General features: G+C 53.0%; 1 protein-coding gene across 2 annotated transcripts; it reads left to right on the top strand.

Moving 5' to 3' along the window:
* Positions 1-18,933: 18,933 nt before the first annotated feature.
* LOC147119286 (uncharacterized) lies at positions 18,934-50,172 on the top strand. Of its 2 annotated transcripts, none has more exons than XR_015078009.1 (2): positions 18,934-19,215; positions 39,139-40,337. XR_015078009.1 is itself a non-coding variant. In XM_085984951.1 (2 exons), the coding sequence occupies exon 2, from the start codon at positions 45,354-45,356 to the stop codon at positions 46,200-46,202; it is 849 nt and encodes a 282-aa protein (XP_085841077.1). In that variant the 5' UTR covers positions 18,967-19,215; positions 45,247-45,353; the 3' UTR covers positions 46,203-50,172. The 2 variants fall into 2 exon arrangements, 1 of the variants encoding a protein (XP_085841077.1); XM_085984951.1 differs by lacking the exon at positions 39,139-40,337 and adding an exon at positions 45,247-50,172 and having other exon boundaries at positions 18,967-19,215.
* The last annotated feature ends 19,918 nt before the right edge of the window (positions 50,173-70,090 follow it).

Genomic DNA, 70,090 nt, shown 5'->3' with positions numbered 1-70,090 from the left:
CTGAGATCCACGCTCAACGCCATGCGGCGCCACATGAACACACTCGACTTCTCTCTTCAGCAACACCGGCGCACTCTATCTCAAAGCTGCCCGGGTCCTCAGTTCCACTTCATCCTTCGACTCATCCGACGCTTCAACAAAAAACTTTTCTTCTTCCTTTCCGATGTCAAGGATCGCAAGCTTCATCAACTCTTGGACACCAACGCCCCTCCGGAACCTTCTTCTCCTTCACTTTCCTCTGACCCCCCTTCTCCCAATCTCACCCCCTGCCGTGTGTTCACTATCCCCTCTGACCTTCCACTCTCTGACCCTGAACGATCAGTCCTCAGCAAAGGCCTGAGCTTCATCCCCTTACGCCCCCACCTCAATGAATTTCGAGCTCGGCACGATGCTGAGCTCTTTTTCCGCCGTCTTCGTCTCCGTGCCCACTTCTTTGGCCAGGAGTCCTCCCCCCGCACAACTGACCCTTTCTCCCGCTTGCAGAATTCCCATTCTACCTGGACCCCTCCCCCTGGCCTCTTACCCTCTCTAGATCTTTTCATCGCTAACTGCCGCCGTGACATCGGCCGTCTCCATTTCTCTGCTCCCCTCACTCACTCCAACCTACCTCCCTCTGAACTTGCAGCACTCCATTCTCTTAGATCCAACCCTGACATTGTCATTAAACCCGCTGACAAGGGTGGTGCTGTTGTTGTTTGGCGTACTGACCTCTACCTAGCGGAAGCTGAACGCCAACTCTCCGACACCTGCTCCTACCTCCACCTGGACCATGACCCCACTACCGAACATCAAACCACCGTTTCCAAGACTGTCACTGACCTCATCTCCTCTGGAGATCTTCCCCCCGCTGCCACCAACCTCATAGTTCCCCAACCCCGCACAGCCCGCTTCTACCTCCTTCCCAAGATCCACAAACAGGACTGCCCTGGTAGACCCATCGTTTCAGCCTGTTCTTGCCCTACGGAACTTATCTCTTCCTATCTTGACTCTATCTTTTCTCCCCTTGTCCAGTCTCTTCCCACCTACATCCGCGACTCTTCGGACGCCCTCCGCCACTTTAACAGTTTCCAGTTTCCTGGCCCCAACCGCTTCCTTTTCACCATGGACGTACAATCCCTCTACACCTCCATCCCCCACCCGGATGGCCTGAGGGCACTCCGCTTCTTCCTCGAACAGAGGCCCGACCAGTCCCCATCCACCACGACCCTCCTCCGCCTGGCTGAACTTGTTCTCACATTGAACAACTTCTCCTTTAACTCCACTCATTTCCTCCAAATCAAAGGTGTTGCCATGGGTACCCGCATGGGTCCTAGCTATGCCTGCCTTTTCGTGGGCTATGTGGAACAATCTTTGTTCCAGTCCTACTCGGGTCCCCTCCCTCACCTCTTTTTCCGATACATTGATGACTGTATCGGTGCCGTTTCCTGCTCTCGCCCCGAACTTGACAATTTCATTCACTTTGCCTCCAATTTCCACCCTTCCCTCACTTTCACATGGTCCATCTCTGACTCTTCCCTTCCCTTCCTCGACTTCTCCATCTCCATCTCTGGGGATAGGTTATCGACCAATATTTACTACAAGCCCACTGACTCCCACAGCTACCTGGACTACACTTCCTCCCACCCCGCTTCCTGTAAGGACTCTATTCCATTCTCCCAGTTTCTCCGCCTCCGCCGTATCTGCTCCGACGATGCCACCTTCCACACCAGTGCTTCAGACATGTCTTCCTTTTTCCGCAACCGAGGATTCCCCTCTACCGTGGTTGACACTGCCCTCGACCGTGTCAGTTCTATCTCCCGCACCTCTGCCCTCACCCCTGCCCCTCCCTCCCGGAACCACGATAGGGTTCCCCTTGTCCTCACCTTTCACCCCACCAGCCTCCACATTCAACGGATCATCCTCCGGCATTTCCGCTACCTCCAAAGTGATCCCACCACCAAACGTATCTTCCCCTCCCCTCCCCTTTCAGCATTCCGCAGGGACCGCTCTCTCCGAGACACCCTAGTCCACTCCTCTATCACCCCAAACAGCCCTTCCCCTTCGCCTGGCACCTTCCCGTGCAAGCGGAGGAGATGTAACACCTGCCCCTATACCTCCCCCCTCCCCACTGTCCAGGGCCCCAAACACCCCTTCCAGGTGAAACAGCGATTTACTTGTACTTCTCGCAATCTAGTATACTGTATTCGCTGCTCACGATGCGGTCTCCTCTACATTGGGGAGACCAAACGCAGATTGGGTGACCGCTTTGCGGAACACCTCCGTTCAGTCCGTAAGGGTGACCCCGAGCTTCCGGTCGCCTGTCATTTCAATTCACCGCTCCATTCCCACTCGGACCTCACCGTCCTTGGCCTCTTGTACTGTTCCACGGAAGCTCAACGTAAACTCGAGGAACAGCACCTCATCTTCCGATTAGGCAGTCTGCAGCCTTCCGGTCTCAATATCGAGTTCAACAATTTCAGATCATAACCTCGTCCCCTATTTCATTTTCACATATTTTTCCACTCCTTTCCTTTCCCCCCCCCCCTTTCCTTTTGTTTCTCTCTCACACCTGGCAGCTATCTTTTGCCCTGCCAGTACACTTTACACCTAATCACAGCCTATTACCATCTCGTCTAGCTTCTAATCTCTTTTACTTCTTTTGGTTCTTTAATTCTTTTGTCCGATCGCAGCCCTGCCTTCGATCTAGTTCCTTTTCTCTCCAGTTTTGAAGAAGGGTCAAACCCGAAACGTCAACTCAAATTTCTCTCCACGGATGTTGCCTGACTTGCTGAGTTTTTCCAGCATTTTCTGTTGTTATTTCGGATTTCCAACATCTGCAGTATTTTGCTATAGTAATAAGTGGGTGTTGTCTAATAAACTGTATAAACTAAGCTGTATTGTCACTTTTCCTCTGAGAACGGAGCCTCTAGCTGGGGTTGGCTGAGGTGGTTCTCCCGTGTGCACTCGTAATAAACTATTGATCTGGGTAACACCTGAGTCTGTTAGTTCTGTTTTACCATCCAGATTTTCCTCGCTTACAATGTCACTGAGCGGCTGCAGGACACTCTGAGGGGGGAGCATGAACAGCCAGAGGTCGTTGTCCATATTGGTACCAATGACATAGGCAGAAAGAGGGATGAGGTCCTGCAGCTAGACTATAGGGAGCTAGGAAAGAGATTAAAAAGCAGAACCTCAAAGGTAGTAATCTCTGGATTACTCCCGGTGCCACGTGCTAGTGAGTACAGGAATAGGAGGATTGAACAGATGAATGTGTGGCTGGAGAGATGGTTCAGGAGGGAGGGCTTTAGATTCCTGAGACATTGGGATTATTTCTGGGGAAGGTGGGACCTGTACAAGCCGGACGGGTTACACCTCAACAGAGCCGGGACCAATATTCTCACAGGGAGGTTTGCTCGTGCTGTTGGGGAGGGTGTAAATTAGCTTGGCAGGGGGATGGGCACCAGCATAGATCGAGTAGAAAAGAGGAATAAGGTGCATAAAAGAGCGAGTGTGTTGGATAGTACTCGAGAAGAAAGTAGTACTAGAGGCGGAAGTAGTACTATATTAGATCGAAGCAGACTAGGAAAGACTATGAAAAATTCAAAAATGGGTTTAAAATGCATGTACGTAAACGCACAAAGTGTGGTGAATAAGGTTGGTGAGCTACAAACACAATTAGCCGTGGGGGCAATATGATGTTGTGGCAATAACGGAAACGTGGCTTAAAAACGGTGAGGACTGGGCACTTAATATTCAAGGGTACAAGATGTTCAGAAAACATAGGGAAGGAAAAAAGGGAGGTAGGGTGGCAGTGCTGATTAAGGAAGACATTGTAATGTTGGAAAGGGAGGCTGTTCTTGAGGAGACAAGGACAGAATCCATTTGGTTAGAGTTGAGGAGCAAAAAGGGTATGATCATGCTATTGGGGGTATTCTACAGGCCTCCAAATAGTGAGAGGGAGGTAGAGGAGCAAATCTGCAGGGAAATCGCAGAGATATGCAAGAGCTATAGAGTGGTGATATTGGGGGACTTTAATTACCCAAATATCGATTGGGATAATGTTTGGTTAAAGGGAAAGGAGGGGAGCCATTTCTGAAATGTGTTCAGGAGAATTTCCTTGACCAGTATGTTCTTGGCCCAACTAGGAAGGAGGCATTGCTGGATCTGGTGCTGGGGATTGAGGTGGGCCAGGTCGACCAAGTGTCTGTGGGAGAACACTTGGGTACGAGTGATCATCGTATCATAAGATTTAGATTAGCAATGGAGAGGAGCAAGGAACAATCTAGAGTGGAACTTCTAAACTGGACTGGGGCTAACTTCAATGGGATGCGAAAGGATCTAGCCAAGGTAAAATGGAACCAAAGACTGACAGGAAAAACTGTAATGGAACAATGGATGTCGCCTGTCAAGCGGTCAAACACTGACATTCTGTGTAGTTTGACGAGTCCTTGTGTTCAGGGCTCATCAAAGGGGAGGCGGTGGCGTAGTGGTTATGTCACTAGACTAGTAAACCAGAGGCTCAGTCAAATGCTCTGAGGATATGGGTTCAAATCCCACCATGGCAGCTGGTGGAATTTAAATTCAATTCAATTTAATTCTGGAATTAAATGTTAGTCTTAGTAATGGCGACCATGATACCATTGTCGATTGTTGCAAAAACCCATCTGGTTCACTAATGTCCTTCCTTTAGGGAAGTAAAATCTGCCGTCCTTACCTGGTCTGGCCTACATGTGACTCCAGACCCACAGCAATGTGGTTGGCTCTTAATGCCCTCTGAAATGGCCCAGCAAGCCACTCAGTTGTAAACAACCGCTACGAAAAACAATAAGAATAAAACCGGACGGACCACCCGGCATCGACCTCGACACCGGAAACGACAACGACAAACCCAGCCCTGTCGACCCTGCAAAGTCCTCCTTACCAGCATCTGGGGGCTTGTGCCAAAATTGGGAGAGCTGTCCCACAGACTAGTCAAGCAACAGCCTGACATAGTCATAATTACCGAATCATACCTTACAACCAATGTCCCAGACACCACCATCACCATCCCTGGGTATGTCCTGTCCCACCGGCAGGACAGACCCACCAGAGGTGGTGGCACCGTGGTATACCGTCGGGAGGGAGTAGCCCTGGGAGTCCTCAACATTGACTCAGGACCCCATCAGGTCTCATGGCATCAAGTCAAACATGGGCAAGGAAACCTCCTGCTAATTACCACCTACCGCCCTCCCTCAGCTGATGAATCAGTACTCCTTCATGTTGAACACCAATTGGAAGAAGCACTGAGAGTAGCAAGGGCACAAAATGTACTCTGGGTGGGGGACTTCAATGTCCATCACCAAGAGTGACTCGGTAGCACCACAACTGGCCGAGTCCTAAAGGACATGGCTGCCAGACTGGGTCTGCAACAGGTGGTGAGGGAACCAACAAGAGGGAAAAACCTCCTTGATCTCGTCCTCACCAATCTACCTGTTGCAGATGCATCTGTCCATGACAGCATTGGTGGAAGTGACCACCGCACAGTCCTTGTGGAGACGAAGTCCCGTCTTCATGTTGAGGATACCCTCCACTGTGTTGTGTGGCACTACCACTCTGCTAAATGGGACAGATTTCAAACAGATCTGGCAACTCAAAACTGGGCATCCATGAGGCACTGTGGGCCATCAGCAGCAGCAGAATTGTATTCAACCACAATCTGTAACCTCATGGCCTGGCATATCCCTCACTCTACCATTACCATCAAGCTGGGAGATCAACCCTGGTTTAACGAAGAGTGCAGGAGAGCATGCTGGGAACAGCACCAGGCATACTGAAAAATGAGGTGTCAACCTGGTGAGGCTACAACACAGGACTACTTGCATGCCAAACAACGGAAGCAACATGCGATAGACAGAGCTAAGCGATCTCACAACCATCGGATCAAATCAAAGCTCTGCAGTCCTGCCACATCCAGTCGTGAGTGGTGGTGGACAATTAAACAGTTAACAGGAGGAGGAGGCTCCAAAAATATCCCCATCCTCAATGATGGTGGAGCCCAGCACGTGAGTGCAAAAGACAAGGCTGAAGCATTTGCAACTATCTTCAGCCAGAAGTGCCGAGTGGATGATCCATCTCGGCCTCCTCCTGAGGTCCCCAGCATCACAGATGCCAGTCTTCAGCCCATTCAATTCACTCCACGTGATGTCAAGAAACGGCTGAAGACACTGGATACTGCAAAGGCTATGGGCCCTGACAACATTCCGGCAATAGTACTGAAGACTTGTGCTCCAGAACTAGCTGCGCCCCTAGCCAAGCTGTTCCAGTACAGCTACAACACTGGCATCTACCCGGCAATGTGGAAAATTGCCCAAGTATGTCCTGTCTACAAAAAGCAGGACAAATCCGACCCGGCCAATTACCGTCCCATCAGTCTACTCTCAATCATCAGCAAAGTGATGGAAGGTGTCGTCGACAGTGTTATCAAGCGGCACTTACTCAGCAGTAACCTGCTAACTGACGCCCAGTTTGGGTTCCACCAGGGCCACTCAGCTCCTGACCTCATTACAGCCTTGGTCCAAACATGGACAAAAGAGCTGAACTCAAGAGGTGAGGTGAGAGTGACTGCCCTTGACATCAAGTGTGGCATCAAGGAGCCCTAGCAAAACTGAAGTCAATGGGAATCAAGGGGAAAACTCTCCATTGGTTGGAATCATACCTAGCACAAAGGAAGTTGGCTGTGGTTGTTGGAGGTCATTCATCTCAATCACATGACATCACTGCAGGAGTTCCTCAGGGCAGTGTCCTAGGCCCAACCATCTTCAGCTGTTTCATCAATGACCTTCCCTCCATCATAAGGTCAGAAGTGGGGATGTTCGCTGATGATTGCACACTGTTCAGCACCATTCGAGACTCGTCAGATACCGATGCAGTCCGTGTCCATATGCAGCAAGACCTGGACAACATTCAGACTTGGGCTGACAAGTGGCAAGTAACATTCGCACCGCACAAGTGCCAGGCAATGACCATCTCCAACAAGCGAGACTCTAACCATCTCCCCTTGACATTCAATGGCATTACCATCGCTGAATCCCCCACTATCAACATCCTGGGGGTTACCATTGATCAGAAACTGAACTGGACCAGCCATATAAATACTGTGGCTACAAGAGCAGGCCAGAGGCTGGGAATTCTGTGGCGAGTGTCTCACCTCCTGACTCCCCAAAGCCTTTCCACCATCTACAAGGCACAAGTCAGGAGTGTGATGGAATACTCTCCACTTGCCTGGATGAGTGCAGCTCCAACAACACTCAAGAAGCTCGACACCATTCAGGATAAAGCAGCCCGCTTGATTGGCACTCCATCCACCACCTTCAACATTCACTCCCTCCACCACCGGCGCACTGTGGCTGCAGTGTGTACCATCTACAAGATGCACTGCAGCAACTCGCCAAAGCTCCTTCAACAGCACCTTCCAAACCCGCGACCTCTACCACTTAGAAGGACAAGGGCAGCAGACGCATGGGAACATCACCACCTACAAGTTCCCCTCCAAGCCACACACCATCCTGACTTGGACCTGTATCGCCGTTCCTTCACTGTCGCTGGGCCAAATTCCTGGAACTCCCTTCCTAACAGCATTGTGGGTGTACCTACACCATATGGACTGCAGCGGTTCAAGATGGCGGCTCACCACCATCTTCTCAAGGGCAATTAGTGATGGGCACTAAATGCAGGCCTAGCCAGCGACGCCCACATCCCATCAATGAATAAACATTTTTTTTTTTTTGAACCTTCAACTTTGCAGAAATCACCTGGCTGTTGGTTCGGAGGATCCAACAGCCAGTCTATGATATCTACAATGGAGATGTTGGGACTCTGGCTCCACAGTGGCTGAAGGCCGTAGGCAGAAACAAAGGTAAGTGAACATTTTCTAACACTTTACATGTAGTGTCCGCGCCTTAATAATACACGGACTGCAGGAGAACAATAAAACAGGTATTTACTGAACAGAGAGTAATTCAAGACTGAAACACAGAAGCCTGCTATGGCTTTACACACAGGGGTGGTCACTGCCGGTACCGCAGTATAGAATCAGTTCTTCTCTTAAAGGCACATACACAACAATTCCTCCCCTTTTAGATAAACAGTACATAACATTCATTTAACAACTAAATAATAACTAATTACAATTACAATTTTCTCTGTACTATATACATCAACTGAAATAATCATTTATAAGTTCAGTCTTTGAGGAGGCTTCCTGATCCTGACTGGATAGTGCCTTTCTTGAGTATCCTGTTCTTGCGGCGGAGTTGATTCTGGCTCATTGTCATTGGTTGGTTCGTCAGCTTCCAATACCACTGCTTCTGAGATAGACGCAATCTGTACTTCGGGTTGATTACCAGGTGCACCTGCTCGTGGTATGGGTTTGGCTTGTTCCTGTGACTCTAGAATCTGGTCAGCATGGCGTCTCACGATGCTCTCTCCAACGTCCACTGTGTACATTAGTGGTCCGTGCTGTGTGCATATCGTTCCTGGCTGCCATTTTTCTGTTCGGTAGTCGCGGGCCAAGACTGGTTGCCCTATCTTGAAGCTCCTCGTTGGCTTCTCATTTATGTGCTGGAATTGCTTATCCTCAACATCTCGTCTTATGTTTGGTTTGAGCAAATCCAGGCGACATCTTAGCCTTCGGTTGAAGAACATTATGGCTGGAGCTTGGTTGGTGACTGCATGTGTCACATTCCAGTAAGCAAAGAAGAAATTATCCACCTTGTGTTGTACTGGTATGTCGTCATTATTCATTGACTTTATTGCCTTTTTAAAGGTCTGAACAAACCTCTCAGCCAATCCATTTGTAGCTGGATGATATGGGGCAGATGTGTAATGTTTCACCCCATTATTCCTCAGAAACCTCCAGAAATCCTCGGACACAAACTGTGGCCCATTGTCGGAGCAAATCTGTTCTGGCAAGCCATTCCTGGCGAAGATGGTCCGTAGGACTGCAATAGTTTTCTCCGTGGTGGTGGAGGACATTTTGATGACCTCTGGCCATTTCGAATGGGCGTCCACAGCGATTAGGAACATTGAGTCCATAAATGGACCAGCAAAATCAATGTGTACCCGTTGCCATGGAGATGAGGGCCACTCCCATGGATGTAGCGGGGCCTGTGGTGGAGCGTTTTGGACCTTCTGGCATCCTGTGCATCTCTTGGTCATATCCTCGATTTCTTTATCGATTCCCGGCCACCACACAAACGCCCTGGCTAGGCTCTTCATTTTTGCCCCTCCCAGAAGACCTTCATGAAGCTCATTGAGCACTCTATCTCTCAACTTGGGTGGAATTACCACTCGGGATCCACACATCAAGGTCCCCCGGCACACTGACAGCTGTTCTCTCCTTGGCGAGAATGCTGGCAACAGTGAGTCGCCATGTGCTGGTCATCCCTTCACCGTCAAATCATAGACCCGAGAGTGTGTCAGGTCATTTCGGGTTTCCTTCTCTCTACTTGAGTTTGTAACAGGTAGGCATTCGACTATGGTCACATGGCATATCTCAACAGGGTCCACTGCAGGTGCTTCCTCTACCATAGGCAACGGTAGGCGCGACAGCCCATCAGCTTTTCCATGCTGTTTCGTACCCTTGTACTCTATGTCGTACTGATGTGCCCCTAGAAAAAGTGACCATCTTTGCAGCCGTTGCGCCGTCATCACCGGAACGCCCTTCTTCGGGTTAAAAATGGAGACCAGGAGCTGATGATCAGTCAGTAGGGTGAATTTCTGCCCGTGCAGATAGTGATTGAACTTCTTCACCCCGTACACCAGGCTGAAGGCCTCCCTGTCAATCTGGGCATAGTTACGCTCGGCTGAGGTTAACGAGCGCGACGCAAAGGCTATTCGCCTCTCTGAACTGTCAGGGAATTTGTGTGACAGCACCGCTCCGATGCCGTAGGGAGACGCATCACATGCTAACCGAATCAGTAGTGTTGGATTGTAGTGGGCCAATACTTCTTTTGAAGTGATTAAGCATTTACATTTCTGAAAGGCACGCTTACACTCATCACTCCATTTCCATGTTACTCCAGTTTGCAGCAGGGTGTTCAGTGGGTGCAGAATTGTAGATAAATTCGGCAAGAACTTATGGTAGTAGTTCACCAACCCGAGGAACGACCTCAGTTGCGACACATTTTCTGGTGCTGGAGCCTTGACTACAGCCTCAATCTTGTCCGGTGACTTATGCAACCCTTCCTCATCAATCATGTGGCCACAATACGAGATTTGTCTCCTGAAGAACTCGCATTTGGGACGGTTGGCTCGCAGCCCATATTCCTGTAATCTCGTGAGCACCTGCTCCAGGTTGGCAAGGTGGTCACTGTCATTTTCGCCCGTAACCAGGATGTCGTCCAAATAACACTGGGTCCCCGGGATCCCTTGCAGGACTTGTTCCATCGCCCTCTGCCAAATAGCCGTGGCTGATGCTACCCCGAATACCAGTCGATTGTACTGGTAAAGGCCTTTGTGAGTGTTTATCGTGAGGTATTTCCTAGATGCTTCGTCCACCTCCATTTGTAGATACGCTTGGGCCAGATCAATCTTTGTAAAGCGCTTCCCTCCAGATAGTGAGGCGAAAATATCTTCTATCCGTGGAAGTGGATATTGTACTGTGTGCAGGACTGGGTTCACAGTTACCTTGAAGTCCCCACAGATGCGAACCTTCTTCGATTCCCCAGGCGTGCTGCTCAATGATTTCTTCATTACAGGAACGATGGGTGTGGCCCACTCGCTCCAGTCCACCTTGGACAGCACACCCGAACGCTCCAGACTCTCCAGCTCTGCTTCAACGGCTGGGCGGATTGCGTAAGGTACCGGTCTGGCCTTAAAAAATTTTGGGTTTGCGTTATCTTCGATTTTTATCGTTGCCGTTACTCCTTTTAGAGTCCCAAGTCCTTGTTGGAACACCTCTTTCGCGTCAGTTAGAATTTTTGACAGTCGTCCAGGTGTGACGTCATCATCCTTTTTATCAGTCACAGTTAGCGCCTGAATGGAATGCCAATCCAATTGTATTTTTCGGATCCATTCACGTCCCAATAATGGTGGTCCTCCATCTGGTAGTATATATAGATACAGTTTCTGTGTTTCCTTGCCGTTGTATTCAACTGGCACCCTTATTTTTCCTCTGGGGTAGACTTTTTGCCCCGTGTATGTCTTCAATACAATGGACGTGTCCTTCAAGGGTATGTGTGAGAATAGCCGCTCATAGTCTCGTCGATTCATGACAGTTAGGGCTGATCCTGTGTCCAATACCATCTTTACTGGGGACCCTGCTATCATGAGGGTGACCCAAATGGTTCGGTGATCCTCCTTTGCGATCACGTTGTGTAACTTTAGACAACTTAGTCTCCTGCTCCCGGAGTCCTTATCACTCTCCTGATCTTCCAAACTACTGTCTGTCAATTTCTTTACTTTCTTGTACTTTTCCTGAGTAGTTCTTGTAGTGTTGGTTTTCTTTCCCGACCTGCAGACTCTTGCTATGTGTCCCATTTTCCCACATTGCCTGCATACTTTGTCCTTAGCCCAGCAGTCCTTCTGATCATGGGTTGTTCTGCCGCAGCGATAGCACTTTTCTGCTACATACGCCATTTCGTTAGCGCTGTATTCCTGTGGTTTCTGTTGTATTTCCGCAGCTCCCTGTGCTGCTGCTTCGTAGGATACTGCCACGCTGAAAGCCTGTTCTAGCGTCAGGTCCTTTTCCGAAAGTAGTCGTTTCTGGGTTCCTTCACTCTGGAGCCCGCAGACAAACTTATCCCGCAAGGTGTCTGCCAGTCCTGCTCCGAACTGGCAGTGCTTCGATAACTTGCGTAGTTCCGTAAGATAGTCAGCATTGTTCTCATCTTTGTGCTGGTTTCTTTTATGGAACTTGAATCTTTCTGCTATCAGCAGCGGTGTAGGGTTTAGGTGTTCCTGTAAGATATTAACAACCTCTTCAAAACTTCTCCATTGGTTTAGCTGGGGTAATTAAATTCCGCAATAGGCCGTACGTTCTTGCGCCCATCAAATTTAATAATACCGACGCCTTCTTTCCATTGGCCACCTCAATTCTTTCCACATACGTGGTCCAGTCTTCTACCTCGTTGTCGAAAGCAGTGATACTGCCACTCTTTGGCATCTTGGGTGATTTAAAATGGCGCCTCCCGCGCTTTTCCTTCTTCCCCAATGGAATAAAATGGCGCCTCCCGCGCTTTTCCTTCTTCCCCTTGCTGCCACGCTGCTCCTAACGTTCTACAGGGTAATGGTGGCGACCCGCGGCTTCGGCGCGTCTCACTTTTCCTTCCCCGCGTTCTATCCTCTCCACGCTGCCCTGTTCTTGAGCACCGAACGCGCCCTGTGCGCTCCACCCTCTCTCTCTCTCTTCCTCCCGACGACGCTGCACGGCCCCTTTGCAGAGCCGCTCGATCGAGCCCGAGCCCGCCGCAGTCCGGAAGGGTCAGCGCACTACCTGCTACCAGCACGACTTGCTGGAACACCTCGACTGGGGAGCCAGGCCCAGCTCTCCACAGCAACTCTCCGATGGATCCCTGGGCGGTTGCCCGCGGTCGAGGCCCGCCGTTCTGACTTCGACCTCCAAGAAGCTTCTCTTCAGGGAAAAGATCCCCGTGAGGTGATGCAGTACTGCAGGTGAGTTCAAACCTGCCCGTCGCCAGTGTAGTGTCCGAGGATCAATAATACTCAGACTGCAGGAGAACAATAAAACAGGTATTTACTGAACAGAGAGTAATTCAAGACTGAAATACAGAAGCCTGCTATGGCTTTACACACAGGGGTGGTCACTACCGGTACCGCAGTATAGAATCAGTTCTTCTCTTAAAGGCACATACACAACAAGCAGAACCTCTTTCCTTGTCCTATCTATGTCGTTGGTACCAACATGGACCACGACAACTGGATTCTCCCCCTCCCACTCCAAGTTTCTCTCCAGCCCAGAGGAGATGTCCTTAACCCTGGCACCGGGCAGGCAACACAGCCTTCGGGACTCTCGCTCTCGGCTGCAAAGAACCCTATCTATCCCCCTAACGATGCTATCCCCTACCACTACAACATTTCTTTTAACTCCCCCCACTTGAATGGCCCCCCGCTCCACGGTGCTGTGGCCAGGTTGCTCATCCTCCCCGCAGTCCCTGTTCCCATCCTCACAGGGAGTAAGAGCCTCAAACCTGTTGGACAAGAGCAAGGGCTGCGGCTCCTCCAACGCTACCTCCTGGATTCCCCTTACCTGCCTCACTTCTAGTCACACCATCCTGTCCCTGACCACGTACTACATCTGAATTAATTAATCTAATTGGTGTGACTACTTCCTGAAACGCCAAGTCCAGGTAACACTCCCCCTCCTTGATGTGTTGCAGTGTCTGAAGCTCAGTCTCAAGCACATCAATACGGAGCCGGAGTTCCTCCAGCAGCAAACACTTATTGCAAATGTAATCACCGTGAGCATCAATGGTGTCCACCAGCTCCCACATTTCGCAGTAGTAACACATCACCTGCTCTCCCATTCTGTGTAATTATTTAAATTTATTATTATTATTTTTAAATACCCTCTGCCCCGATTCTAGATGATGAATATCACACCTCTATTTAATTGAACTTACCAACTTATAAAGGCTTAAAAGGGAAGGAAAGTACTCACCAACCAGCCAATCACCTACCAGCTTGGCTGTGATGTCACTTTTGAATTCTGACCTCCCCTTGGAATGTTGCCTGTGGAGCCTGTTTCGGCTTCCTCGCCTCGCTGCTCCGCCTCGACTCAGCACCCTCGCTGCTCCCGGCTCGACTCAGCACCCGCTGCTGCTCCCGGCTCGACTCAGCACCCGCTGCTGCTCCCGGCTGCCTCGCCTCGCCGCTCCGACTCGACTCGACACCCGCTGCTGCTCCGACTCGACTCAGCACCCGCTGCTGCTCCCGACTGCCTCGCCTCGCCGCTCCGACTCGACTCAACACCCGCTGCTGCTCCCGGCTGCCTCGCCTCGCCGCTCCGACTCGACTCAACACCCGCTGCTGCTCCCGGCTCGACTCAGCACCCGCTGCTGCTCCCGGCTGCCTCGACTCGACACCCGCTGCTGCTCCGACTCGACTCAGCACCCGCTGCTGCTCCCGACTGCCTCGCCTCGCCGCTCCGACTCGACTCAACACCCGCTGCTGCTCCCGGCTGCCTCGCCTCGCCGCTCCGACTCGACTCAACACCTGCTGCTGCTCCCGGCTGCCTCGACTGGGTCTCGCCTCGCTGCTCCACCTCCGCGATGTCTGCTAATCCTGAGGCCAAACTCTCAATGGCACTCTCTCCCACTCGCACTCTCTACTACCCACTACTCTCTCTTTTCTGCCAGGCCTCTGGATTACTAGCCCAGTGACATTAACACTATGCTACCGGTCACTTGTGCCTCATGTACCCAAGCCGAGATCATTTCTTTATATTAAGATCAGTGATCCCAACACTGACCCTGGGGGACACCACTGTTTACATCCCTCCAGTCTGAAGAACATCCATTAACCACTACTCTCTGTTTTCTGCCCTTTACCCAACTTCCTATCCACGCTGCCCCATTCCATTTAATACCATGAGCCTTAATTTGATCAACAAGCCTCCTGTCCGGCACCTTATCAAACACCTTTGGACAATCCATCTCCACAACATCCACTGCATTTCCTTTCTCACCACACTGAGTTATTTCCTGAAATAATCCCTGCTGACTGCCCTGAATGAATCCATTTCACTACCAATGTTTGCTCCACACCACAGGGTTTCATCTGTTTAAAGCCACAACAGAAAGGTCCAGTTTTCTCCTGGAGTTTGAGAGAAATCAGGTTTGAAAATGATGCAAGTTTCAGCCAATGAGGGAGCTCCGGGCTGAGCCCCGCCCACTGGGTGCCGCAAGCCCCGCCCCTCACGCACTCCGATTGGTTGGAGGACCCGCCACCCGCTCGGTTCTCCCGCCACGCCCCGCTCTTCCTATTGGTCCGGAGCTCTCGTCAATCACCCGGGCAGTGTGAGCTGAGCATGCGCGGGCGGCGGTGGCGACTGTGGGTGAGGCAGCAGGTGAGAGATGGGTGGAGGGAGGATGCAAAACAGGACTAATGCTGCCGAGCTCAGCTCTCCATGTCTCTCCAGTGGCTGAAGGGTCTGTGACCCTGTCAGGGGCACCCCTGCCACAGGACTCAATATCCACTCCCTCCATCACTGGTGCACTGTGTCTGCAGTATGTACGGTCTACAAGATGACCACGGTCAGTCCGTGTGGAGTCAAAGGTCAGGCAGCAGAATGGACAGAAAGATCGCAACAAACTTCCCTTAACTCCAACCCTCTGATTTCTGTTTTGTAGCCAGCTTTCCATCCATTCTGCTGCCTGGCCCTTCACTCCACACGGCCTGACCTTGGTCATCTTGTCGATCTTACAAACTGTTTATGGATCGCAAGCTGGTTACAAAACAGAAAACAGACAGTAGCAGTTGGGAGTAGCTACTCAGACTGGCAAAAGGTGGGAAGTGGTGTTCCACAGGGATCAGCGCTGGGATCACTGTTGTTCATAAACAATTTGGACTCGGGAATCAGAAGAACAATTTCAAAGTTTGTCGATAACACCAAATTGGGAGGCAGAGTTAATACTGAGGAAGACAAAATGCAAGAAGACATCAATAAATTTCACAATGGGCGTGTAATTGGCAAATGAATGTCACTATAGATCAGTGTGAGGGTGTGTGTTTTGGTGGGAAGAATAAGGAGGCCACTCACTACTTGGACAAGGGGGTGAAATTGGGTTACTTTGCGCCTCCCGTGATATTCAGCGGGAGGTTAGAGCCGGCGGAAGCCGGTAGCGCCCCGTGGCACTGCACCGCCGGCAATTACGTCATCACCGTGCGCAGCGCCCCGGCTGCAACCTTGGGTTGTGACCCCTGACCTATCGCCGAACAATATGTCCGACAGGGTCAAAGGTCATTTCTGCAGCCGCGGCGGCGCCATTTAAAGGGCAGGTGTCGGACAGTAACTTTTTATTTTGGCCAACTGCCAGCACCTGCCCCCTTCCCCTTTCTTCTTCGGGGTGCCTGCCGCGATCGCTCAGCCCAGCGCTCCTCTTGATCCGACACCCCACTCCCCGGTGGTCCAGCAGGGCCCCGGTGTGCGCAGTGCTAGGCCCCTCCCCTTTAATCAGGGAGGGAGGTCTGCTATGACGTGGTGCTATGTGCCAACGGGCGTGGCGCTGTTACACGAAGTGCCGTGAAATTCACTGGTAGCACCTCAAGAGGGAGGGGAGCGCTTCCAGTAGCACCCCGCCTCCTGCCTGGGGCGCTACCACTGAATTTAATGCACAGGGGCGCTAACTTTTTTGGGGGGCTAAAATTAGCCCCGGCGACATTAGCGACCCAAAGGGGGCATCACCGAATTTTTCCCCCTAAGAGTCTAAATGGGCTGGAGGAGCAGAGGGATCCAGGGATACAGATACACAAATCACTAAAAGTAGCGACACAGGTTAATAAGGCCATTAAAAAAAAGCACTGGACTACATTCCTAAAGGAGCCTTCTGTTCCATGCCTAGGAGCTCTGAACCATGGCAGAGAGCGGCTGGGACACGTTTCTCACACACCTCGAGATTAACCCGCACAGAGACTTTGCTGTCAGTGAAGAGAGACGAGAAAGACCAAAGTGCCGTTTGTCCCTCTCAGTGTGGCCTACTGTCTGTCAATTTCTTTACTTTCTTGTACTTTTCCTTAGTAGTTCTTGTAGTGTTGGTCTTCTTTCCCGAGCAGCAGACTCTTGCTATGTGTCCCATTTTCCCACATTGCCTGCATACTTTGTCCTTAAACCAGCAGTCTTTCTGATCATGGGTTGTTCTGCCGCAGCAATAGCACTTTTCTGCTCCATACGCCATTTCGTTAGCGCTGTATTCTTGTGGTTGCTGTTGTATTTCCGCAGCTCCCCGTGCTGCTGCTTCGTAGGATACTGCCACGCTGAAAGCCTGTTCTAACGTCAGGTCCTTTTCCGAAAGTAGTCGTTTCTGGGTTCCTTCACTCTGGAGCCCGCAGACAAACTTATCCCGCAAGGTGTCTGCCAGTCCTGCTCCGAACTGGCAGTGCTTCGATAACTTGCGTAGTTCCGTAAGATAGTCAGCATTGTTCTCATCTTTGTGCTGGTTTCTTTTATGGAACTTGAATCTTTCTGCTATCAGCAGCGGTGTAGGGTTTAGGTGTTCCTGTAAGATATTAACAATCTCTTCAAAACTTTTCTCCATTGGTTTAGCTGGGGTAATTAAATTCCGCAATAGGCCGTACGTTCTCGCGCCCATCAAATTTAATAATACCGACGCCTTCTTTCCATCAGCCACCTCATTTGCCTTGCAGCACACCTCAATTCTTTCCAGATACGTGGTCCAGTCTTCTACCTCGTTGTCGAAAGCAGTGATACTGCCACTTTTCGGTATCTTGGGGGATTTAAAATGGCGCCTCCCACGCTTTTTCTTCTTCACCAATGGATTAAAATGGCGCCTCTCGCGCTTTTCCTTCTTCCCCTTGCTGCCACGCTGCTCCTAGCATTCTGCAGGGTAATGGCAGCGACCCGCGGCTTCGGCGCATCTCACTTTTCCTTCCCCTTGTTTTATTTTCGCTACGCTGCCTGGTTCTTGAGCACCGACCACGCCCTGTGCGCTCCACCCTCTCTGTCTCTCTTTTCCTCCCGACGACGCTGCATGGCCCCTTTGCAGAGCCGCTCGGTCGAGCTCAAGCCCGCCGCAGTCCGGAAGGGTCAGCGCACTACCTGCTACCAGCACGATTTGCTGGAACACCTTGACTGGGGAGCCAAGCCTCTCCTGCAACTCTCCGAACTCCGAGGGATCCTTGGGCGGTTGCCCGCGGTTGACGCCCGTTGCTCTGACTTCGACCTCCAAGAAGCTTCTTCTAAGGGAAAGATCCTCGTGAGGTGATGCAGTACTGCAGGTGAGTTCGAACCCGTTCGTCGCCACTGTAGTGTCCGCGCCTTAATAATGCACGGACTGCAGGAGAACAATAAAACAGGTATTTACTGAACAGAGGGTAACTTAAGACAGAAGCCTGCTATGGCTTTATATACAGGGGTGGTCACTGCCGGTACTGCAGTATAGAATCAGTTCTTCTCTTGAAGGTACATACACAACATTACACTCACCTTGCATACTTACCACTCCACATCTGTATCCATCACTCACCTCTACATCGCACTTTCAGACCCCTCTGACCCCCCGCAGACCTACTCGTCTCCTACACCCTGATGGAGTTCTCCGAGGTCAGGAAGCCTGCACTTCAGAAAGAAAAATGGGGATAATCCTATTTTCTGCCTGTTAACGGGTACTGAATAGGCTTTAATTCCTTTCCCGCCTCGAGGAGACGGGACCCAGGGCAGGACGGCTTCCCGCCTCCTGGCAAGAGAGCACAGAGGCAGGTTGAGGGGCGGGTTTGCCACCCGCTCCCAAATTCTGCAACTTTACCGGCAGTCCCGCCTCCATACCCACCTCCTCGGGGCTGACATAATCTAACCCTCAATGTTTTCAAGGGGAGACTGGATAGGCACTTGAGGGAAATAAACTTGCAGGGCTGCAGGGATAGAGCGGGGGAATGGGACTGACTGGATTGCTCTACAGAGAGCCGGCACGGACTCAATGGACCGAATGGCCTCCTCCTGTGCCGTATAAATCTATGACTTTAATCTCCTCTTATCATGGAGAAATCAAATATTCGACACACTGTATGTTTGAAACAAAGCTAATTTATTCAATTTTAATACAGAATATTAATCTCCATCCGAGTTATAGGGGTTATTAAGATCAGCAGAAACAAACTCTAACTGCCAGAATGAACATGATTCAGTACTCAATGCAATCCCGGTAAATCCTGTTCTATTCACATATGTGGCCTTTAAATGGCAGGGTTTTTACCCAGCATTCCCCGCGGGGGAGAATGTGCCACACCCACACTACAGGAGCTCAGTGCGCAGGCGCGGGACCCGCCTGGCTTTGGAGCATGCGCGGTGCGTGAAATGTTTGAATAGTGAGGGAAGAGACCAGCTCCGGATTATCGCAAAGAAGCAGGCGGACGGAGCGGAATAATGGACCGGCGGGTGGGCGGGCAGGCTTCATAAACAACTGGTGCACGCCGCAAACCCCGAATCAAAACCTGAAGGTCCCGCGTTTGCAACATCGGGGCTTCTCCCGGTCACAGGAGGATAACGGCCGCCATCTTGATTCAGTGAGTAGCAAGGCGCATGCGCAACCATTTTGGTCAGGAACAAAGAGTGGGCGGGGCTTCAGTGTCTGTTCCCAAACATAGAAACATGGAAGATAGGAGCAGGAGTGGGCCATTCGGCCCCTCGAACCTGCTCCGCCATTTAATGCGATCATGGCTGATCATCCAAACTCAGTACCCTGTCCCTGCCAGCTCCCCATATCCCTTGATCCCTTTAGCCTTAAGAAATATATCTAACTCCTTCTTGAATATATTTAATGAATTGGCCTCAACTGCTTTCTTTGGTAGAGAATTCCACAGGTTCACCACTCTCTGGGTGAAGAAATTCCTCCTCATCTCTGTCCTAAATGGCTTACCCCTTATTTTTAGACTGTGACCCCTGGTTCTGGACTCCTTGGCCATCGGGAACATCCATCCTGCATCTAGTCTGTCTAGTGCTGTTAGAATTTTATAAGTTTCAATGAGATCCCCTCTCATTCTTCTAAACTCCAGCGACTACAAGCCCAATTGATCCAATCTCTCCTCATACGGCATTCCTGCCATCCCAGGTATCAGCCTGGTGAATCTTCGCTGCACTCCTTCCATGGCAAGAACATCCTTCCTCAGATAAGGCGACCAGAACTGCGCACCGGGTCCTAGTGCCTGGAAGAATAATACATTGACTCAGTTATTTGATTCAGACTCTCCACACTTCACATTTCTCACCATCTCTCCTGAACACGCTGGTAAAAGCAGAGCACACGGTTAACATCACACACAATTGTAACAAAGAGCCCCAGAGCTGGGCTCCCCTTCTGCAGCCCCAGGGTTAGAATCCCCTTCTACAGTCCCAGGGTTAGAACCCCCTTCTACAGTCCCAGGGTTAGAACCCCCTTCTACAGTCCCAGGGTTAGAACCCCCTTCTACAGTCCCAGGGTTAGAATCCCCGTGTACAGTACCAGGGTTGGAATCCCCTTCTACAGTCCCAGGGTTGGAATCCCCTTCTACAGCCCCAGGGTTAGAATCCCCTTCTACAGTCCCAGGGTTAGAATCCCCTTCTACAGTCCCAGGGTTAGAATCCCCACGTACAGTCCCAGGGTTAGAATCCCCATGTACAGTCCCAGGGTTAGAATCCCCATGTACCATCCCAGGGTTAGAATCCCCATGTACAGTCTCAGGGTTAGAATCCCCATGTACAGTCTCGGGGTTAGAATCCCCATGTACAGTCTCAGGGTTAGAATCCCCATGTACAGTCTCAGGGTTAGAATCCCCATGTACAGTCCCAGGGTTGGAATCCCCATGTACAGTCCCAGGGTTGGAATCCCCATGTACAGTCCCAGGGTTGGAATCCCCATGTACAGTCCCAGGGTTAGAATCCCCATGTACAGTCCCAGGGTTGGAATCCCCATGTACAGTCTCAGGGTTAGAATCCCCATGTACAGTCCCAGGGTTGGAATCCCCATGTACAGTCCCAGGGTTGGAATCCCCATGTACAGTCCCAGTGTTAGAATCCCCATGTACAGTCCCAGGGTTGGAATCCCCATGTACAGTCCCAAGGTTAGAATCCCCATGTACAGTCCCAGGGTTGGAATCCCCATGTACAGTCCCAGGGTTAGAATCCCCATGCACTGTCCCAGGGTTAGAATCCCCATGTACAGTCCCAGGGTTAGAATCCCCGTGTACAATCTTGGGGTTAGAAGCCCCATGTGCAGTCCCAGGGGTTGGAATCCATACGTTTGCCAGTGGGCTTGGGCCCCAGCACATGTTTATTGTAAAAGCCCGGTCAAGAGCAATCCCAGCGTGCCAACTCTGAACCTGGTTTGCTGCTCCCTCTGTGCCCAGCACTGCCTGCATCCCCGTCTCACGGAAGTGGAATTTCAGCCTCAGTGTTACAAATTTCCTTGGTTACAGGCTGGAGTTTGGCCCCAGTCGCTGTCTGCCCTCAGTACCTCACCAATGGTAATTCTGAGCTGTGAGCCTATACTGAAGGTGCTGTGTGATGGTGGGGTTCGGCCCCAGTCACTGTCTGCCCTCCAGTACCTCACCAAGTGGTAATTCTGAGTTGTGAGCCTATACTGAAGGTGCTGTGTGATGGTGGGGTTCGGCCCCAGTCACTGTCTGCCCCCCAGTACCTCACCAAGTGGTAATTCTGAGTTGTGAGCCTATACTGAAGGTGCTGTGTGATGGTGGGGTTCGGCCCCAGTCACTGTCTGCCCTCCAGTACCTCACCAAGTGGTAATTCTGAGTTGTGAGCCTATACTGAAGGTGCTGTGTGATGGTGGGGTTCGGCCCCAGTCACTGTCTGCCCCCCAGTACCTCACCGAGTGGTAATTCTGAGCTTGTGAGCCTATACTGAAGGTGCTGCGTGATGGTGGGGTTCGGCCCCAGTCACTGTCTGCCCCCCAGTACCTCACCAAGTGGTAATTCTGAGCTGTGAGCCTATACTGAAGGTGCTGTGTGATGGTGGGGTTCGGCCCCAGTCACTGTCTGCCCTCCATTACCTCACCGAGTGGTAATTCTGAGCTGTGAGCCTATACTGAAGGTGCTATGTGATGGCGGGGTTCGGCCCCAGTCACTCTTTGCCCTCTAGTACCTCACCGAGTGGTAATTCTGAGCTGTGAGCCTGTACAGTAGGCAAATCTCAGAGAAGTGTAGAAATAATAGGGTAATAATATAGGGGAATTCAACTTCCCCAATATTAACTGGGATAGTCAGAGTGTGAAAGGCTTAGAGGGTGCGGAATTCTTTAAGTGCATCCAGGAGAGTTTTTTGAGCCAGCATGTTGAAAGTCCTACAAGAGAGGGGGCGGTACTGGACCTAATTCTAGGGAATGTAGCTGGGCAAGTGGTAGAAGTATCAGTCGGAGAGCATTTTGGTGACAGTGACCATAATTCGGTGAGATTTAAGGTAGTCATGGAAAAGGACAAAGATGGACCGGAAATGAAGGTTCTAAATTGGGGGAAGGCCGATTTTAATATGATAAGGCAGGATCTGGCCAAAGTGGACTGGGATCAGCTACTTGTAGGAAAATCCACATCAGAACAGTGGGAGTCTTTTAGAAAGGAAATAGAGAAAGTACAACACCAACATGTTCCCGTAAAGGTCAAGGGTGGGACCAACAAGCCCAGGGAACCCTGGATGTCAAGGGATATACAAGAATGGATTAGGAAAAAAGGGAGGCTTTTGGCATATACAAAGGACTAAAACCAGTGGAAGCCCTAGAGGAGTATAGAAAGTGCAGGGGGCTACTTAAAAAAGAAATTAGGAGAGCGAAGAGGGGGCATGAAAAAACACTGGTGGGCAAAATAAAAGAAAATCCCAAGGTGTTTTATAAGTATATTAAGGGCAAGAGGATAACCAGGGAAAGAGTAGGGCCCATTAGGGACCAAAGTGGCAATCTGTGTAGAACCGGAAGATGTAGGTGAGTTTTTAAATGAATATTTTGCATCTGTGTTCACTATGGAGAAGGACGATGTAGGCATAGAAATCAGGCAGGGAGATTGTGATATACTTGAACATATTAGTATTGAGAGGGAGAAGGTACGAGCGGTTTTAGCGGGCTTAAAAGTGGATAAATCCCCAGGCCCGGACGAGATGTATCCCAGGCTGCTGTGTGAGGCAAGGGAGGAGATTGTAGGGGCTCTGACACAAATTTTCAGAACCTCTCTGGCCACAGGGGAGGTGCCAGAGGACTGGAGAACAGCTAACGTAGTACCATTATTCAAGAAGGGTAGTAGGGATAAGCCAGGGAATTGCAGGCCAGTGAGCCTAACATCAGTGGTAGGGAAATTATTGGAAAAAATTCTGAAGGACAGAATTAGTCTCCACTTGGAGAAGCAAGGATTAATCAAGGATAGTCAGCATGGCTTTGTCAGGGGGAGATCATGTCTAACCAATTTGATTGAATTTTTCGAGGGGGTGACTAGGTGCATGGATGAGGGTAGTGCAGTTGATGTAGTCCACATCGACTTCAGTAAGGCTTTTGACAAAGTCCCGCATGGGAGACTGGTCAAGAAGGTAAGAGCCCATGGGATCCAGGGCAATTTGGCACATTGGATCCAAAATTGGCTTAGTGGCAGGAGGCAGAGGGTGATGGCCGAAGGTTGTTTTTGTGACTGGAAGCCTGTGTCCAGTGGTGTACCGCAGGGATCGATTCTGGGTCCCTTGCTGTTTGTAGTGTACATTAATGATTTGGATGTGAATGTAGGAGGTATGATCAGTAAGTTTGCAGATGACATGAAAATTGGTGGAGTGGTAAGTAGCGAGGAGGGAAGCCTCAGGCTACAGGACGATATAGACGGGTTGGTCAGATGGGCAGAACAGTGGCAAATGGAATTTAACCCTGAAAAGTGTGAGGTGATGCATTTTGGGAGGACTAACAAGGCAAGGAATACACAATGAATGGTAGGACCCTAGGAAGGACAGAGGATCAGAGGCACCTTGGTGTGCATGTACATAGATCCCTGAAGGCATCAGGACAGGTAGATAAGGTGGTTAAAAAGGCATATGGGATACTTGTCTTCATTAGCCGAGGCATAGAATATAAGAGCAGGGAGGTTATGATGAAGCTGCACAAAATTCTAGTTAGGCCACAGCTGGAATACTGTGTGCAGTTCTGGTCGCCACACTATAGGAAGGATGTGATTGCATTGGAGAGGGTGCAGAGGAGATTCACCAGGATGTTACCTGGGCTGGAGCACTTCAGCTATGAAGAGAGACTGGACAGGCTGGGGTTGTTTTCCTTAGAGCAGAGAAGGCTGAGGGGGGACCTGATTGAGGTGTACAAAATTATGAGGGGCATAGATAGGGTAGATAGAAAGGAACTTTTCCCCTTAGTAGAGGGGTCAATAACCAGGGGGCATAGTTTCAAGGTAAGGGGCAGGAGGTTTAGAGGGGACTTGAGGAAAAACTTTTTCACCCAGAGGGTGGTTGGAATCTGGAACTCATTGCCTGAATGGGTGGTTTTTAAAAAATTCATTGATGGGATGTGGGCGTCGCTGGCTGGCTAGGCCTGCATTTAGTGCCCATCCCTAATTGCCCTTGAGAAGATGGTGCTGAGCCGCCTTCTTGAACCGCTGCAGTCCATATGGTGTAGGTACACCCACAATGCTGTTAGGAAGGGAGTTCCAGGATTTTGGCCCAGCGATAGTGAAGGAACGGCGATACAGGTCCAAGTCAGGATGGTGTGTGGCTTGGAGGGGAACTTGTAGGTGGTGATGTTCCCATGCGTCTGCTGCCCTTGTCCTTCTAAGTGGTAGAGGTTGGGGTTTGGAAGGTGGTTGAAGGAGCTTTGGTGAGTTGCTGCAGTGCACCTTGTAGATGGTACACACTGCAGCCACAGTGCGCCGGTGGTGGAGGGAGTGAATGTTGAAGGTGGTGGATGGAGTGCCAATCAAGCGGGCTGCTTTATCCTGAATGGTGTCGAGCTTCTTGAGTGTTGTTGTAGCTGCACTCATCCAGGCAAGTGGAGAGTATTCCATCACACTCCTGACTTGTGCCTTGTAGATGGTAGAAAGGCTTTGGGGAGTCAGCAGGTGAGACACTCGCCGCAGAATTCCCAACCTCTGGCCTGCTCTTGTAGCCACAGTATTTATATGGCTGGTCCAGTTCAGTTTCTGATCAATGGTAACCCCCAGGATGTTGATAGTGGGGGATTTAGCGATGGTAATGCCATTGAATGTCAAGGGGAGATGGTTAGAGTCTCGCTTGTTGGAGATGGTCATTGCCTGGCACTTGTGTGGTGCGAATGTTACTTGCCACTTGTCAGCCCAAGTCTGAATGTTGTCCAGGTCTTGCTGCATATGGACACGGACTGCATCAGTATCTGACGAGTCTCGAATGGTGCTGAACAGTGTGCAATTATCAGCGAACATCCCCACTTCTGACCTTATGTTGGAGGGAAGGTCATTGATGAAACAGCTGAAGATGGTTGGGCCTAGGACACTGCCCTGAGGAACTCCTGCAGTGATGTCATGTGATTGAGATGAATGACCTCCAACAACCACAGCCAACTTCCTTTGTGCTAGGTATGATTCCAACCAATGGAGAGTTTTCCCCTTGATTCCCATTGACTTCAGTTTTGCTAGGGCTCCTTGATGCCACACTCGATCAAATGCTGCCTTGATGTCAAGGGCAGTCACTCTCACCTCACCTCGAGTTCAGCTCTTTTGTCCATGTTTGGACCAAGGCTGTAATGAGGTCAGGAGCTGAGTGGCCCTGGCGGAACCCAAACTGGGCGTCAGTTAGCAGGTTATTGCTGAGTAAGTGCCGCTTGATAGCACTGTCGACGACACCTTCCATCACTTTGCTGATGATTGAGAGTAGACTGATGGGACGGTAATTGGCCGGGTCGGATTTGTCCTGCTTTTTGTAGACTGGACATACTTGGGCAATTTTCCACATTGCCGGGTAGATGCCAGTGTTGTAGCTGTACTGGAACAGCTTGGCTAGGGGCGCAGCTGGTTCTGGAGCACAAGTCTTCAGTACTATTGCCGGGATGTTGTCAGGGCCCATAGCCTTTGCAGTATCCAGTGTCTTCAGCCGTTTCTTGACATCACGTGGAGTGAATTGAATGGGCTGAAGACTGGTATCTGTGATGCTGGGGACCTCAGGAGGAGGCCGAGATGGATCATCCACTCGGCACTTCTGGCTGAAGATAGTTGCAAATGCTTCAGCCTTGTCTTTTGCACTCGCGTGCTGGGCTCCACCATCATTGAGGATGGGGATATTTTTGGAGCCTCCTCCTCCTGTTAACTGTTTAATTGTCCACCACCACTCACGACTGGATGTGGCAGGACTGCAGAGCTTTGATTTGATCTGATGGTTGTGAGATCGCTTAGCTCTGTCTATCGCATGTTGCTTCCGTTGTTTGTCCTGTGTTGTAGCCTCACCAGGTTGACACCTCATTTTTCGGTATGCCTGGTGCTGTTCCCGGCATGCTCTCCTGCACTCTTCGTTAAACCAGGGTTGATCTCCCGGCTTGATGGTAATGGTAGAGTGAGGGGTATGCCGGGCCATGAGGTTACAGATTGTGGTTGAATACAATTCTGCTGCTGCTGATGGCCCACAGCGCCTCATGGATGCCCAGTTTTGAGTTGCCAGATCTGTTCGAAATCTGTCCCATTTAGCACGGTGGTCGTGTCACACAACACGGTGGAGGGTATCCTCAACATGAAGACGGGACTTCGTCTCCACAAGGACTGTGCGGTGGTCACTTCCACCAATGCTGTCATGGACAGATGCATCTGCAACAGGTAGATTGGTGAGGACGAGATCAAGTAGGTTTTTCCCTCTTGTTGGTTCCCTCACCACCTGTCGCAGACCCAGTCTGGCAGCTATGTCCTTTAGGGCTCGGTCAGTTGTGGTGCTACCGAGCCACTCTTGGTGATGGTCATTGAAGTCCCCCACCCAGAGGACATTTTGTGCCCTTGCTACTCTGTGCTTCTTCCAATTGGTGTTCAACATGAAGGAGTACTGATTCATCAGCTGAGGGAGGGCGGTAGGTGGTAATTAGCAGGAGGTTTCCTTGCCCATATTTGACTTGATGCCATGAGACCTCATGGGGTCCTGAGTCAATGTTGAGGACTCCCAGGGCTACTCCCTCCCGACTGTATACCACGGTGCCACCACCTCTGGTGGGTCTGTCCTGCCGGTGGGACAGGACATACCCAGGGATGGTGATGGTGGTGGTGATGGTGGTGTCTGGGACATTGGTTGTAAGGTATGACTCGGTAATTATGACTGTCAGGCTGTTGCTTGACTAGTCTGTGGGACAGCTCTCCCAATTTTGGCACAAGCCCCCAGTTGTTGGTAAGGAGGACTTTGCAGGGTCGACAGGGCTGGGTTTGCCGTTGTCGTTTCCGGTGCCAAGGTTGATGCTGGGTGGTCCGTCTGGTTTTATTCTTATTGTTTTTCGTAGCGGTTGTTTACAACTGAGTGGCTTGCTGGGTCATTTCAGAGGGCATTAAGAGTCAACCACATTGCTGTAAAGGCAGGAACCCTCACAACATTCAAGAAGCATTTAGATGAGCACTTGAAACGCCATGGCATAAAAGGCTACGGACCAAGTGCTGGAAAATGGGATTAGAATAGACAGGGATTGATGGCCAGCGCGGACACGATGGGCCGAAGGGCCACTTTCTGTGCTGTATAACTCTATGACTCTGTACCTTCAGTTATTCTCATGGACAAGTCCCAGCTCTCCAAACCTTCCAGAGTGCCTCTCCTAGCCTTGGTATCCAGGGAAGGTATCGGTAACACGCCCGGGATCACTAAACACAAAACCCAGTCTGTTAATCACTGTCAGCTACTGGGCTTAGTGTGTGACCCACAGCATCTCTCTCACCTTCGATGTGTGAATAGAGCATCACGCCTCGGAACCTGGTTTTAAATTTATTCAGCAAATCTATTTAACAGAAGCTTGCAGGGTGATGAGGCAGTGTTGAGGTGCTGCTGTACCAGCCTTGGCTCAGTTGGTAGCACTCTCGCCTCTGAGTCAGAAAGTTGTGGGTTCAAGTCCCACCCCAGAGACTTGAGCACAAGAACCTAGGCTGACACTCCTGTGCAGTACTGAGGGAGTGCTGCACTGTCGGAAGTGCCGTCTTTTAGATGAAACATTAAACCGAGGCCCCGTCTGCTCTCTCAGGTGGAAAAGATCCCATGGCACTATTGAGAAGAAGAGGAGGGGAGTGATCTCTGGTGTCCTGGCCAATATTTATCACTAAAATAAAACAGATTATCTGGTCATTATCACATTGCTGTTTGTGGGAGCTTGCTGTGCGCAAATTGGCTGCCGCGTTTTCTACATCACAACAGTGACTACGCTTCAAAAGTTCTTAATTGGCTGTAAAGTGTTTTGGGACGTCCTGAGGTCATGGAAGAGGCTGTATAAATGCAAGTCTCATCTTTACTCTGCATTGTGCCTGTAATGAAAATAACTGAAGATTAGTCCCAGCGTAACCTTTGCTGTCATGAAATGAGTGTGTCTTTTAATGAGCCTCACGTCCTTGCTCATGTGTAGAAAGGGGATGTGTAAAGAGATGGTCTGTGTATGGAGATCTGAAAGAAGGAAATGGTGTGTGTGTGTGATAGTGACACAGCCTTGTGGTCACAGTCAGAACAATGCACAGATATCCTTGTGGTTATGGTTTGAGCAGGGTCAGATCACGAATGTTGTAAATCAGTTAAATATAAATATCGCCAGTGTAGTCACAGCTTGTTAGAACAGACCTGGGGAGGTGGTCACCCCACAGCTTAAGAGTATGCAGGCAGAGAGGGACTGGGTGACCGCCAGACTGAAGAGGAGGACCAGGCAGGTAGTGCAGGAGTCCCCTGACTGCATCTCGCTCGCTAACCAGTATTCAGTTCTGAGTATTGGTGAGAGCGATGGTTCCTCTGGGGAGTGCAGCCAGAGCCAAGTCCACAGCACCATGGGTGGCTCAGCTGTACAGGTGGGGACAAAGAAGAGCGGAAGAGCAATAGTGGCAGGGGATTCGATAGTTAGGGGAATAGACAGGCGTTTCTGCGGCCGCAGACGTGACTCCAGGATGGTATGTTGCCTCCCTGGTGCCAGGGTCAAGGATGTTACTGAACAGCTGCAGGACATTCTGAGGGGGGAGGGTGAACAGCCAGAGGTCGTGGTCCTCATCGGTACCAACAACATAGGCAGAAAGAGGGATGAGGTCCTGCAGGCAGATGTTAGGGAGCTAGGAAAGAGAGTAAAAAGCAGGACCTTAAAGGTAGTAATCTCCGGATTAGTACCAGTGCCACGTGCTGGTGAGTACAGAAATAGGAGGACAGAGCAGATGAATGCGTGGCTGGAGAGATGGTGCAGGAGGGAGGGCTTTAGATTCCTCCGGCATTGGGACCATTTCTGGGGGAGGTGGGACCTGTACAAACCGGATGGGCCACACCTCAACAGGGCCGGGACCAATGTTCTCGCTGGGGGTTTGCTAGTACTGGTGGGGTGGGTTTAAACTAGCTTAGCAGGGGGATGGGAATCTGAGAGTGGATTCAGAAGGGAGAGAAGCAAAGCTGGAAATGGAAGGCAGAAAATTAGTCAGTGAGTTTGGAAGGCAGAGGAAAAAAAGGCTAGAAAATAGACAACAAAGGAGTTTGGTAATGCTTAATGGCATATACTTCAACGCAAGCAGTCTAGGGAATAAAGCAGATGAGCTGAGGGCACAGATAGACACGTGGGAGTATGATATTGTAGCTATTGCTGAGACAGGGCAGGAATGGCAGCTCAACATTCCTGGTTACAGGGTTTTCAGACGAGATAGAGAGGGGGATAAAAAAGGAGGGGGGTCGCAATATTGATTAAAAAGAATCAATTACAGCTGTGAGGAGGGAGGCTGTAAGAACATAAGAAATAGGAGCAGGAGTCGGCCATTTGGCCCCTCGAGCCTGCTCCGCCATTTAATGAGATCATGGCTGATCTGATCTTGGGCTCAGCTCCATTTCCCTGCCCGCTCCCCATAACCCTTCACTCCCTTATTGTTCAAAAATCTGTCTCTCTCCACCTTAAATGTATTCAATGACCCAGCCTCCACAGCTCTCTGGGGCAGAGAACTCCACAGATTTACGACCCTCTGAGAGAAGAAATTCCTCCTCATCTCAGTTCTAAAAGGACGACCCATTATTCTGAGACTGTGCCCCCGAGTTCTAGATTCCCCCACGAGGGGAAACATCCTCTCTGCATCCACCTTGTCGAGCCCCCTCAGTATCTTTTATATGTTTCAATAAGATCACCTCTCATTCTTCTAAACTCCAATTAATATAGGCCCAGCCTGCTCGACCTTTCTTCATAAGACAACCCCCTCATCTCTGGAATCAACCTCGTGAACCTTCTCTGAACTGCCTCCAATGCAAGTATATCCCTCCTTAAATAAGGAGACCAAAACTGTACGCAGTACTCCAGGTGTGGTCTCACCAATACCCTGGCTCAGTACTAGGTCCCTTGCATTTTGTGGTATATATCAACGATCTTGACTTGAATACAGCGGGTATCATTCAGAAGTTTGCAGATGATACTGAAATTTGGCTGTCTGGTTGATACTGAAGAAGGAAGCTGTAGACTGCAGGAAGATATCAATATCAATAAATTGGTCAGGTGGGCAGAACAGTGGCAAATGGAATTCAATCCGGAGAAGTGTGAGGTAATGCATTTGGGGAGGGCTAACAAGGAAAGGGAATACACATTAAATGGTAGGACACTGAGTAGTGTAGAGGAACAAAGGGACCTTGGAGTGCATGTCCACAGATCCCTGAAGGTAGCAGGCCAGGTAGATAAGGTAGTTAAGAAGGCATACGGAATGCTTGCCTTTATTAGCCGTGGTATAGAATACAAGAGCAGGGAGGTTATGCTTCAACTGTATAAAACACTAGTTAGGCCCGAGCTAGAGTACTGTGTGCAGTTCTGGTCACCACATTACAGGAAAGATGTGATTGCACTAGAGAGGGTACAGAGGAGATTTACAAGGATGTTGCCGGGAGTAGAAAATCTTCGCTATGAGGAAAGACTGGATAGGCTGGGGCTGTTTTCCTTGGAACAGAGGAGGCTGAGGGGAGACCTTATTGATGTGTATAAAATTATGAGGGGCCTAGATAAAGTGGATAGAAAGGACCTATTTCCCTTAGCAGAGGGGTCAAAAACCAGGGGGCACAGATTTAAAGTAATTGGTCGGAGGTTTAGAGGGGGTTTGAGGGGAAATTTCTTCACCCAGAGGGTTGTGGGGTCTGGAACTCACTGCCTGAAAGGGTGGTAGAGGCAGGAACTCGAACCACATTTAAAAAGTACTTGGATGTGCACTTGGGATGCTCTAACCTGCAGGGCTCCGGACCAAGAGCTGGGAAGTGGGATTAGGCTGGATAGCTCTTTGTTGGCCGGCGCGGACACGATGGGCTGAAATGGCCTCCTGCCGTGCTGTAACTTTCTCTGATTCTGTGAACTTGGAGGCGATGGTGTTCCCATCCACCTGCTTCTCTTCCCTTCTAGGTGGTGGAAGTCGCCTGTTTTGGAGACTCAAATGTATAAATCCCCTCTTCTTCGCCCCTCCACCTCCCGCCTCTCACTCTCTTCCCTTTCCCCGTAACCCTGCAAATGTTTTTCTTTCAGGTACTTACCCAATTCCCTTTTGAAAGCGGTGATTGAATCTGCCTCCACCACCCTTTCAGGCAGTGCATTCCAGATCCTAACCACTCGCTGCATAAAAAAGTTTTTCCTCATGTCGCCTTTGGTTCTTCTGCCAATCACCTTAAATCTGTGTCCTCTGGTTCTCGACCCTTCCGCCAATGGGATACAGAGGGAATATTTCCACTTGTGGGGAAGAGCATAACTAGAGGCCATCAATATAAGATAGACACCAAGAAATCCAATAGGGAATTCAGAAGAAACTTCTTTACCCAGAGAGTGGTGAGAATGTGGAACTCGCTGCCACAGGGAGTGGTTGAAGCAAATAGTATCGATGCATTTAAGGGGAGGCTGGACAAGCAGATGAGGGAGATGGGAATAGAGGGTTATGCTGATAGATTTAGATGAGGCAAGACGGTACGAGGCTCGTGTGGAGCATAGAAGCCGGCATGGACTGGTTGGGCCGAATGGCCTGTTTCTGTGCCGTATATCCTGTGTAATTCTAACAATCTCAGTTTTGCAATTTTCAATTCACTATTCCCTGTAAACCGATTGTCTCACAACACACTGGCTCAGATTTTAACAAAGAGCCTTGTGTCCAATAAGGGGAATAAAGGCCCACAGCCTCCCCTGGCCCCGGGCCCTGAACAAGGGACTGGAGAAACTCGCTGCCCTGCGGATCAGACAATCAGCCGGCGCTAGTCCCGCCCCTCGGGCTCCCCGATTGGTTGGAGGACCCGCCGCCGGCTCGCTCCTCCAGACCCGCCCCGCTCGCTCCCTATTGGTCGGAAGCTCCCGTCAATCAGGCCACGGGCCCGGGTCACGTGTCCCTCACCGGGCGGAGCTGCAGGTCGGCGGGAGGGGGGTCGGGTGATTAATAAACTGGAGCCAGGAATCTTGTGCTGCTGCTGTGCCAGAAGAGAGGGGAGGAGAGGAGAGGAGAGGTCTCTCTCTCTCTCGCTCTGTGTCCAGGAGGAGAGACCACATCTGTTGCTGCTGCAGCTACTATTGGGGTGCCAGAGGAGAGACCAGGAGACCAGACCAGAGCTAACAACAAAGGAAAGCCATTCCATCACTGCTTCCCCAACTGGTCTCCATTACAGGAGAGGGTGAGAGGGGAGAAAAACAAACATCCTACATCTGTTCAGAAGGAGGGAGAGCCATTGGAAAACTTCTACAGGTGGGTGTTTCATGGTGCACTCTCATAAAGACTTTGTATTTAAGTGGGGGGGAGGAAAGAAGAAGGAGAAGAAAACATCTAGGGGTGTGTGTGTGGCGCATGTAAAAACTAGGCCACACACACCATTAGCAAACACCCCTCCCTATTGCTTGACCTGGGACAGCTGGAGCTGCCCAGGCGAAGTCATCATTTAATTATCACATCGTTAAGACCTGGTGGTGGACTGAGCCTGGGCATCTCCAGCTTTATTTTCCCAGGTGAAGACATCTTCTCCCCCCACAAGAAGACCATCAATAGAGACTTATTTTTCAGAGAGTGCACCCCTGCGAGCACCCACCCACCATCTTGAGTGGAGACCCAGCCCCTGTGGCCTCCCTCCTTCCCACCCCACTTTCTCTCTCTCTCTTTGCCTCTCTCTTTGTCACTCTGTAAAGAGGCACCTCATATCCATTAATTGCCCATTGAGCAGAGGGGAGAAGGCCCCTCTCCCAATTTAATCAACAAGGGGAGAGGTGTGCCTTCACTTTTAAAGCTCCCTCTGCTCAGGGAAAACAACCACTGAGGCCATTAAGATCACCAGGCCTGTGACTTGGGGTGGGTGTAGCCCTTTATAATAAGCACCCCACGATGGCGACCACATCATCGCCGGTGACGGGGCCAGCGAAATCATACGCAAGTGTGGCAGCCACAGCTGCTTCTGCTGCCCCGTCACCTTTCTGCCTTCTCACTAAAAAACACGGGGTGAAGAGCTACACTCACCCCAACATGACTATCGAGGCGTGCGTGAAGGCCGTGGCTGAGGTTGTCGGCCCTTCAGCCATCGTCGCCGCCTCGAAAATGTACGACAAGGCTGTGTTCTTCCTGGGGTCGGAGCGGGCGGTGTCCCTGGCCATAACCAAGGGGCTCACCGTGGGTGGGACCTTCCTGCCGGTAGATCCTCTCGAGGCCACTGTGCAAAGGATCCTCTTATCAAACGTCCCGCCCTTTGTTTCGGCTGAGCTCCTCCTCCCCCACCTACGTCAACTGGGGGAGGTGAGGTCGGGGATCACACTAATCCCGCTCGGATGCAGGGAGGCCAGCCTCCGGCACATCATCTCCTTCCGGCGCCGGCTTTTTGTTCAGCTGACGCGGGAGGAGGACACCGAGGGCACTTTTATTGTATGCCACGAGGGGGCTGCCTACCGCATCTTTTGGAGGTCGGACGGTGTGCGGTGCCACGCCTGTAAGGAGGTGGGGCATGTACAAAAGAACTGCCCTGCTTCCAAGCCCGCCAGAACATCTGGGGCGGCCAAGGCTGGCGCCGCCGCCACTCATCCCCCCCGATCCTGTCCGCGCGTCCTCAACACCTGATGTGCGGTCGGCGTCGGAGGCCAACGCCATCACGGCCTCCGGCGGGGGGGAGAGAGAGCGTCCGAGCGAAGGGAAGGTGCAGAAGAAGATGAAGCACCTTAGCGCGGGTCCCCTCGGTGAGCACACGGATACGGACGATCTGGCGGAACGTACGCTCGCATTCCTTGCGCTGGTGGCGGCGGAGTCTCAGAGTTTGAGGGGGCCTCGTGCCCGGGCCCGTGATCGCAACTGCTGAGGCAGGAGAATCAAGACCTGCGACCGGGCTCGGGCTCGAGGGACCCGAGCAACCCGCGCGACGGGAGGGAGCGGACGAGGAGGCCTCGGGAGGTATGGAGGTCTCCCAGCCTTCGTGTCCCTCCATAACAAAAAGGAGGCGCAAGTCCGTGGGAGAGGAGGAGGACCACGAGAGACAATGTCTCTCCTCGCGGGGGGAATCGTCGCCCGCCGTGGGTGCTGCGGCCCCCCCCCCCCCCACCGTTACTGACATCTGTATTCGGCAGGAGTTGCCTGTCCCTCGGGAGGGTACGACAGATGAGTCTGTCCCGCCTGCGCCCCCTGGGGACGGGGAAGAGACCCTGCGCGTGGGGGGGACCGCGGATCTACCCGCGGAGGAAATAACAAAAGAACCGTTACATCTCGCCATGTCGGACGCCCTGGAGACTAGGGTGGGCGAGGCCGGTGAGGCTGGGCTCGCCCAGGACAGTCCGGACCATTCCCAGGCGCTGCTCGACGTGGCCGAGGAATGTATTCAAGCTCCCCAGTCCACTGGGTCGGTGGCTGATGGCGGTGAGGGGGAAGGCCCCCTGACTCCGTCTCCGCCGGGGGTGTTGGGGGAAATGGGGATAGTGTACTTCCCGGTTTCCCCATGCACCCCGGTGCCTGGGGCGGAGGGGGGCCCCGAACCGCCGCCGCCTCCTGACCCGGCACCTCCTGAGGAGCCCAGGGAGGAATCCTCTGCCGCCGATCCTGGGGGTGGGATCGAGACAGAGGCGGGGCTGGCTGATGACGACCTCCCAGAGGAGGACGGGGACCCGGCAGAGAGCACCAAGGACGAGTCAGACTCTGTCGCCAGTGAGGCGGCGGATACCCTCATGCCCCCCTCCGAGTCCCACTCATCCCCGTTGTGGAACTTGCGTGCCGGGGTCGCCCTGGCAAAATCTGGCTGGCCCTAGACAGATGGTCAGATCTGGCGCTGCTCGTCGGCTCCGTCCATGCCGCTGTCAAATCCATGGGCGAGGGCGCGGGGCCGCCCGAGCAGCGTCGGATCAACAAGTTCCTCGCTGGGCTGCTGAGGGAATGGCGGTGGACAAGCGGCCGCTCTCCCTCCTCCCATTAGGTTAAGTAGAGGTTGCACTATGCTCTTGTCATGAAGATAACCATAGCCAGCCTCAACATCAACGGCAGCAGAGATGCACGCCGTAGATTTAATAACTTCTCAGTCCTCCGGGACGGGAGGTATGCGGTGTGCTTCCTGCAAGAAACCCACACCGTTCTGGAGGACGAGGCCACGTGGCTCCTGGAGTGGCAAGGGGGGGGGTCAGCTTGAGTCACCTCTCCAACTATTCCAGCGGGGTGGCTATCTTGCTGGCCCCGCATTTTCAGCTGGAGATCTTGGGGGTCAAGGAGCACGTGCCGGGCCGCTTGCTCCAGGTCACTGTTCGCCTGGGGGGCATGCCGCTCCATCTAGTGAACGTGTACGCCCCCGCGGCGAGTGCGCAGCAAGTGCGCTTCTTTGAAGAAGTGTCCGCTCTTCTGGGCTCCATCGACGTCGGCGAGTGCATCATCCTCGGGGGGGGGGGGGGGGGGGGATTTTAATTGCACCCTCGAGGCGAGGGACCATTCGGGTCCCCCGTACGGCCTGGTGTCGGTGGAGAAGTTGAGGGACCTGGTCGGGTCCTTCGACTTGGTGGACGTCTGGCGAAATCTCCATCCCGACTCCAGTGCCTTCACTTATGTGAGGTCTGGAGGAGGAAGGTCCAGAATCGACCGCCTTTACATTTCCCGGGCGTATGTCTCCTGTGTTCCGGCGGCTTCCATGCGGCCGGTGCCGTGCATGGACCACCACCTGGTGTGGGCGGAGCTCGCTCTGTTACGCGCACCGGGGGGGTCCGCGTACTGGCATTTTAACAACCTGCTGCTGGAGGACGAGCAGTTCCGGGATTCGTTTCGTCGGTTCTGAGCCGACTGGAGAAGGAAGCGGGGGTGCTTCCCCTCCTTGAGGCTATGGTGGGACGTGGGCAAGGCTCATGTCCGTCTCTTCTGTCAGGAGTATGCGAGGGGGTCGACCAAGAGGCGGGAGGCCCGGGTCGGGCGGTTGGAGAGGGAGGTGCTCAACCTGGAGTCCCGTCTCAGTCAAGTCATCGATGACCCGGCCCTGCGGAAGGTGTACGAAGAGAAGAAGGGCATGCTGAAGGACCTGCAGCTCGTCGGGTCCCGAGGCGCGTATGTCAGGTCGCGGATCCAGATCCTCCGGGACCTGGACCGCGGCTCCCCCGTAAGCAGCTCTTGGGGCTGCTGGCCGGCGACAGATCTCTGGTCTCGGATCCGGAGGGGATCAGCGCAGAGACCCGGGCCTATTACGGGGCTCTGTTCTCTCCGGATCCGTCCAGTGAGGATGCGCGCAGAGTTTTGTGGGAGGATCAGCTGAAGGTCGGCCCGGAGGGCGCCGAAAAATTGGACGCTCCGCTAAGCTTGGCGGAGCTGACCAGCACCCTCGGCTAGCTCTCGAGGGGAAAGTCCCCGGGGCTGGACGGGCTGACAGTGGAGTTCCACAGGGCGTTCTGGGACGTCCTGGGGGGTGACTACGTGCGGGTCCTGGGGGAAAGTCTGGCGACCGGGGAGATGCCCCTCTCGTGGCGCAGGGCGGTCATTGTCCTGCTGCCTAAGAGGGGCGATCTCCGCCTATTAAATAACTGGCGCCCGGTCTCCCTCCTTAGCACGGATTATAAAATTTTTGCCAGGGCCATGTCTGCCCGCCTTGGCACCGTGCTGGCCCACATGATCCACCACGACCAGTCCTACACGGTCCCGGGCCGGACTATCCACGATAACATCCATCTGGTCCGGGACCTAATCCACCATTCCCAGAGGGCTGGTCTGTCGGTCGCCTTCCTTTCCCTGGATCAGGAGAAGGCGTTCGACAGGGTGGATCACGAGTATCTCTTCGGAACTCTGCGCGCATTTGGGTTCGGGACGCATTTCGTCGCCCGGATCCGACTTCTGTACGCCGCCGCGGAGTGTCTGATAAAAGTTAATGGGTCTTTGACGGCGTCCCTTCGCTTTGGGAGTGGGGTGCATCAGGGATGCCCCATGTCCGGTCAGTTATATGCCGTCTGCATGGAGCCTTTCCTGCACCTCTTGCGAAAGAGGTTGACGGGACTGGCTCTGCAAGGGCTGGGCGTGGAAGTCGTCCTCTCGGCTTACGCCGATGACGTGCTCCTCATGGTCACAGATCCCACTGACTTGCGGAGGATGCGAGAATGCCAGCAGATTTACTCAGACGCATCCTCCGCCAGGATCAACTGGGAGAAATGTTCTGGACTCCTGGTGGGCCAGTGGCGGGTGGACTCCCTGCCGGAGGAGTTCAGGCCCTTCGCCTGGAGCACCACGCACCTCCTCTACTTGGGAGTCTACCTCAGCCCCGCCGAGGACGCCTGGCCGGCGAACTGGCAGGAGCTGGAGGCCAAAGTCACCGCTCGCCTAGGACGCTGGACAGGACTGCTCCGAGTGTTGTCCTACAGGGGTCGAGCGCTGGTCATAAACCAGCTGGTGGCCGCCATGTTGTGGTACCGGTTGGTCACTTTGATCCCGCCCCCTGCGTTTGTCGGCAAGATGCAGAAGAAGCTCATCGACTTCTTCTGGGACAAATGGAAGCACTGGGTCTCTGCCGCGGTTCTGAGTCTCCCGCTTAGGGAGGGCGGTCAGGCGCTGGTGTGCCTTCGCACCCGGGCGGCGACTTTCCGTCTTAGGACCCTGCAGAGATACCTGTACGTCGAGAATCCTCCTCGATGGTGTGCGCTGGCGACGTATTTCTTCCGCCAGCTGCACGGCCTCAACTATGACACGCAGCTCCTGTTTGTGGAATTGGGCCGTACGCATGCCTACCTGCGGGAGCTGCCTGTCTTCTATCAGGAACTGCTATGGGTCTGGAACAGCATCGCCTCCAGGCGGAGTTCTCCCCCGTCAGGAGTGGCGGCTCTCCTTCAGGAGCCGCTGCTCAGGAATCCGCACCTCCGTGACCGCCGGATCGGGCGGCTGGCGGAGGGCAGGGCTGTGCCTGGTAAGGTGACCAGGGTCGGGGACCTGCTCGATGGCGGAGGAGCGGGCTGGATGGTGCCGGAGGAGCTGGCGCAGCGCCTGTCCTGGGCCAACGTCCGGCTCGCGGCCAAAGCCATCGAGACGCTGAAAGCCGCACTGGGCCCCGACTCCACTAGGTGTATCGAGGAGGCTCAGGCACGTGGGGCAATCCCGTCCGAACTGACCCCTGTTCGGGTGGAATTCCTCATCGGCGCGTGGCCCCGAAACCCCTCTCGGGAACCGGCGCCTCACAACTTGAGCCGTCTCGAGGAAATACCCTCCGTGCCTTTTAGTTCTGCGTGGAGGGGTTTCCTGTACGGGCTGCTCCTGCACACTCTCTCCACTTTGTCATCTTCGCCTGCCGCCCGGACACGCCTTGGCGTGCCATTTTGCCATCCGGCGGAGGCGGAGGTCCCCAATGGGGGGCTCTCTACGCGGGAGTCCTCCCTTTATCTATTGGGGACTTGGCCTGGAGGGTGTTGCATGGAGCAGTCCCGTGCAATAAGATTTTAAGTAAGTTCACGGACTCCCAGGCCGCTTGCTATTTTTGTGGCCTGGAGGAGTCCGTGTTCCACGTTTATGTGGGATGTGAGAGGTTGCAGCCCCTGTTCCATTATTTGAAGGGGCTGCTCCTCGATTTTTGGCTGCACTTCAGTCCCACGCTCCTGATCTACGGCCACCCGGTGCGGAGGAGAGAGGGCAGGTCGGAGGACCTCCTTGTGGGACTGCTCCTGGGCCTGGCCAAAGTGGCCATAAACAGGTCCAGGCAGCGGGCGGTCGGAGTGGTCGTTCGGCCCGATTGCCTGCCTCTCTTCCGCGGCTATGTTAACGCCCGGGTGGCCCTGGAGATTGAGCACGCGGTGTCTGCCGGCACACTTGAGACCTTCCGAGACCGGTGGGTGCCGCGGGGACTGGAATGCATCATCACCCCGGCCAATGTGATTTTAATTTAATTTGATAAGTTTAAAAAAATTAATCTAGTGTTTTTAAGCTTCTTTACAGTCCATTTGTTCGGCTGGGAGAGGGGGAGGCTCCGCTCGGCGATGCAGAGAGCCCTGCAGATGGAGAAGAATGTCGACCAGTCTGCTGGATCTGCACAATCTCTCCACTGGGAGCGCCGACCCTCAACTGTGTGAATTCCTGGAGACTCACTATCTGGATGAACAAGTGAAGATGATCAAGAAGCTTGGAGATCACATCATTAACTTAAAGAGACTGGGACCCCTGCCTTGTAGGCATGAGGGCTTGTGACTTTGTACAAAGAGCTGAGACTTGAGCTCTGTGAATGTCATTTAAAAAAAAAACACAAAAAAAATAAAAATAAATAAACTGCAGGAAAAATAAAATATACTGCGGGTAGGCTGCGCCGCAGGGTTTATAAAGTTGGAGAACGGCCTCAGGCCTGAATGAGATCCCGCGGCCCGATCTGTGTTCCGCCGGACGGCAGCGGTGAGGCTTTTTCTCGGTGATAGGCCCCAGTTACGCGCCGCCATGCGCGGACTCTTGGCTGTCAATCAACCATCAGCCAGAAGAGGTCGCTGGTGAGACCAGTGAAGAAAGAAAGACTTGCATTTCTATCGCGCCTTTCACCACCACCGGATGTCCCAAAGCGCTTTATAGACAATTAAGTACTTTTGAAGTGTAGTCACTGTTGTAATGTGGGAAACGCAGCAGCCAAAAATAAATAAATAAATAAACTGCGGGTAGGCTGCGCCGCAGAGTTTATAAAGTTGGAGAAAGGCCCCAGGCCTGAATGAGATCCAGCGGCCCGGTCTGTGTTCCACTGGACGGCAACGGTGAGGCTTTTTCTCGGTGACAGTCCCGAGTTACGCGTCGCCATCTTGGTGGAGGAAAGACAGACCGGTTCCCCCTGCAGCAGAAATAACAACAGAAAATGCTGGAAAAACTCAGCAGGCCAGGCAACATCCATGGAGTGAAATTAGAGTCGACGTTTCGGGTCTAACCCTTTTTCAAAACTGGAAAGGAAATGAAATAGATTAAGAGGCCAGGCTGGGAGAGAACAAAAGAAGTGAAGAGACATTAAGAGGTATTCAAAATGAGACGAGATGGTGAGAGGACAAGTGGAGACAAAAGACGGCTCAGATTAGGTGTGAAATGTTCTGGCAGAATGAGAGACAGCTGCCATGTGGGAGAGGAAAAAAAAGAAAGGAGGGGGGGGGGGGAAAGGGCCAAAACAAAGATGTGGATAAAATATAAGCAAAAATGTGATGGGGGCCGAGGTTATGATCTGAAATTGTTGAACTCGATATTGAGTCCGGAAGGCTGTAAAGTGCCTAATCGGAAGATGAGGTGCTGTTCCTCGAGCTTACGCTGAGCTTCCATGGAACAATGCAAGAGGCCAAGGACGGTGAAGTCTGAGTGGGAATGGGGCGGTGAATTAAAATGACAGGCAACCGGAAGCTCGGGGTCCCTCTTACGGACTGAACGGAGGTGTTCCGCAAAGCGGTCACCCCATCTGCGTTTGGTGTCTCCAATGTAGAGGAGACCACATCCTGAGCAGTGAATACAGCATACTAGATTGCAAGAAGTACAAGTAAATCGCTGTTTCAACTGGAAGGGGTGTTTGGGGCCCTGGACAGTGGGAAGGGGGGAGGTATAAGGGCAGGTGTTGCATCTCCTGCGCTTGTACGGGAAGGTGCCAGGGGAAGGGGTGCTGGGCGTGATAGAGGAGTGGACTAGGGTGTCTCGGAGGGAGTGGTCCCTACGGAATGCTGAAAGGGGAGGGGATGATGCGTTTGGTGGTGGGATCACTTTGGAGGTGGTGGAAATGGCGGAGGATGATCCGTTGAATGTGGAGGCTGGTGGGGTGAAAGGTGAGGACAAGGGGAACCCTATCGTCGTTCCGGGAGGCAGGGGTGAGGGCAGAAATGCGGGAGATAGAACGGACACGGTCGAGGTCTGTGTCAACCACAGTAGAGAGGAATCCTCGGTTGCGGAAAAAGAAAGACATGTCGGAAGCACTGGTGTGGAAGGTGGCATCGTCGGAGCAGATGCGGCGGAAACGGAGAAACTGGGAGAATGGAATAGAGTCCTTACAGGAGGCGGGTTGGGAGGAAGTGTAGCCCAGGTAGCTGTGGGAGTCAGTGGGCTTGGAGTGAATGTTGGTCAATAACCTATCCCCAGAGATGGAGATGGAGAAGTCGAGGAAGGGAAGGGAAGAGTCGGAGATGGACCATGTGAAGGTGAGGAAATTGTCGGCAAAGTGAATGAAATTGTCTAGTTCAGGGCGAGAGCAGGAAACGGCACCAATACAGTCATCAATGTACCTGAAAAAGAGGTGAGGGAGGGGACCCGAGTAGGACTGGAACAAACAGTGTTCCACATATCCCATGAAAAGGCAGGCATAGCTAGGACCCATGCGGGTACCCATAGCAACACCTTTCATTTGGAGGAAATGAGTGGAGTCAAAGGAGAAGTTGTTCAATGTGAGAACAAGTTCAGCCAGGCGGAGGAGGGTAGGGGTGGATGGGGACTGGTCGGGCCTCTGTTCAAGGAAGAAGCGGAGCGCTTTCAGGCCATCCTGGTGGGGGATGGAGGTGTAGAGGGATTGTACGTCCATGGTGAAAAGGAGGTGGTTGGGGGCCAGGAAACTTAAAGTGGCGGAGGGCGTCCGAAGAGTCGCGGATGTAGGTGGGAAGAGACTGGACCAGGGGAGAAAAGATAGAGTCGAGATAGGAAGAGATAAGTTCGGTGGGACAAGAACAGGCTGAAACGATGGGTCTACCAGGGCAGTCATGTTTGTGGATCTTGGGAAGGAGGTAGAAGCGGGCTGTGCGAGGTTGGGGAACGATGAGGTTGGTGGCCTCGGGGTGGGGGGGGGGAAGATCGCCAGAGGAGATGAGGTTAGTGACAGTCTTGGAAACGGTGGTTTGATGCTCGGTAGTGGGATCATGGTCCAGGTGGAGGTAGGAGGAGGTGTCGGAGAGTTGGCGTTCAGCTTCCGCAGCTACGTGCAACAGCGCGCATGCGCGGCTGTCTTCGTACATGAACAGAGTGGGCATGGCTTCAGGGTCCCAGTGACCAGGAGAGACAATCATTGACTCGATAGCAAAATACTGCAGATGCTGGAAATCCGAAATAACAACAGAAACCAAGGGTAATAGCCGCGCATGCCCAGAGGACACCAACCCCCCTCGCCCACTCGGAGCTGTGCCTGCACACTCGGATCCTGTCGGACGGAATCGGCATGGGGCATTCCGGGGAAAGGCCTTGGTGTCGGTTACAGAGTCGCGATCGGTGACGCAATGTGAGTTTTCTCTGCTCCGATTGGGTGGAGAATCGCGTGGGGTGGGGGGAGGGGTGGATTGGGAGAGAATAAAGAGAAATAGAAAAACCTGAGAGTCCGCGAGGCTCCGGGCCGAGCGGCGTCAGTTGGACGCAGCACGTGACCCGGGCCCACGGCCTGATTGATGGGAGCTTCTGACCAATAGGGAGCGAGTGGGGTGGGGCTGGAGGAGCGAGCCGATCCTCCAACCAATCGGGGAGCCCGAGGGGCGGGACTAGCACCGGCTGATTGTCTGATCCACAGGGCAGTGAGTTTCTCCAGTCCCTTGTTCAGGGCCCGGGGCCATGGGAGGCTGTGGGCCTTTATACCCCTTATTGGACACAAGGCTCTTAGTCTCACAACACACTGGCTCAGATTTTAATAGAGACTTTAAATTCATGAATAAAAGCAGATAAACCCTGTGCTTCTGTGGCACAAACTTTCTAATATTTTATAGAATCATAGAATAGTTACAGCAGAGAAGGAGGCCATTCGGCCTGTTGAGCCCGTGCCGGCTCTCTGCAAGATCACTTCAGCTAGTCCCACTCCCCCGCCCTTTCCCCGTAACCCTGCAAATTTCTTTCCTTCAGGTACTTATCCAATTCTCTTTTGAAAGCCGTGATTGAATCTGCCTCCACCACCCTTTCAGGCAGTGCATTCCAGATCCTAACCACTCGCTGTGTAAAAAGGTTTTTCCTCATGTCGCCTTTGGTTCTTCTGCCAATCACCTTAAATCTGTGTCCTCTGGTTCTCGACCCTTCTGCCAATGGGAACAGTTTCTACTCTGTCTAGACCCCTCATGATTTTGAACACCTCTATCAAATCTCCTCTCCACCTTCTCTGCTCTAAGGAGAAGCACACCAGCTTCTCCAGTCTATCCATGTAACTGAAGTCCCTCATCCCATATCCCTGGAACCATTCTTGTAAATCTTTTCTGCACCCTCTCTAAGGCCTTCACATCCTTCATAAAGTGCGGTGCCCAGAATTGGACACAGTACTGCAGTTGAGGCCGAACCAGTGTTTTATAAAGGTTCATCATAACTTCCTTGTTTTTGAACTCTATGCCTCTATTTATAAAGCCCAGGATCCCGTATGCTTTTTTAACCACTTTCTCAAACTGCCCTGCCACCTTCAACGATTTGTGCACACATACCCCCAGGTCTCTCTGTTCATGCACCCACTTTAGGATTGTACCCTTTAGTTTATATTACCTCTCGTTCTTCCTAACAAAATGTATCACTTCGCACTTTTCTGTGTTAATTTTCATCTGCCACGTGTCCACCCATTCCACCAGCCTGTCTATGTCCTCTTGAAGTCTATCACTATCCTGTTCACTGTACTTCCAAGTTTTGTGTCATCTGCAAATTTTGAAATTGTGCCCTATACACCTAAATCTAAGTCATTAATATATATCAAGAAAAGCAGTGATCCTAGTACCGACCCCTGGGGAACACCACTGTGTACCTTCCTCCAGTCCGAAAAACAACGTTCACCGCTACTCTCTGTTTTCTGTCACTTAGCCACTTTTGTATCCATGCTGCCACTGTCCCTTTTAGTCCATTGGCTTCAACTTTGCAGGCAAGGCTCTTATGTGGCACTTGTTGAACGCCTTTTGGAAATCCAGGTACACCACGTTAACTGCATTGCCCTCATCAGCCCTCTCTGTTATCTCATCAAAAACCTCAATCAGAATCAGAGCGGCCGGGCCCGGCGGACGTGCGGCCAGGACCCCGGCACCTGGAAACCCAGGGTGCAGCGCCTCTCCCATCTGAGCAGCCGCTTCCCGGTTTCTTCAGTCGGTTCCACCGAGTCCGACTCAGGTCAAAGGACAGGAGCCAGGCTCCCAGAATGGCCTGCGGCCCCAGGGAGCATGCGCACTCTCAGCGGGGAAATCAGCACCTTGGATAGAGCGGTTTCTGGGGCGCGGGGAATTGGTGCTGCGGCCGCCATTAGTCAGCGGCTGTCGGTAAGAGTTTTATTGCAGGCTGACGGAAGGTAGGTCCCCGGCCACCTGTGTAGGTCTTTTTGTTGCTTCAGTTTGAGCTGGAGTGGAGATGGAGGAGAAGCTGCTGGGTTTAACCCCCAGTACTTCTGAGCCCAGGAGGACCCAACAATTTCCAATGTGAGACTGTCAAGGGAGGTGGATTCTGGGGGAGATTAGGTTGTTAAACAGACACTGTCCCTACAATGTAAAAGATTATTGTTTTAGGAACAAGTATTTCTGTAGAGGCTTTTAATCCAGTTTACATTGACAGATTTGTTTTAATTCATTCCTGGGATGTGGGCGTCGCTGGCAAGAGCAGCAAATATGGCCAATCCCCAGTTGCCCATTGAGAAGGTGGTGGTGAGCTGCCTTCTTGAATCACTGCAGTCCATGTGGTGAAGGTACTCCCACAATGTTGTCAGGTCAGGATGGTGTGTGACTTGGAGGGGAACTTGGAGATGATGGTGCTCCCATGCACCTTCTGCCTTTGTCCTCGGTGGTGGAGGTCTCGGGTTTTGGTGGTTCTGTCAAAGTTCTGTTCGAGTTGCAGATGTATAAAGTTCCTTTCCTTCGACCTCTCCCACTCCACCCACCTCTCTCTCTCCTCCCATAGAGGTCAGAGTCGTGTGTGGGCCCAGACCAGGTGGCAGATTCCCTTCCCTGAAGGACATGAATGAACCAGTTGGGTTTTTATGACAATTCAGCAGCTTTCATGGTCATTTTTTTCCAGTGCCGGCCCCACAAATGACCAGATTCATTGAGCTCAATTTCACAACCTGCCTCTTCAGTGGGTTCTCTCTCACACTCCCTGTTTTAAATTAATTATACAGGATGTTAGAAGGTGAGGATTTACAGACGGTAAGCTCAAACCAAACATCACGTCAAGATCTAACAGAGTCACTCGACTCATTCGATCTGAATATCACCGGCTCTGAACATGGAAGCAAAAAGCACCGTTCACAGTGGGGAGAAACCGTACACGTGTTCTGTGTGTGGAAAAGGCTTCAGCCGATCATCCGGCCTATCAACGCACAAGCACAGTCACACCGGGGAGTGTGGGAATGGATTCGCTCAGTCATCCAACCTGCTGAGACACCAGCGAGTTCACACTGGGGAGAGACCGTTCACTTGCTCCATGTGTGGGAAAGGATTCACTCAGTCATCCAGCCTACTGAATCACAAGCGAGTTCACTCTGATGAGAGACCTTTTAAATGTTCAGACTGTGGGAAGTGTTATAAAAGTTCTGGGGAATTGACATGTCATCAACGTGCTCACACTGATGAGAGACCGTTCAGGTGCTGTCACTGCGGGACTGGGTTCAGGCAGTCATCCAATCTCACTGTACACCAGCGCACTCACACTGGGGAGAGGCCGTTCACCTGCTCCGTGTGTGGGAAGGGATTCACTCAGTCATCCGACCTGCTGAGACATCAGCGAGTTCACACTGGGGAGAGGCCGTTCACCTGCTCTGTGTGTGGGAAGGGATTCACTCAGTCATCCAACCTGCTGACACACCAGCTAGTTCACACTAGGGAGAGGCCGTTCACCTGCTCCGTGTGTGGGAAGGGATTTATTCAGTCATCCACCCTGCTGAGACACCAGCGAGTTCACACTGGGGAGAGGCCGTTTACCTGCTCCGTGTGTGGGAAGCGATTCACTCGTTCATCCCACCTGCTGACACACCAGCGAGTTCACACTGGGGAGAGGCCGTTCACTTGCTCCGTGTGTGGGAAGGGATTCACTTGTTCATCCCACCTGCTGAAACACCAGCAAGTTCACAAGTGACTGCAGGGGTTGGATTCTGCTGTTATTGCTGCTGTTAATCACATCCAGGATTGAGCCATGTTCATTCTGACAGTTGGGGTTTGTTTCTGCTGATTTTAATAACCCCTATAACTGGGCTGGAGTTTAATATTCAGGATAGATGTCAAATAAATCAGCTTTGTTTTAAACACGTTGTTGTAGATTTTTGTCTTTCCCACCTGTGTGTTTAGCATCACCTGGCTGGAGCTCAGAAAGGACAATTTGGGGGAGGATCGTACGGCGGGAACAGAACTTCAGCCTGGACACAGTCCTTCAGGGCCACACTGAGAGGGGTAAATGACACTTTGACCTTTCTTGAGGTGTGTATGAAATGTGTCCCAGCCACTCTCGGCCGTGGTTCTGAGCTCCCAGGCCCGTAGCAGAAGGCTCCTCTAGAAATGAACCCCAGTCCATTGTTTGCTCCTTTTATGGCCTCATTAACCTGCGTCGCTACTTTTAGTGATTTGTGTATCTGGACCCCGAGATCCCTTTGCTCCTCTACCCCATTTAAACTTAATTTCCAAGTAGTATGTGGCCTCCTTATTCTTCCTGCAAAAACACACCACCTCACACTTAGCTATATTGAAATTTATTTGATAATTACATGCCCTTTCTGCAAATTTATTAATGTCTACTTGCATTTTGTCACAGTCTTCCTCAGTATTAACTCTACCTCCCAATTTGGTGTCATCGACAAATTTTGAAATTGTACTTCCGATTCCCAAGTCCAAATCGTTTATGTAAATGGTGAACAACAGTGGTCCCAGCACCGATCCCTGTGGAACACCACTTCCCACCTTTTGTCAGTCTGAGTAGCTACTCCCAACCGCGACTTTCTGTTTTGTGACCAGCTTGCGATCCATAACAGTTTGTAAGATCTACAAGATGACCCAGCTCAGGCCATGTGGAGTGAAGGGCCAGGCAGCAGAATGGATCGAAAGATGGCTACAAAACCAAACAATTGACAAAAAGGGAGAAAATAGAATGAGTTTAAATTAGCAAGAAATATAAAAACAGTCTGTAAGAACTTCTAGTATGTAAAAAGAATGAGAGTAGCTAAAGCAAGTGTTGGTCCATTAGAGGCTGAGACAGGAGAAATGATATTGGGGAACAAGGAAATGGCAGAGACTTTAAACACCTTTTTTGTATCTGTCTTCACAGTAGAAGACACAAAAAGTATACCAAAAATAGTGGGGAACCAAGGGGCGACTGAGAGCGAGGAACTTAAAGTCATTAATATCAGTAGAGAAAAAAATACTTGAGAAACTAATGGGACTAAAACCGACAAATCCCCTGGACCTGGTGGCCTACATCCGAGGGTTCTAAAAGAGGAGGCCGCGGAGATAGTGGATTCATTGGTTGTGATCTTCCAAAATGCCCTAGATTCAGGAATGGTCCCAGCGGATTGGAAGGTAGTAAATGTAACCCCGCTATTCAAGAAAGGAGGGAGAGAAAACAGGGAACTACAGGCCAGTTAGCCTGACATCAATCGTCGGGAAAGTGCTGGAATCCATTGTTAAGGAAGTGGTATCAGGGCAATTAGAAAATCATAATATGATTAGCCAGAGTCAACATGGTTTTATGAAAGGTAAATTGTTTTTGACAAATTTATTAGAGTTTTTTGAGGATGTAACTAGCAGGGTAGATAAAGGGGAACCAGTGGATGTAGTATATTTGGATTTCTGCAAGGCATCGATAAGGTGCCGCATAAGAGGTTGTTAAGCAAGATTAGGGCTCATGGGGTTGCAGGTAATGTATTGGCATGGATAAAGGATTGGTTAACGGATGGAAAAGAGAGTTGGGATAAATGGGTCATTTTCAGATTGGCAGGCTGTAACTAGTGGGGCGCCGCAAGGGTCAGTGCCTCAGCTATTTACAATTTATATTAATGACTTAGATGAAGGGACTGATTGCAATGTTTCCAATGCAAGTTTGCTGATGATACAAAGCTAGGTGGGACAGTAAGCTGTGAGGAGAACACACAGAGTCTGCAAAGGGATATAGATAGACTAAGTGAGTGGGCAGTAAGGTGGCAGATTGAGTATAATGTAGGGAAATGTGAGGTTATTCACTTTGATAGGACGAACAGAAAAATAGAATACTTTTTAAATGGTGGTAAACTATTCAACGTTGGTGTTCAGAGAGATTTGGGTGTCCTTGTGCAAGAAATACAGAAAGCTAGCTCGCAGGCACAGCAAGAAATAAGGAAGGCAAATGGCATGTTGGCCTTTATTGCAAGGGGGTTGGAGTATAAGAGTAAGGAAGTCTTGCTACAATTGTACAGGGCCTTGGTGAGACCACACCTGGAGTACTGTGCTCAGTTTTGGTCTCCTTATCTAAGGAAGGATATACTTGCCTTGGAGGCGGTGCAACGAAGGTTCACTGGATTGATTCCTGGGATGAGAGGGCTGTCCTATGATGAGAGATTGTGTAGAATGGGCCGATACTCTCTGGAGTTTAGAAGAATGAGAGGTGATCTCATCGAAACATACAAGATTCTGAGGGGGATTGACAGGGTAGATGCTGAGAGGCTGTTTCCCCTGGCTGGAGAGTCTAGAACTTGGGGCCATAGTCTCAGGATAAGAGGTTTGGCCTTTTAAGATGGAAATCAGGAGAAATGTCTTCACTCAGAGGGTTGTAAATCTTTGGAATTCTCTGCCCCAAAGTGCTGTGGATGCTCAGTCGTTGAGTATGTTCAAGGCTGAGATGATTCGATATTTGGACTCTAGAGGAATCAAGGGATATGGGGATAGGGCAGGAAAGTGGAGATGAGGTAGAAGATCAGCCATGATCTTATTGAATGGTGGAGCAGGCTCGAGGGGCCGTAAGGCCCACTCCTGCTCCTGATTCTTAAGTTCTTATGTAAAACAGAAATCAGAGATTTGGAGTTAAGGGTAGTTTGTTGCCATCTTTCCATCCATTCTGCTGCCTGGCCCTTGACTCCACACGGCCTGACCTTTGACTCCACATGGCCTGACCGTGGTCATCTTGTCGACCGTACATATTACAGACACAGTGCCCCAGTGGCGGAGGGGGTGGATATCGAGTCCTGTGGCAGGGGCTCTGACGGATTTCTCCGTCCCGTGTGTTTTGAGGCATCGCTAGTTGCATTTTTCACCTCTTTCCACCTTTAAAAAAAAATCTTTTTGCCAGTTTATTAAAGCCATTAAAAACTTCCCAGATAAGTCACACAAAAAAATGAGGCCTTGTATGTTTCCGTCAGAATGACAGGCCTGAACTCGAGTTAGAAATCACAGTTAGAAAACATTCGGCAATTAAACCAGACTGGGCGGGGCCTGAGGTGTGAGTTAGGAATGGAAAATTGGAGGCTAATGTCCTTTGCACCGCGCAACAATCACCAGGCAGGAGTGTTCCCTCCCAGTCGGGGAACACTTCAGCAGTCAAGGACATTCAGCCTCCGATCTTCGGGTAAGCATTCTCCAAGGTGGCCTTCGAGACACACGACAACGCAAAATCGTCGAGCAGAAACTGATAGCCAAGTTCCGCACCCATGAGGACGGCCTTAACCGAGATCTTGGGTTCATGTCACGCTACATGTAACCCCACCTGAAGCAGGGTCATCCAGACTCGAGTCGACATTGGCTTGTTCTCTCTACACAGATGCGGCTGGACCTGCTGTGATTTCCAGCCAAAAAAAATGTTTTTTGTCTGTTTTTTTGTTTTTCATACAGACCCCAGCATCTGCAATATTTGACCCCTTGTGACCCCACCTCATTGTTCTTTGATGTAATGTTTCCCTGACTGACCTGTTTGGACACCATTCACACCTTTGACTGCTGTGACTATCTCTCTGCCGAGGTGCGATAAATGGCAGTTGGAAAGGTTACCTGTAAACATCTGACATGATTCTCTGACTATATAAGCTGTGTCTTTATGCATTTCTCCACTTCACCTGAAGAAGGAGCAGCGCTCCGAAAGCTTGTGATTTCAAATAAAGCTGTTGGACTATAACCTGGTGTTGTGTGATTTCTTACATCTCTACAAGATGCACTGTAGCAACTCGCCAAGGCTTCTTCGGCAGCAACTCCCAAACCCGCAACCTCTACCACCTGAAGGACAAAGGTAGCAGGCACATGAGAACACCACCAGCTCCAGGTTCCCCTCCAAGTCACACACCATCCTGACTTGGAAATGTATCGCCGTTCCTTCATCGTCACTGGGTCAAAATCCTGGAACTCCCTCCCTAACAGCACTGTGGGAGCACCTTCACCACACGGACTGCTGCGGTTCAAGAAGGTGGCTCACTACCACCTTCTCAAGGGCAATTAGGGATGGGTAATAAATGCTGGCCTTGCCAGTGACACCCACATCCCAGGAATGAATCTAAAAGAAAATCTCAACCGGCGGGTCATCTTGCCATCCAGCGGAGGTGAGGTTCCCCAGTGGAGGGCTCTCTACGCGGGAGTCCTTCCCTGCACCTTTGGGGATCTGGGGTGGAGACTGTTGCATGAAGCAGTCGTGTGCAACAGTTTTTAAGCTACTTTCCGGACTCCAAGGCCAGATGTGTTTTTTGCGGCCTAGAGGAGTCCATGGGCCGTGTATATATTCAGTGTGAGAGGTTGCAGCCCCTGTATAGTTACCTGAAGGGGCTGCTCCTCAACTCTTGGTTACACTTTAGCCCCACGCTCCTAATCTTTGCCCGCCCAATGTGGAGGGGGGTGGGTAAGTGGGAGGATCTTCTCCTGGACCTGCTCTTGGGCCTGGCGAAAACAACAATTTGTAGGCCCAGGATGGGTGGGGCCCATGGGGGGGTCACTCTGGCTGCCTGCCTCTCTCCCGTGGTCTTGTCCCTGCCCGGGTGGCCCTGGAGAGAGAGCAGGCGGTGTCCACCGGTTCACTTGATACCTTCCTCGACCGGTGGGCACGGAAGGTTGAAGAGACAATAATCGATCCTCACAATCACATTATGATTGAATTATTATTTGTGAGTGTCGCTGTATTGTAACAATTATTATTCATAGAATAGATTCATAGAAACTTACAGCACAGAAGGAGGCCATTCGGCCCGTCGTGCCTGTGCCGGCTCTTTGAAAGACTCGTCGTGTTTAGTCCCACATCCTCACTTTTTGTCCGTAACCCTGTCAGTTGCTCCAGTTCCCGTCCAACTCTGCTTTACAATTATTAACGGAATCAGCTTCCACCATCTTTTCAGGTCGAGCGTTCCCGATCCCCACAACTCTCTGAGTGGAAACATTTCTCCTCATCTCCCCTCTAGATCTTTTGACAATATTTTTGAATCTTTGACCTCTAGTTATTGACCCACTCACCAGAGCGAATGTTTCTTTCCCTATTTATTCTATCAAAATCTCTCACCATCTTGAAAACCTCTATTAAGTCACCTCTGAATCTTCTCTGTTCCAAGGAGGACAGTCCGAACTTTTCCAACCTCTCCTCATAACTGAAGTCCCTCATCCCGGGTAACATCCTGGTAAACCTCCTCTGGGCCCTTTCTAAGGCCTTTACACCTTTCCTCAAGTGTGGGGCCCAGAATTGTCCACCACACTCCAGCTGAGGCCTAACCTGTGATTTATGAAGTTCCAGCATCATCGCTTTGTTTTTATATTCTATTCCTCTGTTTATAAACCCAAGTAACCGGTTATTGTTTGTTTAATATCTGTGGGGCACTGGGGCACTTGCCTTAATGGGTTTTGTTCCCATCTGGTGCCACTGGGGCAACTTAGAGTCACCCCTACAGGTGGTGAGAAATGGCCCAATCGCAATCGGACGACAAACAAATGGATTTTCTCTTCACCAATTCAGGGTTTTAATTCTTTACCCGGAATTTGTGAAGCGGCAGAATCAGCCCTATCAATGACAACCCGATCCTCGTGCACCGGCTCATCACTGAACTGTGCTCTGAGCATGTGCAGTGTGAGTGGTGGAGACGGACTGAGGCGTGTGTCCTCCTTGGAGGGGAACCAGGCAAAAAGGGCGAGTGTCCTCCTTGGAGGGGAACCAGGTAAAAAGGGCAAGTGTCCTCCTTGGAGGGGAACCAGGTAAAGAGGGTGAGTGTCCTCCTTGGAGGGGAACCAGGTAAAGAGGGCGAGTGTCCTTCTTGGAGGGGAACCAGGTAAAGAGGGCAAGTGTCCTCCTTGGAGGGGAACCAGGTAAAGAGGGCGAGTGTCCTCCTTGGAGGGGAACCAGGTAAAGAGGGTGAGTGTCCTCCTTGGAGGGGAAGCAGGCAAAGAGGATGAGTGTCCTCCTTGGAGGGGAACCAGGCAAAGAGGACGAGTGGCCTCCTTGGAGGGGAACCAGGTAAAGAGGGCGAGTGTCCTCCTTGAAGGGGAACCACGCAAAGAGGGTGAGTGTCCTTTTTGGAGGGAAACCCAGGTAAAGAGTGCGTGTGTCCTCCTTGGAGGGGAACCAGGTAAAGAGGGTGAGTGTCCTCCTTGGAGGGGAAGCAGGTAAAGAGGGCGAGTGTCCTCCTTGGAGGGGAACCAGGTAAAGAGGGTGAGTGTCCTCCTTGGAGGGGAACCAGGTAAAGGGGGTGAGTGTCCTCCTTGGAGGGGAAGCAGGTAAAGAGGGCGAGTGTCCTCCTTGGAGAGGTACCAGGTAAAGAGGGCGTGTGTCCTCCTTGGAGGGGAACCAGGTAAAGAGGGCGAGTGTCCTCCTTGGTGGGGAACCAGGTAAAGAGGGCGAGTGTCCTCATTGGAGGGGAAGCAGGTAAAGAGGGCAAGTGTACTCATTGGAGGGGAACCAGATAAAGAGGGCGAGTGTCCTCCTTGGAGGGGACCCAGGCAAAGAGGGCGAGTGTCCTCCTTGGAGGGGAACCAGGTAAAGAGGGCGAGTGTCCTCCTTGGAGGGGAATCAGGTAAAGAGGGCGAGTGTCCTCCTTGGAGAGGAACCAGGTAAAGAGGGTGAATGTCCTCCTTGGTTGGGAACCAGGTAAAGAGGGCGAGTGTCCTCCTTGGAGGGGAACCAGGTAAAGAGGGCGAGTGCCCTCCTTGGAGGGGAACCAGGCAAAGAGGGCAAGTGTCCTCCTTGGAGGGGAACCAGGTAAAGAGGGCGAGTGTCCTCCTTGGAGGGGAACCAGGTAAAGAGGGCGACTGTCCTCCTTGGAGGGGAACCAGGTAAAGAGGGTGAGTGTCCTCCTTGGAGAGGAACCAGATAAAGAGGGCGAGTGTCCTCCTTGCAGGGGAACCAGGTAAAGCGGGCGAGTGTCCTCCTTGGAGGGGAACCAGGCAAAGAGAGCGAGTGTCCCCCTTGGAGGGGAACCAGGTAAAGAGGGTGAGTGTCCTCCTTGGAGGGGAACCCGGTAAACAGGGTGAGTGTCCCCCTTGAAGGGGAACCAGGCAAAGAGGGTGAGTGTCCTCCTTGGAGAGAAACCAGGTAAAGAGAACGAGTGTCCTCCTTGGAGGGGAACCAGGTAAAGAGGGCGAGTGTCCTCCTTGAAGGGGAACCAGGCAAAGAGGGTGAGTGTTCTCCTTGGGGGGAAACCAGGTAAAGAGGGCGTGTGTCCTCCTTGGAGAGGAACCAGGTAAAGAGGGCGAGTGTCCTCCTTGGAGTGGAACCAGGGAAAGAGGGTGAGTGTCCTCCTTGGAGGGGTACCAGGTAAAGAGGGCGAGTGTCCTCCTTGAAGGGGAACCAGGCAAAGAGGGTGAGTGTCCTCCTTGGAGGGGTACCAGGTAAAGAGGGCGAGTGTCCTCCTTGAAGGGGAACCAGGCAAAGAGGGTGAGTGTCCTCTTTGGAGGGAAACCAGGTAAAGAGGGCGTGTGTCCTCCTTGGAGAGGAACCAGGTAAAGAGGGCGTCTGTCCTCCTTGGAGGGGAAGCAGGTAAAGAGGGCGAGTGTCCTCCTTGGAGGGGAACCAGGTAAAGAGGGCGAGTGTCCTCCTTGGTGGGGAACCAGGTAAAGAGCGCGAGTGTCCTTCTTGTAGGGGAACCAGGTAAAGAGGGCGAGTGTCCTCCTTGGAGGGAAACTAGGTAAAGAGGACGAGTGTCCTCCTTGGAGGGGAACCAGGTAAAAAGGGCTAGTGTCCTCCTTGGTGGGGAACCAGGTAAAGAGGGCGAGTGTCCTCATTGGAGGGGAACAGGTAAAGAGGGCAAGTGTACTCATTGGAGGGGAACCAGTAAAAGAGGGCGAGTGTCCTCCTTGGAGGGGAACCAGGCAAAGAGGGTGAGTGTCCTCCTTGGAGGGGAACCATGTAAAGAGGGCAAGTGTCCTCCTTGGAGGGGATCCAGGTAAAGAGGGCGCGTGTCCTCCTTGGAGGGGAAACAGGTAAAGAGGGCGAGTGTCCTCATTGTAGATGAACCAGGTAAAGAGGGTGAGGGTCCTCATTGGAGGGGAACCAGATAAAGAGGGCGAGTGTCCTCCTTGGCGGGAAACCAGGTAAAGAGGGTAAGTGTCCTCCTTGGAGGGGAACAAGGTAAAGAGGACGAGTGTCCTCCTTGGAGGGGAACCAGGTAAAGAGGGCAAGTGTCCTCCTTGGAGGGGATCCAGGTAAAGAGGGCAAGTGTCCTCCTTGGAGGGGAACCAGGTAAAGACGGCGAGTGTCCTCCTTGGAGGGGAAGCAGGCAAAGAGGAAGAGTGTCCTCCTTGGAGGGGAACCAGGCAAAGAGGACGAGTGACCTCCTTGGAGGGGAACCAGGTAAAGAGGGTGAGTGTCCTCCTTGGAGGGGAACCAGGTAAAGAGGGCGAGTGTCCTCCTTGAAGGGGAACCAGGCAAAGAGGGCGAGTGTCCTCCTTGGAGGAGAACCAGGTAAAGCGGGCAAGTGTCCTCCTTGGAGGGGAACCTGGTAAAGAGGGCGAGTGTCCTCCTTGGAGGGGAAACAGGTAAAGAGGGCGCGTGTCCTCCTTGCTGGGGAACCAGGTAAAGAGGGTGAGTGTCCTCCTTGGAGGGGAACCAGGTAAAGAGGGTGAGTGTCCTCCTTGGTGGGGAACCACGTAAAGAGGGTGAGTGTCCTCCTTGGAGAGGTACCAGGTAAAGAGGGCATGTGTCCTCCTTGGAGGGGAACCAGGTAAAGACGGCGAGTGTCCTCCTTGGACGGGAAGCAGGCAAAGAGGAAGAGTGTCCTCCTTGGAGGGGAACCAGGCAAAGAGGACGAGTGTCCTCCTTGGAGGGGAACCAGGTAAAGAGGGTGAGTGTCCTCCTTGGAGGGAACCAGGTAAAGAGGGTGAGTGTCCTCCTTGAAGGGGAACCAGGCAAAGAGGGCGAGTGTCCTCCTTGGAGGAGAACCAGGTAAAGAGGGCGAGTGTCCTCCTTGGAGGGGATCCAGGTAAAGAGGACAAGTGTCCTCCTTGGAGGGGAACCAGGTAAAGACGGCGAGTGTCCTCCTTGGACGGGAAGCAGGCAAAGAGGAAGAGTGTCCTCCTTGGAGGGGAACCAGGCAAAGAGGACGAGTGTCCTCCTTGGAGGGGAACCAGGTAAAGAGGGTGAGTGTCCTCCTTGGAGGGGAACCAGGTAAAGAGGGTGAGTGTCCTCCTTGAAGGGGAACCAGGCAAAGAGGGCGAGTGTCCTCCTTGGAGGAGAACCAGGTAAAGCGGGCGAGTGTCCTCCTTGGAGGGGAACCTGGTAAAGAGGGCGAGTGTCCTCCTTGGAGGGGAAACAGGTAAAGAGGGCGAGTGTCCTCCTTGGAGGGGAACCAGGCAAAGAGGGCGAGTGTCCTCCTTGGAGGGGAACCAGGTAAAGAGGGCGCGTGTCCTCCTTGGTGGGGAACCAGGTAAAGAGGGTGAGTGTCCTCCTTGGAGGGGAACCAGGTAAAGAGGGTGAGTGTCCTCCTTGGAGGGGAACCATGTAAGGAGGGCGAGTGTCCTCCTTGGTGGGGAACCAGGTAAAGAGGGCAAGTGTACTCATTGGAGGGGAACCAGGTAAAGAGGGCGAGTGTCCTCCTTGGAGGGGAACCAGGCAAAGAGGGCGAGTGTCCTCCTTGGAGGGGAACCAGGTAAAGAGGGCGACTGTCCTCCTTGGAGGGGAACCAGGTAAAAAGGGCGACTGTCCTCCTTGGAGAGGAACCAGGTAAAGAGGGTGAATGTACTCCTTGGTGGGGAACCAGGTAAAGAGGGCGAGTGTCCTCCTTGGAGGGGAACCAGGTAAAGAGGGCGAGTGTCCTCCTTGGTGGGGAACCAGGTAAAGAGGGCGAGTGTCCTCCTTGAAGAGGAACCAGGTAAAGAGGGCGAATGTCCTCCTTGGTGGGGAACCAGGTAAAGAGGGCGAGTGTCCTCCTTGGAGGGGAACCAGATAAAGAGGGCGAGTGTCCTCCTTGGAGGGGAACCAGGTAAAGAGCGCGAGTGTCCTCCTTGTAGGGGAACCAGGTAAAGAGGGCGAGTGTCCTCCTTGGAGGGAAACTTGGTAAAGAGGACGAGCGTCCTCCTTGGAGGGGAACCAGGTAAAAAGGGCTAGTGTCCTCCTTGGTGGGGAACCAGGTAAAGAGGGCGAGTGTCCTCATTGGAGGGGAACAGGTAAAGAGGGCAAGTGTACTCATTGGAGGGGAACCAGGTAAAGAGGACGAGTGTCCTCCTTGGAGGGGAACCAGGCAAAGAGGGTGAGCGTCCTCCTTGGAGGGGAACCAGGTAAAGAGGGCAAGTGTCCTCCTTGGAGGGGAACCAGGTAAAGAGGGCGCGTGTCCTCCTTGGAGGGGAAACAGGTAAAGAGGGCGAGTGTCCTCGTAGTAGGGGAACCAGGTAAAGAGGGTGAGTGTCCTCATTGGAGGGGAACCAGATAAAAAGGCGAGTGTCCTCCTTGGCGGGAAACCAGGTAAAGAGGGCAAGTGTCCTCCTTGGAGGGGAACAAGGTAAAGAGGATGAGTGTCCTCCTTGGAGGGGAACCAGGTAAAGAGGGCAAGTGTCCTCCTTGCAGGGGATCCAGGTAAAGAGGGCAAGTGTCCTCCTTGGAGGGGAACCAGGTAAAGACGGCGAGTGTCCTCCTTGGAGGGGAAGCAGGCAAAGAGGAAGAGTGTCCTCCTTGGAGGGGAACCAGGCAAAGAGGACGAGTGTTCTCCTTGGAGGGGAACCAGGTAAAGAGGGTGAGTGTCCTCCTTGGAGGGGAACCAGGTAAAGAGGGTGAGTGTCCTCCTTGAAGGGGAACCAGGCAAAGAGGGCGAGTGTCCTCCTTGGAGGAGAACCAGGTAAAGCGGGCGAGTGTCCTCCTTGGAGGGGAACCTGGTAAAGAGGGCGACTGTCCTCCTTGGAGGGGAAACAGGTAAAGAGGGCGCGTGTCCTCCTTGGTGGGGAACCAGGTAAAGAGGGTGTGTGTCCTCCTTGGAGGGGAACCAGGTAAAGAGGGTGAGTGTCCTCCTTGGAGGGGAACCATGTAAGGAGGGCGAGTGTCCTCCTTGGTGGGGAACCAGGTAAAGAGGGCGAGTGTCCTCATTGGAGGGGAAGCAGGTAAAGAGGGCAAGTGTACTCATTGGAGGGGAACCAGGTAAAGAGGGCGAGTGTCATCCTTGGAGGGGACCCAGGCAAAGAGGGCGAATGTCCTCCTTGGTGGGGAACCAGGTAAAGAGGGCGAGTGTCCTCCTTGGAGGGGAACCAGGTAAAGAGGGCGAGTGTCCTCCTTGGAGAGGAACCAGGTAAAGAGGGTGAATGTCCTCCTTGGTGGGGAACCAGGTAAAGAGGGCGAGTGTCCTCCTTGGAGGGGAAACAGGTAAAGAGGGTGAGTGTCCTCCTTGGTGGGGAACCAGGTAAAGAGGGCGAGTGTCCTCCTTGAAGAGGAACCAGGTAAAGAGGGCGAATGTCCTCCTTGGTGGGGAACCAGGTAAAGAGGGCGAGTGTCCTCCTTGGAGGGGAACCAGGTAAAGAGGGCGAGTGCCCTCCTTGGAGGGGAACCAGGTAAAGACGGCAAGAGTCCTCCTTGGAGGGGAACAAGGTAAAGAGGGCGAGTGTCCTCCTTGGAGGGGAACCAGGTAAAGAGGGCGACTGTCCTCCTTGGAGGGGAACCAGGTAGAGAGGGTGAGTGTCCTCCTTGGAGAGGAACCAGGTGAAGAGGGCGAGTGTCCTCCTTGCAGGGGAACCAGGTAAAGAGGGCGAGTGTCCTCCTTGGAGGGGATCCAGGTGAAGAGGGCAAGTGTCCTCCTTGGAGGGGAACCAGGTAAAGACGGCGAGTGTCCTCCTTGGAGGGGAAGCAGGCAAAGAGGAAGAGTGTCCTCCTTGGAGGGGAACCAGGCAAAGAGGACGAGTGTCCTCCTTGGAGGGGAACCAGGTAAAGAGGGTGAGTGTCCTCCTTGGAGGGGATCCAGGTAAAGAGGGTGAGTGTCCTCCTTGAAGGGGAACCAGGCAAAGAGGGCGAGTGTCCTCCTTGGAGGAGAACCAGGTAAAGCGGGCGAGTGTCCTCCTTGGAGGGGAACCTGGTAAAGAGGGCGAGTGTCCTCCTTGGAGGGGAAACAGGTAAAGAGGGCGCGTGTCCTCCTTGGTGGGGAACCAGGTAAAGAGGGTGTGTGTCCTCCTTGGAGGGGAACCAGGTAAAGAGGGTGAGTGTCCTCCTTGGAGGGGAACCATGTAAGGAGGGCGTGTCCTCCTTGGTGGGGAACCAGGTAAAGAGGGCGAGTGTCCTCATTGGAGGGGAAGCAGGTAAAGAGGGCAAGTGTACTCATTGGAGGGGAACCAGGTAAAGAGGGCGAGTGTCCTCCTTGGAGGGGACCCAGGCAAAGAGGGCGAGTGTCCTCCTTGGAGGGGAACCAGGTAAAGAGGGCGAGTGTCCTCCTTGGAGGGGAACCAGGTAAAGAGGGCGAGTGTCCTCCTTGGAGAGGAACCAGGTAAAGAGGGTGAATGTCCTCCTTGGTGGGGAACCAGGTAAAGAGGGCGAGTGTCCTCCTTGGAGGGGAACCAGGTAAAGAGGGCGAGTGTCCTCCTTGGTGGGGAACCAGGTAAAGAGGGCGAGTGTCCTCCTTGAAGAGGAACCAGGTAAAGAGGGCGAATGTCCTCCTTGGTGGGGAACCAGGTAAAGAGGGCGAGTGTCCTCCTTGGAGGGGAACCAGGTAAAGAGGGCGAGTGTCCTCCTTGGAGGGGAACCAGGTAAAGAGCGCGAGTGTCCTCCTTGTAGGGGAACCAGGTAAAGAGGGCGAGTGTCCTCCTTGGAGGGAAACTTGGTAAAGAGGACGAGCGTCCTCCTTGGAGGGGAACCAGGTAAAAAGGGCTAGTGTCCTCCTTGGTGGGGAACCAGGTAAAGAGGGCGAGTGTCCTCATTGGAGGGGAACAGGTAAAGAGGGCAAGTGTACTCATTGGAGGGGAACCAGGTAAAGAGGACGAGTGTCCTCCTTGGAGGGGAACCAGGCAAAGAGGGTGAGCGTCCTCCTTGGAGGGGAACCAGGTAAAGAGGGCAAGTGTCCTCCTTGGAGGGGAACCAGGTAAAGAGGGCGCGTGTCCTCCTTGGAGGGGAAACAGGTAAAGAGGGCGAGTGTCCTCGTAGTAGGGGAACCAGGTAAAGAGGGTGAGTGTCCTCATTGGAGGGGAACCAGATAAAAAGGCGAGTGTCCTCCTTGGCGGGAAACCAGGTAAAGAGGGCAAGTGTCCTCCTTGGAGGGGAACAAGGTAAAGAGGATGAGTGTCCTCCTTGGAGGGGAACCAGGTAAAGAGGGCAAGTGTCCTCCTTGCAGGGGATCCAGGTAAAGAGGGCAAGTGTCCTCCTTGGAGGGGAACCAGGTAAAGACGGCGAGTGTCCTCCTTGGAGGGGAAGCAGGCAAAGAGGAAGAGTGTCCTCCTTGGAGGGGCACCAGGCAAAGAGGACGAGTGTCCTCCTTGGAGGGGAACCAGGTAAAGAGGGTGAGTGTCCTCCTTGGAGGGGAACCAGGTAAAGAGGGCGAGTGTCCTCCTTGGAGGGGAAACAGGTAAAGAGGGTGAGTGTCCTCCTTGTTGGGGAACCAGGTAAAGAGGGCGAGTGTCCTCCTTGAAGAGGAACCAGGTAAAGAGGGCGAATGTCCTCCTTGGTGGGGAACCAGGTAAAGAGGGCGAGTGTCCTCCTTGGAGGGGAACCAGGTAAAGAGGGCGAGTGCCCTCCTTGGAGGGGAACCAGGTAAAGACGGCAAGAGTCCTCCTTGGAGAGGAACAAGGTAAAGAGGGCGAGTGTCCTCCTTGGAGGGGAACCAGGTAAAGAGGGCGACTGTCCTCCTTGGAGGGGAACCAGGTAAAGAGGGTGAGTGTCTTCCTTGGAGAGGAACCAGGTAAAGAGGGCGAGTGTCCTCCTTGCAGGGGAACCAGGTAAAGAGGGCGAGTGTCCTTCTTGGAGGGGATCCAGGTAAAGAGGGCAAGTGTCCTCCTTGGAGGGGAACCAGGTAAAGACGGCGAGTGTCCTCCTTGGAGGGGAAGCAGGCAAAGAGGAAGAGTGTCCTCCTTGGAGGGGAACCAGGCAAAGAGGACGAGTGTCCTCCTTGGAGGGGAACCAGGTAAAGAGGGTGAGTGTCCTCCTTGGAGGGGAACCAGGTAAAGAGGGTGAGTGTCCTCCTTGAAGGGGAACCAGGCAAAGAGGGCGAGTGTCCTCCTTGGAGGAGAACCAGGTAAAGCGGGCGAGTGTCCTCCTTGGAGGGGAACCTGGTAAAGAGGGCGAGTGTCCTCCTTGGAGGGGAAACAGGTAAAGAGGGCGCGTGTCCTCCTTGGTGGGGAACCAGGTAAAGAGGGTGTGTGTCCTTCTTGGAGGGGAACCAGGTAAAGAGGGTGAGTGTCCTCCTTGGAGGGGAACCATGTAAGGAGGGCGTGTCCTCCTTGGTGGGGAACCAGGTAAAGAGGGCGAGTGTCCTCATTGGAGGGGAAGCAGGTAAAGAGGGCAAGTGTACTCATTGGAGGGGAACCAGGTAAAGAGGGCGAGTGTCCTCCTTGGAGGGGACCCAGGCAAAGAGGGCGAGTGTCCTCCTTGGAGGGGAACCAGGTAAAGAGGGCGAGTGTCCTCCTTGGAGGGGAACCAGGTAAAGAGGGCGAGTGTCCTCCTTGGAGAGGAACCAGGTAAAGAGGGTGAATGTCCTCCTTGGTGGGGAACCAGGTAAAGAGGGCGAGTGTCCTCCTTGGAGGGGAACCAGGTAAAGAGGGCGAGTGTCCTCCTTGGTGGGGAACCAGGTAAAGAGGGCGAGTGTCCTCCTTGAAGAGGAACCAGGCAAAGAGGACGAATGTCCTCCTTGGTGGGGAACCAGGTAAAGAGGGCGAGTGTCCTCCTTGGAGGGGAACCAGGGAAAGAGGGCGAGTGCCCTCCTTGGAGGGGAACCAGGTAAAGAGGGCAAGTGTCCTCCTTGGAGGGGAACAAGGTAAAGAGGGCGAGTGTCCTCCTTGGAGTGGAACCAGGTAAAGAGGGCGACTGTCCTCCTTGGAGGGGAACCAGGTAAAGAGGGTGAGTGTCCTCCTTGGAGAGGAACCAGGTAAAGAGGGTGAGTGTCCTCCTTGCAGGGGAACCAGGTAAAGAGGGCGAGTGTCCTCCTTGGAGGGGAACCAGGCAAAGAGAGCGGGTGTCCCCCTTGGAGGGGAACCAGGTAAAGAGGGTGAGTGTCTTCCTTGGAGGGAACCCGGTAAACAGGGTGAGTGTCCCCCTTGAAGGGGAACCAGGCAAAGAGGGTGAGTGTCCTCCTTGGAGGGAAACCAGGTAAAGAGAACGAGTGTCCTCCTTGGAGGGGAACCAGGTAAAGAGGGCGAGTGTCCTCCTTGAAGGGGAACCAGGCAAAGAGGGTGAGTGTTCTCCTTGGAGGGAAACCAGGTAAAGAGGGCGTGTGTCCTCCTTGGAGAGGAACCAGGTAAAGAGGGCGAGTGTCCTCCTTGGAGTGGAACAAGGGAAAGAGGGTGAGTGTCCTCCTTGGAGGGGAAGCAGGTAAAGAGGGCGAGTGTCCTCCTTGGCGAGGAACCAGGTAAAGAGGGCGAGTGTCCTCCTTGGAGGTGAACCAGGTAAAGAGGATGAGTGTCCTCCTTGGAGGGGAACCAGGCAAAGAGGGCGTGTGTCCCCCTTGGAGGGGAACCAGGTAAAGAGGGCGAGTGTCCTCCTTGGAGGGGAACAAGGTAAGGACGGCGAGTGTCCCCCTTGGAGGGGAACCAGGTAAAGAGGGCGAGTGTCCTCCTTGGAGGGGAACCAGGTAAAGAGGGCGAGTGTCCTCCTTGGAGAGGAACCAGGTAAAGAGGGAGAGTGTCCTCCTTGGTGGGGAACCAGGTAAAGAGGGTGAGTGTCCTCCTTGGAGGGGAACCAGGTAAAGAGGGCGAGTGACATCCTTGGAGTGGATCCAGGCAAAGAGGGCGAGTGGCCTCCTTGGAGGGGAACCAGGCAAAGAGGGCGAGTGTCCTCCTTGGAGGGGAACCAGGTAAAGAGAGCGAGTGTCCTCCTTTGAGAGGAACCAGTTAAAGAGGGTGAGTGTCCTCCTTGGAGAGGAATGAGGTAAAGAGGGCAAGTGTCCTCCTTGGAGGGGAAGCAGGTAAAGAGGGTGAGTGTCCTCCTTGGAGGGGAACCAGGTAAAGAGGGTGAGTGTCCTCCTTGGAGGGGAACCATGTAAGGAGGGCGAGTGTCCTCCTTGGTGGGGAACCAGGTAAAGAGGGCGAGTGTCCTCATTGGAGGGGAAGCAGGTAAAGTGGGCAAGTGTACTCATTGGAGGGGCACCAGGTAAAGAGGGCGAGTGTCCTCCTTGGAGGGGAACCAGGTAAAAAGGGCGAGTGTCCTCCTTGGAGAGGAACCAGGTAAAGAGGGTGAATGTACTCCTTGGTGGGGAACCAGGTAAAGAGGGCGAGTTTCCTCCTTGGAGGGGAACCAGGTAAGGAGGGCGAGTGTCCTCCTTGGTGGGGAACCAGGTAGAGAGGGCGGGTGTCCTCCTTGAAGAGGAACCAGGTAAAGAGGGCGAATGTCCTCCTTGGTGGGGAACCAGGTAAAGAGGGCGAGTGTCCTCCTTGGAGGGGAACCAGGTAAAGAGGGCGAGTGCCCTCCTTGGAGGGGAACCAGGTAAAGAGGGCAAGTGTCCTCCTTGGAGGGGAACAAGATAAAGAGGGCGAGTGTCCTCCTTGGAGGGGAACCAGGTAAAGAGGGCGACTGTCTTCCTTGGAGGGGAACCAGGTAAAGAGGGTGAGTGTCCTCCTTGGAGAGGAACCAGGTAAAGAGGGTGAGTGTCCTCCTTGCAGGGGTACCAGGTAAAGAGGGCGAGTGTCCTCCTTGGAGGGGATCCAGGTAAAGAGGGCAAGTGTCCTCCTTGGAGGGGAACCAGGTAAAGACGGCGAGTGTCCTCCTTGGAGGGGAAGCAGGCAAAGAGGAAGAGTGTCCTCCTTGGAGGGGAACCAGGCAAAGAGGGCGAGTGTCCTCCTTGGAGAGGAACCAGGTAAAGAGGGTGAATGTACTCCTTGGTGGGGAACCAGGTAAAGAGGGCGAGTGTCCTCCTTGGAGGGGAACCAAGTAAAGAGGGCGAGAGTCCTCCTTGGTGGGGAACCAGGTAGAGAGGGCGGGTGTCCTCCTTGAAGAGGAACCAGGTAAAGGGGGCGAGTGTCCTCCTTGGAGGGGAACCAGGTAAAAAGGGCGAGTGTCCTCCTTGGAGAGGAACCAGGTAAAGAGGGTGAATGTACTCCTTGGTGGGGAACCAGGTAAAGAGGGCGAGTGTCCTCCTTGGAGGGGAACCAGGTAAGGAGGGCGAGTGTCCTCCTTGGTGGGGAACCAGGTAGAGAGGGCGGGTGTCCTCCTTGAAGAGGAACCAGGTAAAGAGGGCGAATGTCCTCCTTGGTGGGGAACCAGGTAAAGAGGGCGAGTGTCCTCCTTGGAGGGGAACCAGGTAAAGAGGGCGAGTGCCCTCCTTGGAGGGGAACCAGGTAAAGAGGGCAAGTGTCCTCCTTGGAGGGGAACAAGATAAAGAGGGCGAGTGTCCTCCTTGGAGGGGAACCAGGTAAAGAGGGCGACTGTCTTCCTTGGAGGGGAACCAGGTAAAGAGGGTGAGTGTCCTCCTTGGAGAGGAACCAGGTAAAGAGGGTGAGTGTCCTCCTTGCAGGGGTACCAGGTAAAGAGGGCGATGGTCCTCCTTGGAGGGGATCCAGGTAAAGAGGGCAAGTGTCCTCCTTGGAGGGGAACCAGGTAAAGACGGCGAGTGTCCTCCTTGGAGGGGAAGCAGGCAAAGAGGAAGAGTGTCCTCCTTGGAGGGGAACCAGGCAAAGAGGGCGAGTGTCCTCCTTGGAGAGGAACCAGGTAAAGAGGGTGAATGTACTCCTTGGTGGGGAACCAGGTAAAGAGGGCGAGTGTCCTCCTTGGAGGGGAACCAAGTAAAGAGGGCGAGAGTCCTCCTTGGTGGGGAACCAGGTAGAGAGGGCGGGTGTCCTCCTTGAAGAGGAACCAGGTAAAGAGGGCGAATGTCCTCCTTGGTGGGGAACCAGGTAAAGAGGGCGAGTGTCCTCCTTGGAGGGAAACCAGGTAAAGAGGGCGAGTGCCCTCCTTGGAGGGGAACCAGGTAAAGAGGGCAAGTGTCCTCCTTGGAGGGGAACAAGATAAAGAGGGCGAGTGTCCTCCTTGGAGGGGAACCAGGTAAAGAGGGCGACTGTTTTCCTTGGAGGGGAACCAGGTAAAGAGGGTGAGTGTCCTCCTTGGAGAGGAACCAGGTAAAGAGGGCGAGTGTCCTCCTTGCAGGGGAACCAGGTAAAGAGGGCGAGTGTCCTCCTTGGAGGTGATCCAGGTAAAGAGGGCAAGTGTCCTCCTTGGAGGGGAACCAGGTAAAGACGGCGAGTGGCCTCCTTGGAGGGGAAGCAGGCAAAGAGGAAGAGTGTCCTCCTTGGAGGGGAACCAGGCAAAGAGGACGAGTGTCCTCCTTGGAGGGGAACCAGGTAAAGAGGGTGAGTGTCCTCCTTGGAGGGGAACCAGGTAAAGAGGGTGAGTGTCCTCCTTGAAGGGGAACCAGGCAAAGAGGGCGAGTGTCCTCCTTGGAGGAGAACCAGGTAAAGCGGGCGAGTGTCCTCCTTGGAGGGGAACCTGGTAAAGAGGGCGAGTGTCCTCCTTGGAGGGGAAACAGGTAAAGAGGGCGCGTGTCCTCCTTGGTGGGGAACCAGGTAAAGAGGGTGAGTGTCCTCCTTGGAGGGGAACCAGGTAAAGAGGGTGAGTGTCCTCCTTGGAGGGGAACCATGTAAGGAGGGCGTGTCCTTTTGGTGGGGAACCAGGTAAAGAGGGCGAGTGTCCTCATTGGAGGGAAGCAGGTAAAGAGGGCAAGTGTACTCATTGGAGGGGAACCAGGTAAAGAGGGCGAGTGTCCTCCTTGGAGGGGACCCAGGCAAAGAGGGCGAGTGTCCTCCTTGGAGGGGAACCAGGTAAAGAGGGCGAGTGTCCTCCTTGGAGGGGAACCAGGTAAAGAGGGCGAGTGTCCTCCTTGGAGAGGAACCAGGTAAAAAGGGTGAATGTCCTCCTTGGTGGGGAACCAGGTAAAGAGGGCGAGTGTCCTCCTTGGAGGGGAACCAGGTAAAGAGGGCGACTGTCCTCCTTGGTGGGGAACCAGGTAAAGAGGGCAAGTGTCCTCCTTGATGAGGAACCAGGTAAAGAGGGCGAATGTCCTCCTTGGTGGGGAACCAGGTAAAGAGGGCGAGTGTCCTCCTTGGAGGGGAACCAGGGAAAGAGGGCGAGTGCCCTCCTTGGAGGGGAACCAGGTAAAGAGGGCAAGTGTCCTCCTTGGAGGGGAACAAGGTAAAGAGGGCGAGTGTCCTCCTTGGAGGGGAACCAGGTAAAGAGGGCGACTGTCCTCCTTGGAGGGGAACCAGGTAAAGAGGGTGAGTGTCCTCCTTGGAGAGGAACCAGGTAAAGAGGGCGAGTGTCCTCCTTGCAGGGGAACCAGGTAAAGAGGGCGAGTGTCCTCCTTGGAGGGGAACCAGGCAAAGAGAGCGAGTGTCCCCCTTGGAGGGGAACCAGGTAAAGAGGGTGAGTGTCCTCCTTGGAGGGGAACCCGGTAAACAGGGTGAGTGTCCCCCTTGAAGGGGAACCAGGCAAAGAGGGTGAGTGTCCTCCTTGGAGGGAAACCAGGTAAAGAGAATGAGTGTCCTCCTTGGAGGGGAACCAGGTAAAGAGGGCGAGTGTCCTCCTTGAAGGGGAACCAGGCAAAGAGGGTGAGTGTTCTCCTTGGAGGGAAACCAGGTAAAGAGGGCGTGCGTCCTCCTTGGAGAGGAACCAGGTAAAGAGGGCGAGTGTCCACCTTGGAGTGGAACAAGGGAAAGAGGGTGAGTGTCCTCCTTGGAGGGGAACCAGGTAAAGAGGGCGAGTGTCCTCCTTGGCGAGGAACCAGGTAAAGAGGGCGAGTGTCCCCCTTGGAGGGGAACCAGGTAAAGAGGGCGAGTGTCCTCCTTGGAGAGGAACCAGGTAAAGAGGGTGAATGTCCTCCTTGGTGGGGAACCAGGTAAAGAGGGCGAGTGTCCTCCTTGGAGGGGAACCAGGTAAAGAGGGCGAGTGTCCTCCTTGGTGGGGAACCAGGTAAAGAGGGCGAGTGTCCTCCTTGAAGAGGAACCAGGTAAAGAGGGCGAATGTCCTCCTTGGTGGGGAACCAGGTAAAGAGGGCGAGTGTCCTCCTTGGAGGGGAACCAGGTAAAGAGGACGAGTGCCCTCCTTGGAGGGGAACCAGGTAAAGAGGGCAAGTGTCCTCCTTGGAGGGGAACAAGGTAAAGAGGGCGAGTGTCCTCCTTGGAGGGGAACCAGGTAAAGAGGGTGACTGTCCTCCTTGGAGGGGAACCAGGTAAAGAGGGTGAGTGTCCTCCTTGGAGAGGAACCAGGTAAAGAGCGCGAGTGTCCTCCTTGCAGGGGAACCAGGTAAAGAGGGCGAGTGTCCTCCTTGGAGGGGATCCAGGTAAAGAGGGCAAGTGTCCTCCTTGGAGGGGAACCAGGTAAAGACGGCGAGTGTCCTCCTTGGACGGGAAGCAGGCAAAGAGGAAGAGTGTCCTCCTTGGAGGGGAACCAGGCAAAGAGGACGAGTGTCCTCCTTGGAGGGGAACCAGGTAAAGAGGGTGAGTGTCCTCCTTGGAGGGGAACCAGGTAAAGAGGGTGAGTGTCCTCCTTGAAGGGGAACCAGGCAAAGAGGGCGAGTGTCCTCCTTGGAGGAGAACCAGGTAAAGCGGGCGAGTGTCCTCCTTGGAGGGGAACCTGGTAAAGAGGGCGAGTGTCCTCCTTGGAGGGGAAACAGGTAAAGAGGGCGAGTGTCCTCCTTGGAGGGGAACCAGGCAAAGAGGGCGAGTGTCCTCCTTGGAGGGGAACCAGGTAAAGAGGGCGCGTGTCCTCCTTGGTGGGGAACCAGGTAAAGAGGGTGAGTGTCCTCCTTGGAGGGGAACCAGGTAAAGAGGGTGAGTGTCCTCCTTGGAGGGGAACCATGTAAGGAGGGCGAGTGTCCTCCTTGGTGGGGAACCAGGTAAAGAGGGCGAGTGTCCTCATTGGAGGGGAAGCAGGTAAAGAGGGCAAGTGTACTCATTGGAGGGGAACCAGGTAAAGAGGGCGAGTGTCCTCCTTGGAGGGGAACCAGGCAAAGAGGGCGAGTGTCCTCCTTGGAGGGGAACCAGGTAAAGAGGGCGAGTGTCCTCCTTGGAGGGGAACCAGGTAAAAAGGGCGAGTGTCCTCCTTGGAGAGGAACCAGGTAAAGAGGGTGAATGTACTCCTTGGTGGGGAACCAGGTAAAGAGGGCGAGTGTCCTCCTTGGAGGGGAACCAGGTAAAGAGGGCGAGTGTCCTCCTTGGTGGGGAACCAGGTAAAGAGGGCAAGTGTCCTCCTTGAAGAGGAACCAGGTAAAGAGGGCGAATGTCCTCCTTGGTGGGGAACCAGGTAAAGAGGGCGAGTGTCCTCCTTGGAGGGGAACCAGGTAAAGAGGGCGAGTGTCCTCCTTGGAGGGGAACCAGGTAAAGAGCGCGAGTGTCCTCCTTGTAGGGGAAACAGGTAAAGAGGGCGAGTGTCCTCCTTGGAGGGAAACTTGGTAAAGAGGACGAGCGTCCTCCTTGGAGGGGAACCAGGTAAAAAGGGCTAGTGTCCTCCTTGGTGGGGAACCAGGTAAAGAGGGCGAGTGTCCTCATTGGAGGGGAACAGGTAAAGTGGGCAAGTGTACTCATTGGAGGGGAACCAGGTAAAGAGGACGAGTGTCCTCCTTGGAGGGGAACCAGGCAAAGAGGGTGAGCGTCCTCCTTGGAGGGGAACCAGGTAAAGAGGGCAAGTGTCCTCCTTGGAGGGGAACCAGGTAAAGAGGGCGCGTGTCCTCCTTGGAGGGGCAACAGGTAAAGAGGGCGAGTGTCCTCGTTGTAGGGGAACCAGGTAAAGAGGGTGAGTGTCCTCATTGGAGGGGAACCAGATAAAAAGGCGAGTGTCCTCCTTGGCGGGAAACCAGGTAAAGAGGGCAAGTGTCCTCCTTGGAGGGGAACAAGGGAAAGTGGACGAGTGTCCTCCTTGGAGGGGAACCAGGTAAAGAGGGCAAGTGTCCTCCTTGCAGGGGATCCAGGTAAAGAGGGCAAGTGTCCTCCTTGGAGGGGAACCAGGTAAAGAGGGTGAGTGTCCTCCTTGGAGGGGAACCAGGTAAAGAGGGTGAGTGTCCTCCTTGAAGGGGAACCAGGCAAAGAGGGCGAGTGTCCTCCTTGGAGGAGAACCAGGTAAAGCGGGCGAGTGTCCTCCTTGGAGGGGAACCTGGTAAAGAGGGCGAGTGTCCTCCTTGGAGGGGAAACAGGTAAAGAGGGCGAGTGTCCTCCTTGGAGGGGAACCAGGCAAAGAGGGCGAGTGTCCTCCTTGGAGGGGAACCAGGTAAAGAGGGCGCGTGTCCTCCTTGGTGGGGAACCAGGTAAAGAGGGTGAGTGTCCTCCTTGGAGGGGAACCAGGTAAAGAGGGTGAGTGTCCTCCTTGGAGGGGAACCATGTAAGGAGGGCGAGTGTCCTCCTTGGTGGGGAACCAGGTAAAGAGGGCGAGTGTCCTCATTGGAGGGGAAGCAGGTAAAGAGGGCAAGTGTACTCATTGGAGGGGAACCAGGTAAAGAGGGCGAGTGTCCTCCTTGGAGGGGAACCAGGCAAAGAGGGCGAGTGTCCTCCTTGGAGGGGAACCAGGTAAAGAGGGCGAGTGTCCTCCTTGGAGGGGAACCAGGTAAAAAGGGCGAGTGTCCTCCTTGGAGAGGAACCAGGTAAAGAGGGTGAATGTACTCCTTGGTGGGGAACCAGGTAAAGAGGGCGAGTGTCCTCCTTGGAGGGGAACCAGGTAAAGAGGGCGAGTGTCCTCCTTGGTGGGGAACCAGGTAAAGAGGGCAAGTGTCCTCCTTGAAGAGGAACCAGGTAAAGAGGGCGAATGTCCTCCTTGGTGGGGAACCAGGTAAAGAGGGCGAGTGTCCTCCTTGGAGGGGAACCAGGTAAAGAGGGCGAGTGTCCTCCTTGGAGGGGAACCAGGTAAAGAGCGCGAGTGTCCTCCTTGTAGGGGAAACAGGTAAAGAGGGCGAGTGTCCTCCTTGGAGGGAAACTTGGTAAAGAGGACGAGCGTCCTCCTTGGAGGGGAACCAGGTAAAAAGGGCTAGTGTCCTCCTTGGTGGGGAACCAGGTAAAGAGGGCGAGTGTCCTCATTGGAGGGGAACAGGTAAAGAGGGCAAGTGTACTCATTGGAGGGGAACCAGGTAAAGAGGACGAGTGTCCTCCTTGGAGGGGAACCAGGCAAAGAGGGTGAGCGTCCTCCTTGGAGGGGAACCAGGTAAAGAGGGCAAGTGTCCTCCTTAGAGGGGAACCAGGTAAAGAGGGCGCGTGTCCTCCTTGGAGGGGAAACAGGTAAAGAGGGCGAGTGTCCTCGTTGTAGGGGAACCAGGTAAAGAGGGTGAGGGTCCTCATTGGAGGGGAACCAGATAAAAAGGCGAGTGTCCTCCTTGGCGGGAAACCAGGTAAAGAGGGCAAGTGTCCTCCTTGGAGGGGAACAAGGTAAAGTGGACGAGTGTCCTCCTTGGAGGGGAACCAGGTAAAGAGGGCAAGTGTCCTCCTTGCAGGGGATCCAGGTAAAGAGGGCAAGTGTCCTCCTTGGAGGGGAACCAG

This window comes from Somniosus microcephalus, chromosome 4, assembly GCF_052327205.1.
Source record: "Somniosus microcephalus isolate GS21.2 chromosome 4, FLI_Smic_1.0, whole genome shotgun sequence".
NCBI lineage: Eukaryota > Metazoa > Chordata > Chondrichthyes > Squaliformes > Somniosidae > Somniosus > Somniosus microcephalus.
This window is presented reverse-complemented; position numbering and strand designations above follow the sequence as displayed.

Coding starts and splice junctions, on each gene's coding strand:
- LOC147119286 (XM_085984951.1), top strand. CDS start 45,354: ATGGAAGCAAAAAGCACCGTTCACAGTGGGGAGAAACCGTACACGTGT.